Source organism: Acomys russatus, chromosome 17 (genome assembly GCF_903995435.1).
Source record: "Acomys russatus chromosome 17, mAcoRus1.1, whole genome shotgun sequence".
NCBI lineage: Eukaryota > Metazoa > Chordata > Mammalia > Rodentia > Muridae > Acomys > Acomys russatus.
The window spans coordinates 64,251,138-64,323,226 of NC_067153.1; the positions used below are offsets into that span (position 1 = coordinate 64,251,138).

At 44.9% G+C, this 72,089-nt stretch overlaps 1 protein-coding gene across 1 annotated transcript; it reads right to left on the reverse strand.

Moving 5' to 3' along the window:
* Positions 1-1,141: 1,141 nt before the first annotated feature.
* LOC127201755 (cyclic AMP-dependent transcription factor ATF-7) lies at positions 1,142-60,147 on the reverse strand. Its single transcript, XM_051160490.1, has 11 exons — positions 60,084-60,147; positions 29,998-30,094; positions 21,903-22,021; positions 15,607-15,744; positions 12,035-12,192; positions 10,737-10,836; positions 10,143-10,256; positions 9,415-9,567; positions 6,800-6,997; positions 4,126-4,234; positions 1,142-1,906 (listed from the first exon to the last, which is right to left on the reverse strand). Exons 1-11 carry the CDS (start codon positions 60,129-60,131, stop codon positions 1,692-1,694), a joined length of 1,449 nt encoding a protein of 482 aa, XP_051016447.1. The 5' UTR covers positions 60,132-60,147; the 3' UTR covers positions 1,142-1,691.
* Positions 60,148-72,089: the final 11,942 nt, after the last annotated feature.

Sequence of the window (72,089 nt, forward strand, 5' to 3'; positions counted from 1 at the left end):
GCCTGTCCCTGGATGGGCTCACTAGTCTAAATCATGTAAGGTACAACATTTTCTCATTCCTCTATGACAGTGACTTTTGGAAGACAAAATGAGAAAGGAAGCAGTTATTCTGTATACTGAAGATGGAGGCAGAAAAGAGGACTCGCGGCTTGAGCAGATGGTAGAAGGCGGCTCTAGGACAACGGGGAGGATTCTCTACTCAAGAGCTATTAAAGCTGACCTACCTATCCACAGGCCTCTGGCTCTGGAAGTGCCTGCAGAGCTTGGAGCCAAGGAAAGACAGGGGTAGGGGGTGGTGGTTATTTTTCTCCCTATAACCCACCAAATAAGGGCAGACAACAGCCACAGTCAGCAAACTCACAGACAGGCCACATCCTGATTATACATTTTCCTCTCCTCTCTCCACTCAAAATCCACTCACGACCATGATGCTTCAGAGCCTTGGAGCCTGTGTCATGGAGGATTAAAAACTAGTTGATAGAAATTTCAGGACTAGAGACACCTAGTGGCTGCGCTAGGAACCTGGTGAGAAAAGAGGGGAGTGGGGAGTGACAGACACTGGTGGGCTCAAGACACCTCAGATAGAAACAGGAGGAGGAACAAGAGAACCAAAGAAAACAGCTCCAGTTTAACAGTCAGAGGAGGGCTAGCTACAGACGCTGCACTAGGGACAGGCCGTGACACAGAAGGGATGGGCAGGAGCACAGAGGCCCGAAAATGGTTTTCTATAGACTTTGGCCAGGAAACTCTTGAATCGGTTAATCCAGTTAACGGGATGGAAGGAGTCTTAGACTAGGCTGTTCCTGCTGCCCTGATGGGTGGAGCTGGAGGGTCGGAGGGCGACAGGGAAGCCCAGCTAGATCCTGGCTCTCTCCTTTTCATTGCCACTAACAATAAGGCCACAAGACGAGGTTCCCAAGGCACAGTGGGGAGGCAGGAAAGACCCCACTACTAGACTAAGGAGACAAAATGAGGTACCCAATAGATTTGGAAATGAATAATGATTCAAACTCTCAGAGTTTTTCTTTGTCTGTCTGTCTGTGTTTGTTTTGGTAGCAGGTAGGAATAAGGAGGGAAGCACATGGAGAGGCGGGAGCGCTGCTACTGTGCACATCACATGTGCTACCCTCTCAGTGAGTGAGTGTGCTCACTGTACTTTAGGAACGGGAAGAGATAAATAAGCAGCTACTGGGAGACAAAGTCCTGAGTGCGTGGGGTGGCTGGGGATGGGACAGCAAGTAAAATGCCATCAAATCTAGTCTCCCTTTATCTGGCAGGAAGTGGCATGCTAGTAAGAAATAAGAAGGTAACAGCCACAGCTCAATGGGAGGAGAGGACACTGAGAAATCCCAACCTACAAGTGCAAGGGTAGTGTTAAGAGACAGGCACACATGCATCAGGGCAGGGGTGATTGCTCGGACCATATGGAAAGGCCTTTGGCTGTAGATACATAGAAACCCCACCCTTGCGGGATGATCTATGTGGCTTTGGGGCTCGCGGCCCCTAGTACAGGTGTCAAGCGTACACGATCACGTGGCTGAAGAGAAAAACCCCACATCTGTCCATACTCACAACACACAATATCTTCCTCTCCCATATTGCCAATTCCAAGGCAGGTGGGAGGGCTAAGATGATCTCTCTGGGCTCAGGTGGGCGAGCTCTGGCTGGGGACCTCTCCATCATGGGAGGCATCATCTGCCGGCAGACTGCGACTGTGGGGTCATGATCACATGGGACGGTATGGGCATGCTCAGTTCTGTCCTTTGGCTGGCCATCTGAGTGAGGACTGAGGTGGCCACAGCTTCAGCTGCAGATCGAACACTGAGGCCGTTGCTCGGGGCTGCTGAGCTGTGCTGAATCACTGGGGCTGGAGAGCCCGTTGGCTCTGAGCTTTCCTTGGGGCTTTCTGGCAGGAAGGAGGGCAGACAGTAGAGAGCACGTGGTTGGAAAACAGGACAGAGGCCAGGCGTGGTGGCGCACGCCTTTAATCCCAGCACTCGGGAGGCAGAGGCAGGCGGATCGCTGTGAGTTCAAGGCCAGCCTGGTCTATAAAGTGGAGTCCAGGGCAGTCAAGGCTACACAGAGAAACCCTGTCTCAAAAAAACAAAAACAAAAAACATAACAAAACAAAACAAAAACAAACGGAAAAAAAAAAAAAAAGATAACAGGACAGAGAAATGAAGAGGACTCTCTTTTGTCATAATTATAAAGAACAAAGGAGAACGAACCTCATTGATCTTTTTGGAGAAAACTCCAGAACCCTGACCTCAAGGCATGAATTAATTCTCTTTTCCTTCCATTTTTTAGTTTTTCGAGACAGGGTTTCTCTGTGTAGCCTTGGCTGTCCTGGACTCACTGTGTAGACCAGGCTGGCCTCGAACTCAGAGATCCGCCTGCCTCTGCCTCCCGAGTGCTGGGATTAAAGGTGTGCACCACCACCAGGCAGCTTCTCTTCCATTTCTTTAAAAAAAAATCTCCATTTACGTTGTGTATGCACATGCTTGCATGCATGTGTGGTGTGGACACACGGCCCTTCCTTGTGCTCGCAGAGCTCACGTTTCACTCATTCATCAGGCGTCGATGTGTGAGGGCACTGGACACCTGCCCTTCCCTCACTGACAAGGTCGCACGACCAACGAGTCTCTGAGAGGTAGGGACAATGTCTCATGTCAAGTACCTATATACACGGGATGTCACAAAGTAGTAATAAACACAACCTTGTTGTAATAAGCATGTAGTTTAATGGACTGCCAATTAGAGTTATTGTAAGGACTGAGCAGAAAGCCATGCATTGATTGCATACTGAAGAACACCAGTCCTCACCCTCCGCAGCCCATGGAGAGGGTCTGGAATGGCTGACCTAGGGCGGCTGCCTTCCTTTTGTTTGTGCACCCTGATGTCTCTAATGGAGCACCAGACCTTCACACCCGGCCTGGGCCTTGCACCCTCCACTGGCTGCACAGCTTAAGTCCTTGTTACTGCCAAGACTGTGTGCAAGGCTCCTGATGCTTCTCTACCTACCCTGACACACTACCCACACACAGCCACACAACCTCTTCTATTGTTTGTGTTTGAGGCAGGTCTCACCATGTACCCCTGGCTGGCTTGGAATTCATGACAGAGATGAGCTGGCCTTGAACTTGCTGTAGTCCACCCACCTCTGCCTGGCCTTTCCGTTCTGGAAGCACCATTCCCAGCTACTTTACTTTTCGCTCTTACATTGAGTGTCAGCCACACCCTCACTCAGTTCTTATTTGTTTGTTTTGTTTGGTTTTTCTGAGAAAGGGTCTCTCTATGTAGCCTTGGCTGTTCTGGACTCACTTTGTAGACACAGCAGGCCTCGAACTCACGGAGATCTGTCTGCCTCTGCTCCCCAAGTGCTGGGATTAAAGGTGGGGGCCTTTTACCTACTGAACTATAAACTCTTTGGGGACAGTGATCTAACCTAATCTGTTAATCCTGTTCTGCAGTGTGTGCCTGGCACAGAGCAGGAACTCAGTGAGTACTTGATGAACAAATCAAAATACCCCTAAAGTACACATTAAAATTTAAATAATTCAATAAAGATTCTTAACATTTTTGTCAGAATACATATCTGAAATGATAAAGACAACCAGTGAACTGTAATCCCAGCACTTGGGAGACAGAGGCAGACAGATTTCTGAGTTCAAGGCCAGCCTGGTCTACAGAGACCACCCATGTTTGAGCCAGCTCACAGTCCCTCCAGCTCTGCCACAGAAACTACCACTTTCCTATGCTCCTATGGCTCCTATGACTTCGGTAAGTGACCTATCATGGGAGAAGTGGGAAGACAGTAAACCACTTAATAAAACAGGCCTAAGAAAGACCACCTGCTACTTCTCCCCAGCTATCACAGATAGTTATGATTAACTCTGCATTACTGCCAAAGCTTAGTTTTTTATTTATTTGAAAGAAAGTTTCAGGTAGCTCAGCTTGCCTCAAACTTTGGCTATAATTGAGGAACCTGAACTCCCAATCTTTTTGCTTGCTAGGATTGCAGATGAGAAAAAAAAAATCTTTGTTGTTGTTGTTGTTGTTAGGACTGATTCACCAGAAAGAATGCTTACCAACAGCCTGACTTTGCTTAGGTTATGGATGACTCACCTAGGTAGCCTTGAGTCTTTTTCTGTAGTGCAGTGACGGGGCAGTCTTTATGAGCTAACAGAAGCTGTTTCAACTGAGCCACCTCATTGCGTAGTAATGTGACTTCATTCTGAAGGGGAGGGAAGAAATTAAGATAATTCATTAAAAAAAAAAAAAAAAAAAAAAAAGCACTCAGGAGGCAGAGGCAGGTGGATCACTCTAAGTTCAAGGCCAGCCTGGTCTACAAAGCGGAGTCTAGGACAGCCAGGGCTACACAAAGAAACCCTGACTCGAAAAAGCAAAAAAGCCAAACCAAACCAAACAACAACAAAACCAAAAACAAACAAACAAAAAAAGGCAGGCATGTTGGCACCCGCCTTTAATCTCAGCTGGTCCACAGATTTAAGTTCCAGGACAGTCAGGGCTGTTACACAGAGAAACTCTGACATGGAAACCTAGGGAGAGAACTCACTTTCTTCTCTTGGACTGCTAATGGCTGTGTTACACCAAACATTACAGAAGCCAGGAGCAGTGGTGTACACCTGTAACACCAGCACTTGGGAGGCAGAGGCAGACAGATTGCTGTGAGTTCGAGGCCGGCCTGGTCTGCAAAGCAAGCCCAGGACAGCCAAGGCTACACAGAGAAACCATGTCTCACGGAAAAAAAAAGAAAGAAAGAAAGAAAGAAAGAAAGAAAGAAAGAAAGAAAAGTTGCTGTGGATATGAACAAGATACACTGTATGCATGATGGCATTATCAAAGAAAAAAATCAACACATTTATTTTGTGTGTGTGTGCACATGTGCATATCACAGTGCGCGTGCGAGTAAGTCAGAAAATAATTTGTGCAATCTGAAAATCAAATTTGGGTTGTCAGACTGTTTTTTTGAGACAGGGTTTCTCTGTGTACCCTGGCTGTCCTGGACTCACTTTGTAGACTAGGCTGGCCTCAAACTTACAGAGATCCTCCTGCCTCTGCCTCCTCCCGAGTGCTGGGATTAAAGGCGCACGCCTACCACCGCCTGGTGACCCCTTTTTAAGTTTCCTTTGTTATGTGTGTGTGGGCGGATAGGCACGTGCACACCACACTGCATGTGTGCGGTCTCAGGTACGCTCCTTCTGCCACGTGGGTCCCAAGGGTAGAGCTCACGTTGTCAGGCTTGACGGCAGGAGATTCTGCCTACTGAATCATCTCCTGATCCACGAAAAATACTTTAAACCAAAACAGAAGAAGGGAAAGATTACTCAAGAGAATGCTTGGATTATAATTGTTCTGTTTGTGCTTATGTTTCTGTTTTTTCTTTCTTTTGTTTCTCTTTCTTTTATTAACTAACCTACTGTGGTCGTTTTGAATGAAAATGGCCCCACAGGGAGTAGCACCATTAGGAAGTGTGGCCTTGTTGGAGGACGTGTGTCACTTAGGGTGGGCATTGAAGATTCAGAAGCTCAAGCCAGGCCCAGTGTCTCAGCCGTTTCCCTAGATCCTGTCTGCCTGTGTGCCTCCATGCTTTCCATCATGACAGTAATGGACAAAAGCTCTGAAACCTGTAAGCCAGCATCAATTAAATGCTTTTCTTTTTCCTTTCTTCTTTTTGGTTTTTCGAGACAGGGTTTCTCTGTGTAGCTCTGGCTGTCCTGGACTCACTTTGTAGACCAGGCTGGCTTCGAACTCACAGTGATCCACCTGCCTCTGCCTCCCCAGTGCTGGGATTAAAGGTGTGCGCCACCATGCTTGGCTTAAATGCTTTTCTTTATAAGAATTGCTATCAAAGCTGGGCGTGGTGGTGCACATCTGTAATCCCAGCACTTGAGTTTGAGGCCAGCCTGGTCTACAAAGCAAGTCCAGGACAGGCAAGGCTGCCTAGAGAAACCCTGTCTCGAAAAACAAACAAACAAACAAACACCTAAAACAACAACAAAAAAGCATTGCTGCGGTCTTAATCCTAGCACTCAGAGGGCAGAGGCAGGCACTTTCTGTGAGTTCAAGACCAGTCTTGTGTACAGAGTGAATTCCAGGACATCCAACACTGTCTCAAAACCAAAAAAACAAACAAACAAAAAACCCCAAAACAAAACAAACAAATGAAAAAGCACCGGGTGATAGTGGCGCACACCTTTAATCCCTGCACTTGGGAGGCAGAGGCAGGTGGATCTCTGTGAGTTCGAGGCCAGCCTGGTCTACAACGAGGGTTCCAGGATAGCCAAGGCTACATAGAGAAACCCTGTCTCGAAAAACCAACCAACCAACCAACCAAACCAAAGAGTTGCTGTTCTCACGTGTCTCTTCACAGCAACAGAAACCCTAACTAAGAAACCTGCAGTGCAAGTACACATTTCCATCAGGTGTTCTCTGAGTGCAGTCGGTTGTACTCGTGACTCAAGAGAGCACACCCTGGCGTTTAACCTGCTTCCCGCCACGGAGATGGGTCTATGGCCCCCTCCTGGCCTCTCTCCATTCCTCCGTCGTCGGCGGAGCATTCCGTAAGAGTTACATCCCTGGACCCCAAATGGATCTTTGAATGACTTGTGCTAAGGCAAATCTGGAAGGAGATGGTCTCATTCTCAATTGCTAGGGGAGGAGTTTCAATTCTGACTATTATGGGATTCTTTACCCTTCCTGTCACACTTCCGGATCTAAACTAGTTAAAGAATGCCCGTCCTCTGTTCAAGCCCGACAGTCACCCAGTACCACTCACGCTCAGCTGGATGTTCTGAGAAGTAAGTTCTTCTGCCTTCTTCTCCAGGGAAGACACCCACAGCTTCCGCTTTTGGCGGCACCGGGAGGCTGCAGCTCGGTTTCGCTCTAAAAACCGCTGCCGACGCTCATCGGGATCTTCATCCACCGTGCGCCTGCGCCGTCCCCCAGTGCTAGGGGTGGGCTGGGCGGGAGAGACCTGTTGCCCAGAAAGAAGAATGCTTTTGGTTTTGTTTTTCTTTTCTTTTCTTTTTCGAGACAGGGTTTCTCTGTGTAGTCCTGGCTGTCTTGGAGATGCACCTGCCTCTGCCGCCCAAGTGCTGGGATTAAAGGCGTGAGCACCACTGCCGGGCTCAATAATACCTTTCTCTTCCCCCTTTTCTGCCTTGTCTGGGAGCAGTCTTTCTCAGCAGCCCAGGCAGACCCGAGTTTGGTCCTTGTGCTTGGGCATCCAGAGTGCTGGGGTTCACAGGCTGGAACTTTGAGCTTTGTCGTTTAGAAGAACAGAGAAATACTTGATGGGAAAATAATTTTTTTCCAAATCAAACTTGCGTTAGGTAGATTTGTAAGGCCTGGCAGTCACACCAAGTCCACGGCCTTCTTACGCTGTTTTCCGTCTCCTCCCAGTACCATACGCAGACTTATGTTGGAAACTGATTATTTCTGAGACACAGAACTGAAACTAGGATCACTTGGGAGTGTGTTTTGTTTTTTTGGGGGGATGGGTTGGGAACTGAACCTATGGTTTGAGCTACAATGCTACTGTTTTTGTTGGTTGACGTACACTCACTATGGAGTGAGTAAGTCCAGGGTTTCTCTGTGCAACAGTCCTGGCTGTCCTGGACTCATTTTTGTAGACCAGGCTGGCCTTGAACTCAGTGATCCATGCCTGCCTCTGCCTCCCAGAATGCTGGGATTACAGGTGTGCACAACTGGGCCCAGTTCCTTAAATTTTTATTTAAAAAAAATTATTATTAATTAATTAGTTTATTTATTTAGGTTTTTCAAGACAAGGTTTCTCTGTGTAGCCATGGCTGTCCTAGAACTCACTATATAGACCAGGCTGGTCTCAAACTCACAGTTTCACCTGCTACTGCATCCAGAGTGCTGGGATTAAAGGCGTGTGCCAACACCATGCCCGGCCCCTAGTACTCAGTTGCCTAAAGACAAGAAACTACCAAAACAAAAACAAAAACAAAAAACGTAGTGAGGGTTAGGATAGCCAGGGGTACATAGTGAGGCCACGTACTTTAGGCTATACTGGACTATGTTTCCAGTAGTATCAGGAACCAAGGCATGTTTTACTTACTTAGACTAGGGAATCTCTAACTCACACAGTTAACTAACACCTGCCTGGGTGCTGGTCCTCCAAAGTCCAGCTGGGCGCGGCACACACCTTACATATCAGCAACAAGAGGCTGACGCAGGAGGGTTGTGTGGTCTGAGAGACTCCAGACCACAAACAAGTAAGAAAAGGAAAGAAAAGAGCTCCGCAATGCCTGGCGCTTTACCGTCTCTGGTGCTGGCTGGCTCTGGGGAGTGAGGGGCGCAGAATGGTGGGAAGCCGTAGCTCCCGAGAAGAAAACACAAATGAGAGCTCGTGTTGTTGGCTAAGGCTTAAGGCAGCATATGGCCATGAAATGTCTGGGCATGTGGTGGTAACCGATGGAGCAGGTGGTGACATCAGTAAAAAGGAGACTGGGCAACAAATGGAACACTAGAAACCAATCTCAGGTTGTTGTCACCTGCCCAGTGAAGGCAGTTATGAAAACTGAGGCTGTTCAGGTCCTAAACAACCATATTAAAATGAGACCTCGTTGAGAAGAGATTGGGCAAGTAGATGGGACCTTCTCTGGCTTTAAACATTTATTTTTTTTATTTTTAATTTTTTCACTTCTCTGTGATAAAAAGGGACCATTAGATTGGCAATGAGAAGCTGTGTGTTTCCTTACTTTATAAACGAACCATCTATTTTACGAGCATAACATTATATTGTGTGTACACACACACACACACACACACACACACACACACACACACATCCCCCGCCCCTCCAAACAGGGTCTCTGTGTGTAGCACTGCTGTCCTGGACTCACTGTGTAGACCAGGCCGGCCTCAAACTCACACAGCTCTACCTGCCTCTGCCTATCAAGTGCTGGGATTAAAGTCGCGCATCATCACTGCCTGAACACTTGCACACCAGAAGAAGGTGTGGGGTCCCACGGGACTACAGCTATAGACACGAGTGAGCTGCCATGTTGGTACTGGGAATTTCTCAGCTGCTCAACTGTCTCTCCAGCCCCAGTATCAATATATCCTTATAATGATCCTTATGTTATAGGATCTAATCAGGTGACCGATAACTTTTTTGTTAAGAGTTAGCAGAAGCGAGAGATGCAGCGGCATCCTCTGCAACAGCTCCCCACACCCCAGCTTGTGTGATTTATGTCTACCACAGAGTCGGGTAGATAGAGCATAGTTTGCTTTGCTGTGGTCAACCTACCAAACACATCCAGAGCAGCAGGCACCCAGACAGCCACATTGATTCTTCTCCAGATACAAGAGACAGAGCCAGGGCTACACAATCTGGTTCTCCCGGCAAAAGGCAGCACTGACCTGTGGCTGGGCAGGGGATGGGGCATCGGGGTGCTGGGTGAGGACCTGGTTCTGCTCCGGACGGGCTGACACCATGGTGCTGGCAGTACCCACCACTATGCCACAGCCTCCATTGACTGAAGAGCCTTGGTGGGTCAGCGTGGCTTTTAGTCTCTGTGTGGAAAGATTGTTTAAGAAGGCAAGGGTGAGGCTCTGTCAAGGATAGGAAGGATAAACTTGTATTTTATTACTGACCTTACAGAATTCAGTTTTCTCTTAACAGAGGAACTAAAAGAAAATGCAGGGAGAGACAGTGCCCACCTGCATCCGTAAAGTGCACACTCTGGTTCCCTGGCCCTCATCCTGGGCTCAGCTGTGGGCTGGGGTTTGTGGAAGCCATAGGACCCACATGGAAGCTCTGTCCTGGAGCCTGGCCAGATGCTGGTTACTGCTCTTCAGCACTTGGCCAGCCCCCCTGCCACTCACCCCTCCATCTGTCACCCTGGAACTGAAATGGCAAGTGTTCCATCCAAACAATCTGTGCTGCTTCTTCCTGTGCCATGGCCTATGCCAGGCTAGAGGGGTGGGGCAGGAGACCGAGGAACCAGGGTCTTTTCCAAGCCCCACAGCAGATGTTTTTAGCTACACAAGCCTCAGAAAGTTCCTTTGCTCAGTTTACTTGAATAATCTAGCCTGGCACTACTCCTTTTAGAAGAAGCCCACACTGCCTCAGGATGCGATGCACTCACCATCTTGGCTTCTGATGGCAGAGGGTGGCCAGAGGGAGAGAGGGAGCCACTGCTGTTAACTGGTGGGCCAGGTATGCCGGGAATGTTGGGCACCATGGACACCGGTCGGGCCAGCTGAACCAAGAGAAGGACGAAAACCAGGAGACACGGTAGCATTGTCTTCCTCTAATGCAATGCCTTTGAGACTGGCATGCCGGGGCCTATTCTGTGTAGCCTGCTCACAGGGCATGCAGGGACAGCCTAGGAAACACCTTCCCTAAGGAGTGTCCCAGAGCGAAGGGCTCTCACTCCTCCCCGTTTTCTGTGGGGGAGGTTGGGGTTATGCATCTTCATGCAGGAGAAGCTAGGGCCCAGGGAGGCTGACCAATCAGCAGGTTGGCACATCAACTCCCTGACTACGAGCCAATTGTCCAGATGAGCCTTTGTCTAGCGCTTCCCAGAGCTGCACTGGCAGAGGTTAGTAGAGAGTTTGGGTACACTGACACAGACAACCAAGACAGCCAGGCCCCCGTCTCCCTGGGGGTCCTCTGGTTATGATCGTTACGTGAAAGGAGGTGTGCTGGTAGGTTTGAGTACCTCAACAACAAAGCTCACCGAAATAACAGAAGGCATCTGTACTGGAGGCCCTGGCAGCACAGGCATGGTCTGTCCATTAGCAAGGTGCATGACGAGAGGGAGGGAGCCAGTAGGAGAGCTGCAGGAGACACAGGGGAATATCACAATCTCAACCCTTTGCCTACAACCAGGTAACGTCTGACAGTCTTCTCATTGGGGACAGGTTAGAGCAGCATGGTGACATCTTGACATTCCCTTGAACAGGGAGAACAGAAGGAGAGAAATGGCAGTCTGCCTTCTAGGGCTCGGACAAAAGTGCCTTAGAGCATGTCAGGCCAGCCTGGTCCACCTGAAGAGCCTGGCACGCTGCTGCCGGGGAAAGGGCTCTACCCTGAGCTATATATCCAGCCCCGCAGTCTGGCAACGCTTTATACTTTTCAAATTAATCAAATTCAATAGCTGGGTGCTAACTCCATTAGGAATTTGGGAAGATTAAAATCTCTACCAGCAAATACATGTTTCATTTTAGGAAATAATCTCCATAACTCATTTTCTTGGTATGCGAAAATAAATTCCTGGAGCCAGCTTTGGGAGCATAATCTCAGGAGGCAGAAGCAGGGTGATGGAAAGACTAAATCTCAAGCCAGGCGTGGTGGTGCAGGCCTTTAATCCCAGCACTCGGGAGGCAGAGGCAGGTGGATTGCTGTGAGTTCAAGGCCAACCTGGTCTACAAAGTGAGTACAGGACAGCCAAAGCTACACAGAGAAACCCTGTCTTGGGAAAAGAAAAGAAAAGAATGAAAGACCAAGTCTTGAGACTAAAGAGGTTAAGCGCACTGTCTATTCTTCCAAAGGTCCTGAGTTCAATTCCCAGCAACCACATGGTGGCTCACAACCCTCTATAGTGAGATCTGGTGCCCTCTTCTGGCACAGAGGCATACATGTAGGCAGAATACTGTATAAATAAATGTTAAGGAAAAAAAAAAAAAAAAAAGAAAGCTCAAGTCTCGAAACAACAACAAATCTACGATCAAGAACAACAGAACGGTTTCCGTTTTTATCAAACATTTCAAAATGTTGAACAAGACTGAGAAGGGCTGGAGAGCTGGTTCTGCACAAGCTGCAGAAGGTCAGTCCAGCCAACAGCACCACCCTAGGCCACTCACAAGCCCAGCTCCTAGGGATCTGACCATGCCTCTGACCACTGAGGGCACCTGTACTTATGTGCACATATGCAGGAAGCCACACAGACCTACACATACTTTAAAAATATAATAAAAATAAATCATAAAGAAAGGGAAATTTGGTTTCGCTGTTTTCCCTACTCTCTGAACTTACCCCATCTGCCTGCTGGATGGTGGAGCCTGTGTGATGACAGAGGTTGGGGAAGGGAGGGTTGGATGGAGCGGATCATAGCCTAAGTGGAGAGGCAGGGAGCCAGGGCGGACGATGGTGGGTGTAGGGGTGGAGATCACAACTGGTTTGGAGGCAACTTCCTAGGGAGAAAAGACAACAAATCGCAAAGAGCTTTAAGAACCATGTACAGGGAAATACAGTTGGTAGTTTATTGAAAGAGCATCAGTGACAGATAATCATGACCCAGTGCCGTCATGATCACGCACCGGCACCGCAGCCACGCAGAGGGACGACGGTTTAAGAGATGATGGCTGCACCAAGGAGACAACTGGAGAATCCCTTGAAATCTGGAGATGCTCTGTGCCACACCGCACTACAGTGCCATGTGACTTTTAGGGATTTTCTACACTGGAGATGCTCTGTGCCACACCGCACTACAGTGCCATGTGACTTTTCTACACTATAAATACTCTCATTCTAAATAATGCTGAAGTGTCCTATGACCTCCAACTGAGAAAAAAGAAAGTTTATTGGTGGTGGGACAACCAGTGTTTCCAACAGAATTCTTTTAAACAAGATTGACAGATGCTTAACCAGCTTTTAGCTCAGAAAAAAAAAAAACAATACTTTTTAATTTTAACTAGTTAGGGCCTTTCTTTTCTTTTCTTTTTCCAAGACAGTGTTTTTCTGTGTAGCCCTGGCTGTCCTCGAACTCACAGAGATAATGCCTGCCTCTGCTGGGATTAAAGGCATATGCCACCAAGCCCGGCTTTTTCCTAATAAGTTTAATGTCTTGTGCTGGATAGTTTCCTGTCAATTTGACCCAAGTCATCTGAGAGGAGGTAACCTCAATTGACAGAGTGCCTCCATGAGATCAAGCTGTAGCAAGCCTGTAGAGCATTTTCTTAATTAGTGATTGATGGGGGAGGGCCCAGCCCACTGTGGGTGGGGCCACCCCTGGGCTGGTGGTCCTGAGTTCTATAAAAAAGCAGGCCGAGCAAGCCATGAGGAGCAAGCCAGTAAGCAGCACTCCTCCATGGCCTCTGCATCAGCCTCTGCCTCCAGGTTCCTGTCCTGTGAGTTCCTGTCCTGACTTCCTTGATTTTGAACTGTGAGGCAGAATGTGAGCCAAATAAAGTCTTTCCTCCCCAAGTTGTTTTGGCCATGGCGTTCATCGCAGCAATAGTAGCCCTAAGACATGTCTAATTAATAATCATAGGCGATTAATAGTAAATATTAATAGCCAATATTTTCTACAACAAAATTTATTTGTAGATAAAAGCATCTATTATTAATTACATATCATTATTATGGCAGTTAATTATTTAACCCACTATCATATCAATATAAGACAGAGACATCTGTTAGATTTTTTTTGTTTTGTTTTGCTTCAAGACAGGGTTTCTCTATGTAGTCTTGACTGTCCTGGACTCGAACTCACAGAAATCCACCTGTCTTCTGCCTCCCAAGTGCTGGGATTACAGACATGTGCCACCACCGCCTGGCATACATATATATATATGTATATATGCCTATATATACATATATATATATATATATAATCTTATTTTATTTCATGTGCATTAATGTGAGGGTGTTGGATTCTCTGGAACTGGAATTACAGATAGTTGTGAGCTGCCATGTGGCTGCTGGGGATTGAACCTGGGTCCTCTGGAAGAGCAGTCAGTGTTCTTAACCACTGAGCCATCTCTCCAGCTCCTGTTAGATTTTTAGTATGTCTATACACTGGAGCTGGCAGAAACTATCCCCCTAAGCTATATTTTACCTCCCAGCCCCACATCCCATGCCAATTGCTCTAGTAATTCCTAGCTGGGCTACTTCCCACCCTATATCCCATAATACTTGCACATATTTCTCACCTGGGCCGCTTTCCTCCATCACCGATCCTCTTTGTCTAGTCAACAAAGCCTTAAATTAATAAAAACAGGATGGACACCATTTCCAGCACCCACAAGGCTTCCCTGTGTCCTTTCCTAACTCACACTCTCCCATCATGAGAGGACCACTGTTCTGTTTACCCTGTTTCTCTCTGTCCCCTTGGTGGGATCCTCTGAGACAGCATCTTGCTGTATTGCCCAGGCTAGTCTGAAACTAGCTCCAGTAACCCTCCCCCTCAGCCTCCCCACAGCTGGCACTGCAGGTGTACACCACCAACCACACTGTTCTGAGATCTCCCATTGAGTATTTCTGTATCTTCTTGAACCTCCTGTAAATGGGACCATGTAGTATGTACTTGTGTATCTTTTTATTATTTAGTATTTGTGAAATTTATGCATAATGCCACCCACCCACCCATCATTCCCCCTTTCCCCTCCTCTTTGTGCTGTTCCGGGCTGAGCCACCAGCCTTACACAGGACAGGCAGGAGTTCTGCCACTGAGCCTCACTCCCAGCCTAGCTCAGTCGGTGCACATGCATCATGTTCCACTGGGATGGAACCCAAGGTGTGTGAATTCTAAGCAAGGGCTAACCCTGAGCTACACCACCAGCTCTTATTCCTAGTTGTTTCTCATCTTAGCACGTTTGTGATGTGTTATATGTTTGTGTGTGAGTGTGGGCACCTACATACCACAGCACACATGTGGAGGGTCAGAGGACACCACTGGGCTTCTTCCTCCCCTTCCACCGTGTTTTGAGGCAGAGGCTCGGTTTGCCACTGTGAGTCCCAGGCCACAGAGCCTGCAGGTGTTCCTTCACTCATCCGCACCTGCTGCCTCATAGCCAAGAGCTGTGGTAGCATGTCCACCTGGGTTTGTGGGTTTGCGCTTGGGCTCTCATGCTTGTGCAGCAGGAACTTTTACTCACTAAGCTATTTCTCTCCCTCCCAGACATTTTTTCCCCCTTTGAGACAGAGTTTCTCTGTGTAGCCCTGGCTTTCTTGGAACTCACCTGTACACTACTCTGGCTTTGAAGTAATGGAGGTCCGCCCTATCCCAAGTGCTGGGATTAAAGGCGTGCGCCACCACTGTCTGGCCACCCCACCCACCCACCCACAAGACAGGGCTCCTCTGTGTAGCCTTGGCTGTCCTGGACTCTCTTTTGTAGAATAGGTTAGCCTCCAATTCAAGAGATCCGTCTGCCTCTGCCTCCCTAAGAGTGCTGGGATTAAAGGCGTGCGCCACCACCACCTAGCCAGACACTTTTTAAAAAAATGAATAATATTTGTATGCATGTTCTTACTTATTTCTGTTGGTACACATACAAACTAATCGCTCTTCTATTCAGAGCTGGAAGTGAAACTGATGGATGGCTGAGTATGTGTAGTTTATATACATTACTTAAGTTATTTAATATTCCTTTCAAATAGGGCACAGAGCTATGCACCCATAGTCCTAGCATTTTAAAGAACTAGGCCAGGAGACCGAGTTCAAGTCCAGCCTGGGCTACACAGATGAGACGCTGTCGAGGAAGGAACGGGGACAGAAGGAATGAAAGGGAAAAAGAAAAGAATCGTTTCTCTGAACCTCATTAACCCTTCTCACACCACCTATGATCAAAACCAACGCTTGGGATGACTCCTGAGAGAGCAAGTACCTTCTCCTTCAATGGAGGGGAACAGGGGCTAGATGCAGGGCTGTCAGGGGGTGATGAGTCAACCTCCACTGGCTCTTCCTCCTTGATTTTGATATCTGGTGTAGAAGGCAGAGACATGTCAAGAGGCCCAGCAGCACCCTGATAGGAACAAAAGACAAACAGAGTTCAGGCTCACAATGCTAGTGATGAGATGAGGGCATATGCTGCAAAAAAGTCCAGCTTTTGGCCAAAGCACTGAACTGCAAGTACCAAAAAAATGTGGATTCATGCTTTATATAGACACTGGCCAAGTCACTCTATCTTCTTGGGGCTTTCATTCCTAAAACAAAGATAACACCAGCTGCAAGCAAGTACTTTTAATGCCTGAAAACAAGTAAAATAAATACCACTTAAATCCATACAATTTTCCAGCAAAGTAAAAGACTCTTGAATCAAGTCCCTGTCGATTCCCAGCTAGCGTTTCTGGCCACTGGAAAGCTGCAAACAGCTTCTCTGCCAACCAGAACGCTCGGTCACCCAGTTGTCAAAAGCAACAGAAGACAAACTAGTGACTAAAGCACTACAAACAAGCAGAAAGATCCTTTCTGGGGAACTCGCATGCGAGATGGTGATCAGTCTGTTCAGGGCAGGAGGCTAGAAACACCAGGCCCAGGGTTTGGGAAAAATCAAAGAAAGGAAGGGCGGGTCATCTCATCAATCAAGGAAAGTAGAGCTTGGCCTTAGAAGCAGTACCAGAGAAGGCAGAAGAAAAGAAGTTTCCTGGCAGAAGTGCAACTACCTGACCTAACTAGAGCTGTAAATGGCTTCACAGGGGCAACAACCTGACGCTGCACTGTGACAAGAGGGCCGGCCTTGCAGGTCAGTCTCACGTCAAAGTGTATCCTTTGTTCTCTTCCTATGTCCTAGGCTTCTTGGTGAAAAGGGAGTTTGTTCCTACCATTTCCTTTGCTCCCCCACCCCCGCCCCCATCCCCACACATGGTCCCAACCATGTAGCTTAGGCTGGCCTTGAACTCATAATCTTTTGCCTCCATGTCCCAAGTGCAAGATGGCAGATGTGCACCATCATCTGCTATCTTCACCTCTGGAAGCCTGAGCAGCACACTAAATCCAGTGTACCATGCTAAAGAGGTAGCAGTGATTCTGCTCCATCTCATAAGGGTAAGAAACACCAAAGGGGCTGGAGAGATGGCTCAGCGGTTAGGAGCACTGTCTCCTCTTCCAGAGGTCCTAAGTTCAATTCCCAGCAACCACCGGGTGGCTCACCACCATCTATAACGTGATCTGATGTCCTCTTCTGGCCTGCAAGTATATGTGCAGGCAGAACACTGTATACATAATAATAAATAAATCTTTTAATTTTTTATTTGTTTTTTTTCAAATAAATCTTTTTAAAAAAGAAACAAACACCAAAGGATTTTGTTTCTGCTTCATTTTTTCTACACTGCTAAAATGTCAGAGCAAATTTAGCTCTTTCTGAAATCTCTGAAGACTGCACTGATGGGAAGGCTGCTAAGGAAAAGTTAGTGCCCTTTACAGTTCCCGAGGGCTATCTCCTACAGAAGCTGTGGTTCCGGAGAGTTTCCGGCTCATTAAATACCCTGGAGATGATACTCAACTCTATGTGTGCTTTTCTCCAAGGGGAGGTAAGGACCACCACTGGACAGATCGACAAAAACACTGAAAGATACACACCAAGGGAAGGCCTGGCAAACTATGAACTACTCCCTCAAGTGTCAAGTGAGCTAGCTGTAAGGCAGGAAACTTTAAAATTTTTTCTTTCATATTTTTCTTTACCTTTTTAGTGTGTACATGTGTGCAATCAAGTGTATGCTACATATGCATATGAAAGATGGAGAACCCCTCCTCCACCCCCCCAGACAGGGTTCCCTGTGTAGCCCTGGCTGTCCTGGAACTCGCTCTATAGACTAGGCCGGCCTCGAACTCACAGAGATCTGCCTGCCTCTGTCTCCCGAGTGCTGGGATTAAAGGTGTGTGTCAGTGCCCCTAGCAAATGATTTTCTTTTATTTGTGTGTGTGTGTGTGTGTGTGTGTGTGTGTGTGTACACACAAATGTTTATATGCATGCATATGTACATGCCATGGCCTGTAAGTGGAGGTCAGGACAGGGGTCAGTTCTCTCCTTCCATCCTGGGTTCTGGGACTTGACCTTGGCTCATCCAGCTTATGCCTTTCATTCTCTGAGCCATCTCAGCAACCCTCAACCTCTTCTCATTATTACTGTTTTGAGAGAGGTTCCTGCTAAGTAGCCCAGGCTGTCCTGGGACCCTGAGCTGTCTTCACGCGCTGGGACAGCATTTATGCTCCACCACACCTGACATATCAAACTCTATAGGCAAACTCATGAGAAGTAAGTTCCCTGGGTGAGTGAGATGCAGATAGAGACACCTGCCAACAAACTGATGATCTGAGTCTGATCTCAGGACCCATACACAGAAAGGGGGTAACTGGGGCTGCAGAGATGGCTTAGCAGATTAGAGTGTTTGCTGCTCTTCCAGAGGCCCTGGATTTGATTCCCAGTTCCAACTGGTAGCTTACAACCATTTGTGACTCCAGTTCCAGGGGATCCAATACTCTCTTCTGGCCTCCTTGGACACCAGGCACACTAGTGATACACAAACACACACGCAGCAGGCAAAACAACCACACATACAATTTAAAAATTTAAGTAAGAAGCAAAGGTTGAGCCGGGCGGTGGTGGCGCACGCCTTTAATCCTAGCACTTGGGAGGCAGAGGCAGGCGGATCTCCATGAGTTTGAGGCCAGCCTGGTCTACAAAGCGAGTCCAGGACAGCCAAGGCTACAAAGAGAAACCCTGTCTCAAAAAAACAAAAACAACAACGACGACGATGGCTGGAGAGGTGGCTCAGAGGTTAAGAGCGCTGTCTGCTCTTCCAGAGGTCTTGAGTTCAATTCCTGGCAACCACATGGTGGCTCACAACCATATACAATGAGATCTGGTGCCCTCTCCTGGCCTGCAGGCATACATGCAGGGGAAATACTGTATACATAATAAATAAATAAATCTTAAAAAATTAAAAACAACAACCACAAAAAGTCTGAAAATGGAAATGCAAACACATGCTACTGAGTTTTCCTAATTTCAAAAGTGAGGTTGGGCCGGGAGGGTGGCTTGGGAGTAAAGGGATTCCTGTACAAGTCCAAGGAACTGGTTTGGACTCTCCAGCACTCAAACAAGGGCTAATCATGCAGCAGGAACTTGTAACCCAGCACAACGCTGGTGGGTAGAGACAGGACACTGGAGACTTGCTGGTCAATGACTCGTGCAAGCTTCAGGCTCAGTTTCAGACCCCGTCTCAAAAAAATAAGATGAAGGGGCTGGAGAGATGGCTTAGCAGTTAAGAACAGTTGCTGCTTTTGCAAAGGACCTGAGTTTCAGTCCCAGCACCCACATCAGACAGCTCACAATTTCCTGTAACTCCAGCTCCAGAGGATTTGATGCCCTCTTCTGTGGACACACATAGACTCACCAAAACCCAAAGCAAAACGTGGAGGAGCACCTGAGAAAGGCACCCCAGCACCAGCAGTGGAGGAGCATCTGAGAAAGGCACCCCAGCACCAGCAGTGGAGGAGCACCTGAGAAAGGCACCCCGGCACCAGCACTGGTACTTTACCTTACACTCTTACAATTTAAGTTGAGCGGTGACATCAGTTATGAGTATGCTTATTTATCTGCGCCTGGGGGAACTTTCCTCATGTGCTAACCCTCATGTGAGATCCATGTGTTAATATGTACATCTAGTATACAGATATAATTGCAGGCCTCGTTTTAAGGATTTTACCATTATTTTGAATTATGTCATGTGTGTCTTTTTGTGGGTGTGTGCACCTGTGTACAGATGTCTGTGGACCCACTGGATCTCCTAGAGCTGGGTTACAGGTGGCTGTAAGCTGTCCAGTATGGGTTCTCGGAACTGAATTTGGGTTCTCTGGAAGAGTCATCTCTCTGGCCCTCAAGCCCTGACTTTAACTAGCAGCTGATAACCCTGAATGCTAACTGAGTAAACTGACCTTTCCTCTTCCCTGCCTACTTTGGACAGGGTCTTGCTGTGTTATCCAGACTGGCCAAGGATGTGTGACCTCCTGCTCCTGCCTCATAAGTGCTACATGGGCACACTGCCGGGTAATACACACCCACCTGATCTTTCTGTATTTCTTTCTCCTACAAGCCTCTTACTCCATTGGGATCACTTTCTTTTGATTTTGCTTTTTCAGAACTCTCCTCCTTCTTGTTTGTATGTCTGTCTTTTGAGACAGGGTTTCTCTGTGTAGCCTTGGCTGTCCTGGATTCGATTTGTAGATCAGGCTGGCCTTGAACTCTCGGAGATCTACCTGCCTCTGCCTCCCGAGTGCTGGCATTACAAGTGTGCTGCGCCATGCCTGGCTTTATTTTATTCTGTAATTGAGTCACAAACCTGTGGTGATTATATTGCCTCAGCCTCTTAAGGGTGGCAAATACAGATGTGTGCTAACACACTCAAGTAAAAACAATTTTCTTTAATGCTGTCAGTGGTTCTCAACCTTTCACAGGGGTAGCAGATCAGACATTATGATTTATAACAGTAGCAAAGTTACAGTCATGAAGTAGCAATGAAAAAAATTTTGGGTGTCACTACAGCGTGAGGAACTGTGTTAAAGGGTCACAGCATTAGGAAGGTTGGGAACCACTGTCCTATGTATCAAGTAGTACTAGAAAGCTACTTGAATGCAAAACCACACGTACTGAGACAAAAAAGGGGGGAAATTCAACACATTTGTTGGCTAGGTAACTGAATAAAAATAACACAAAGGAGCCTTTTTTTTTTTTTTTTGGTTTTTCGAGACAGGGTTTCTCTGTGTAGCGTTGGCCATCCTGGACTCACTTCGTAGACCAGGCTGGCCTCGAACTCACAGCGATCCGCCTGCCTCTGCCTCCCGAGTGCTGGGATTAAAGGCGTGAGCCACCATGCCCGGCCCAAAGGAGTCTTTAATCCCAGCATTCAGGAGGCAGAGGCAGGCAGATGTCTACGAATTTGAGGCCAGACAGGACTACACAGCAATGAAACCCTTTCTCAAATAAATAAATAAATCCATCCCCAAACAGTCAGTGTTTAACAGTGGGATTGTCTCTGTCTATGGCTGGGTGGGTGAGCTCAGGCCCTATGGGGATTAGCACTCCACCACGGAGTTACAGGTCTAACATCCTCCTCCACAAAAGGATATTTGGCAAATAAACATCTGAGTGATTCATACTTTTGTTTGGTTGTTTGAGTGTCTTACTCTGTAGCTCAAGCTGACCTGGAATTTACTATTTAGCCCAGTCTGACCTTTAGTCTATTGTAATCCTCTGCCTCAACTTCCCAATTGATATTCTTCAAAATTTTTATTATCATTTAGGTGTACAACATATGAATATTGCACTATAGAACGCCAGAGTGCGTACAGTCTCCCGGAGTGGCTGTGAGCTGCCAGAGTGGGCACTGGGACTGAAGCTGGACCCTTGGCAAGAGCAGTGAGCACTTTCAGCCACTGAGCCCTCTCTCCAGCTCCTCAAGTCATATTCTTTTAGTAAATTCAACATATTCACAAGGGAAACAATAGATTACTAAGGGAACTGCCAGAGAAGTGCCTGGTGGCTGAGTTAAGACCCTCAGCCCATAAGGCCAGAGAACCTGTCTCCAATGCTCAGGTCCCTGGAGCTCATTGGCCAGCAACCCAAACGGAATGAATGCACTCCAGGTTTGGCGAGAGACCCTGCTTCAACATATAAGGTGGACAGAGACAAGGAAGACAGTCAATGTAGATCTCTGGTCTCCACACATGTGAGTAAAGTCAGGGACACAATACATATACTACCATATAGCACACACACAGAAAAATTAATTAATTAAAATATATCACTTAATGCCTCACTGGAGGGTAGGAGATCTGAGTTCTGGTGAAGACAGACCTTTGCTGGTAGATCAGCTAAATCTCTACCTGATGCCAGGTATGATACGGTGGCACATGCTTGTCATCTCAGGCCTCGCATGACAAAGCAAGGGATCCCCGTGGTCTTGAGGTCACCCTGGGCTACACAGTGACAGAAAGGCTATCCCCAGTTAAATGGTGAGGCCTGTCTCAGTCCTGCCCTGAAAGATCAGGACAAGTGACGAGGGTCACTGAGTAATGTCTGACTTGATGGACCTAGGCTCATGATTTGGGATCCTAAATAGTCAAGCAAACTATTTCAAAGCAAAATGAAAATAGTCTAAGTCTTTTTTTAGTCACACTTGCCTTCTTTTCGTCTTCATCTGAAGCTTTCTTAAACTCATGTTCAAAGGAACTGGCCAGCTCGCTGAAGAGGCCCACCTCCTCACAGTTTTTCAGGAAGCGAGTTGGAGTGGGCGTCTGATCTGTCCACATGGGAAGAAAAGGAGAGTATAAGACAAAGAGTGTAATGGGGATCGTATTTTTATTCTTCTATTTGGAAATCAGAGAGTCTGTGTTAGCAAAGGGCTTTTAGGGAATTTTAGTGGATGGATGGTGGTTCTGAGCTACCAGCGGGTGCCTCTGTGTGTTGCCCCGTCTCAAGGCCAGCAGGCGGGCGACAGGACAATGTTTTTTTGTCTCACTGCTATATTTACACCTTTCACTCCAATAAAAACAAAAACCATTCATGAAGTAAAGATTCATGAAACCTCTAGATTTGAAAATTAATTAAGCTGGTGCAGTGGCGCATGCCTGTAATCCCAGCACTCAGGTAGGTGGAGGCAGGCCTAAGTTCAAGACCAGTCTAGTCTACAAAGGGACTCTAGGATAGTCAAGACCTCACAGAGAAACCCTGTCTCAAAAAAAGCAACAACAAAACAAAACAAAAAAAAAAGAAAGAAAGAAAAGAAAAAGGAAAACTAAATGTAAGCATTGTTTCCCTCTAAATGTACATCCTGCTAGGTTTACAGTGAGTATGCAGAAAGCAGGCAGGTGTTAAAGTCTGATAGAAAACAAACTGAGGACCAGACTGCTGAGTTTGCTCAGGCCCTGCCACCTAACAAGGAATGGCAGCCATGTATCACTGAGCTACAGGACTGCTCCTTTCTGAAGCTGTTCTAGACTAGACTAGGGAATAACACAGTCATGTTAGAGTTAGAAAAGGAAACTACAAACAACAGGGCTTATTTCTTAGAGACATGGGCCCAGAGCAAATTCCGGAAACCAGGTTATTTGCCTTAGATTTACTAGTCAGAATATGCCCACAGGGGCTGTGCAAAACTTTTTCTCGACACACTGGCTCTGCCTTTTCTTTTGACTTTTTGGAGAGAAGCCCAGGTTATCCTGGAATTTGCAATCTTCTTGCCACTGCCTCCCAAGTACTGGGATTACAGCAACGTGCCACGGGACCGGCTCCTGTGCTAAGGGAGGAAAGCGTCCCTGTGCAGTGTGGGGATTTCCAGTTAGCTGCACTAAACTTCAGATCTCAGCTCTTCTCTCGCCTTCCCTGCTTTTCTAAAGTTGAACCTTGACCCCTGGGCCTAATTCTATTTTGATGGTTTTCTTTGATGTGCTTATCACCTCAAGGATTCATTTCCTACCCCAAACTACTACTCGGGCAAACAGAATAATGTTTCAATTATATTTTAAGGAAAGACCGAGGGGCTCAAGTTGTCCTTTTTAGCATGGTTAACTGGAAATAGTCCAGTGGGATTCTCCATGGAAACTTTTTTTAAAAAACTTACACAAAAGCTCTTCTGAGTCAGTGTGTTTAGAAAAGTCACTACTGCTTCCTAAAATTCTTCTAAAAGGTTCTCTGGCCTCTTGTTTGGCTAAAGACAAAGCCACTTTCCATCCTAAAGTGAGGCGAGGTGGAATCCTCTTCAGTGAGGAGGGACACTGGATACAGCTCTGGTGGAGCAGGGCAGGCGGCTGAAGCTGGCGGCCTTTGGGAGCTCAGGCCTGAGTCTTGCACATGTCTACACCCTGCTGCCACCCATGCCCATTTCTTGGTGTAATTTTAAAATCTCCCCTGTACTAAGCCAGATTCCTCATCTTCCAGGTGGCCTCTAACCTTCAATGCTCTGCTTCCTGAACAAACAATCTGAAAATATATAACAATGCCTAGTCTGTTCTAATGGTTCCTAAGTATTTATTGAATACTTCTGTTTGCTTTGATGTTACATCCATAAGCTTGGATGCCCATCTGGAGAAGAGATAAGGAGGCCAAATATAAGACATAGGTCTTTCTATAGAGAATGCTTTTTAGTTAAGTAAATAAAACTAATATATGTAGATAGCACCACACTGTGCAAAAATTAAGTGCTTTTTGAGATGTAGAATAAAATTATCATATACATAAAATAAATAGCTGGGAGGTGGTGGCGCACATCTTTAACCCCAGCATTCGGGAGACAGAGGCAGGTGGATTGCTGTGAGTTTGAGGCCAGGCTGGTCTACAAAGTGAGTCCAGGACAGCCAAGGCTACACAGAGAAACCCTGTCTTGGGGAAGAAAAATAAATAAATAAATAAAATATAAAAAAATAAAAATACATTACTAGGATTGTTAGGAAAAATTTCAAACAAGACTTGAGCTAGGCTTTAGAATATTGTTTTGGATTGTACAAAGAAGAGAAACCTTAAGAGCTAAGAAAAAGGGGGCTAGTTGGGCAGTGGTGGTGCACGCCTCTAATCTCAGCACTCGGGAGGCAGAGGCAGGTGAATCTCTGTGAGTTCGAGGTCAGCCTGGTCTACAAAGAGAGTTCAGGACAGCCAAGGCTACACAGAGAAACGCTGTCTTGGGAAAAAAAAAAAAAAAGAAAAGAAAAAGAAGGCTGGAGGGACGGCATAGAGGTTAAGAGCACTGTCTGCTCTTCCAGAGGTCCTGAGTTCAATTCCTAGCAACCCGTGGTAGCTCACAACCATCTATAATGAATCTGATACCCTCCTCTGCCATGCAGGTAGAGCAGTCATATACACAAAATAAATAAATCTTTAAAAGAAGAAAAGAAAGAGCTAAGAAAAATAAGAAGAATAATGCTGGTAAAGACACAGAGAAGGGAGGGAAAGGTCATCTTACATGGGTTAGGAGAAAACCATTTGTTTTGATGAAAAGATTTGTATTTTGTTTTTGGTTTTTCAAGACAGGGTCTCTCTGTGTAGCCTTGGCTGTCCTGGACTCACTTTGTAGACCAGGCTGGCCTCGAACTCACAGGGACCCACCTGCCTCTGCCTCCCGAGTGCTGGGATTAAAGGCGTGTGCCGTCACGCTTGGCAAAAGATTTGTATTTTATACATATAATTTGCATATAAAATTGGGTAAGTACCTTTGGGAGGCAGAGGCAGGTGGATCTCTGCAAGTTTGAGGATAGCCTGGTCTACAAAGTGAGTCCAGGACAGCCAAGGTTATACAAAGAAATCCTGCCATGAAAACAAACAACAAACAAAAAAGAAAGAAAGAAAAATAAAATAAAATAAAATAAAATTGGCTAAGTACCATGAGGCTAGGTTATGGAAAGTCTATAGAGCCAGGTATAAATTCACCCTGAAGAGAACGAACAGTGAGAGACTGTGACCTAGGAGCAGAGCGTGAAGACTAGTTTTCTTTTTTCTTTCCTTTTCCCCAAGACAGGGTTTCTCTGTGTAACAAGAGCCCTGACTGTCTTGGACTCACTTTGTAGAGACTGGGGTAACAGCTGACTGGAGCTTTTTGAAAGTAAGGGTCCCTCTGGCTGGTCTCCTGGCCTCCGCCTCCCGAGTGCTGGGGTTAGAGGCGTGTGCCACCATGAAGACTAGCTTCTGAAGAGCATGCAGGATGGTGCAGAGTGAGCCCAGTAGGGAGGCCAGCGAGGAGCAGAGCATGATGGGAACGACGGCAAGAAGAGGAGGAAAGCTATGGCTGGGACGCTGCTCAAACATCCATGTGTTAAATCCTAGGCCGAGTCCTTGGTGCTCTAGGACCTGTAAGAGCACTAGAAGCGTTTCTCTGAGGGAGCGTGCGCCTTGGGCCACAGGCTCGCTCACTCACACACTCCCCACTATAATGTGCTGCCTCACTCAGGGCCACAAAGTAACACTTGCTATGAACTGAGGATGGTCTTGAGCTCTGGGTTTTCTTGCCTCTGTTCCCCAAGTGCTGAGGTCACAAGCAGGCACCACCACACCCTGCTGAGGCCCTTCTCTACTTACAGGCTGATTGACGGAAGGGCTGCAAAAGAAAGAACTGGAGAGGAACCCAAACAACCCCAGACTGAGAACGCTGGTGTCATCGAGCAGCAGTGAGGAGGGGCTCCTTTAGGAGGCACGTTCAGTCACTAAAATGAAGATCTGATTACAGCCAACTTACCGTGCTGGAATGTATGTGGCAGATCTATGCCGTGCCTCAGCAGCAGATAGACCAGCAGCCTACAGCAGATCTATGCCTCAGCAGCAGGTAGACCAGCAGTCTATAGCAGATCTATACCTCAGCAGCAGGTAGACCCGCAGTCTACAGCAGATCTATGCCTCAGCAGCAGGTAGACCAGCAGTCTATAGCAGATCTATACCTCAGCAGCAGGTAGACCAGCAGTCTATAGCAGATCTATACCTCAGCAGCAGATAGACCAGCAGTCTATAGCAGATCTATACCTCAGCAGCAGATAGACCAGCAGTCTATAGCAGATCTATACCTCAGCAGCAGGTAGACCAGCAGTCTATAGCAGATCTATGCCTCAGCAGCAGGTAGACCAGCAGTCTATAGCAGATCTATACCTCAGCAGCAGGTAGACCAGCAGTCTACAGCAGATCTATGCCTCAGCAGCAGGTAGACCAGCAGTCTATAGCAGATCTATGCCTCAGCAGCAGGTAGACCAGCAGTCTATAGCAGATCTATGCCTCAGCAGCAGGTAGACCAGCAGTCTATAGCAGATCTATGCCTCAGCAGCAGGTAGACCAGCAGTCTATAGCAGATCTATGCCTCAGCAGCAGGTAGACCAGCAGTCTACAGCAGATCTATGCCTCAGCAGCAGGTAGACCAGCAGTCTATAGCAGATCTATACCTCAGCAGCAGGTAGACCAGCAGTCTATAGCAGATCTATACCTCAGCAGCAAATAGACCGGCAGTCTATAGCAGATCTATGCCTCAGCAGCAGGTAGACCAGCAGTCTACAGCAGATCTATGCCTCAGCAGCAGGTAGACCAGCAGTCTATAGCAGATCTATGCCTCAGCAGCAGGTAGAGCCGCAGTCTATAGCAGATCTATGCCTCAGCAGCAGGTAGACCAGCAGTCTACAGCAGATCTATACCTCAGCAGCAGGTAGACCCGCAGTCTACAGCAGATCTATACCTCAGCAGCAGGTAGACCCGCAATCAATAGCAGATCTATGCCTCAGCAGCAGGTAGACCGGCAGTCTATAGCAGATCTATACCTCAGCAGCAGGTAGACCCGCAGTCTATAGCAGATCTATGCCTCAGCAGCAGGTAGACCGGCAGTCTATAGCAGATCTATACCTCAGCAGCAGGTAGACCCGCAGTCTATAGCAGATCTATGCCTCAGCAGCAGGTAGACCGGCAGTCTATAGCAGATCTATACCTCAGCAGCAGGTAGACCGGCAGTCTATAGCAGATCTATGCCTTAGCAGCAGGTAGACCCGCAGTCTACAGCAGATCTATACCTCAGCAGCAGGTAGACCAGCAGTCTATAGCAGATCTATACCTCAGCAGCAGGTAGACCGGCAGTCTATAGCAGATCTATACCTCAGCAGCAGGTAGACCCGCAGTCTATAGCAGATCTATACCTCAGCAGCAGGTAGAGCCGCAGTCTATAGCAGATCTATACCTCAGCAGCAGGTAGACCGGCAGTCTATAGCAGATCTATACCTCAGCAGCAGGTAGACCGGCAGTCTATAGCAGATCTATACCTCAGCAGCAGGTAGACCAGCAGTCTATAGCAGATCTATACCTCAGCAGCAGGTAGACCAGCAGTCTATAGCAGATCTATACCTCAGCAGCAGGTAGACCGGCAGTCTATAGCAGATCTATACCTCAGCAGCAGGTAGAGCCGCAGTCTATAGCAGATCTATACCTCAGCAGCAGGTAGACCAGCAGTCTATAGCAGATCTATACCTCAGCAGCAGGTAGACCAGCAGTCTATAGCAGATCTATGCCTCAGCAGCAGGTAGACCAGCAGTCTATAGCAGATCTATACCTCAGCAGCAGGTAGACCAGCAGTCTATAGCAGATCTATGCCTCAGCAGCAGGTAGACCAGCAGTCTATAGCAGATCTATACCTCAGCAGCAGGTAGACCGGCAGTCCACACAGGAGGGTAAAGTCCCAGGTGTTGCTCTGAGTACTCAAAAACTGAATGAAGAGCAAAGAACATTTTCTCTGCCAAACACAGTGTCACACACTTCTTCTGTTTTGCTTTTCGAGACAGGGTTTCTCTCTCTGTGTAGCCCTGGCTGTCCTGGAAGTCACTCTGCAGACCAGGCTGGCCTCAAACTCAGAGGCCCACCTGTCTCTGCCTCCTAAGCCAGCACACACACCTTAAATCACAGTGTGTGGCACTAGCTGGGCAGTGGTGGCACTTGCCCTTGATCCCAGTTTCCAGGAAGTCAACGAAAGACGATCTCAAATTCAAGGTGCGCCTGAGCTAGTGAGATCCAATCTCAAAGAGGGGCAGATGGCTGGATGGCTCAGTAGTTAAGAGTGCACCCATGGCAGCAGCTCACAGTGGCTGTGGCCCAGCTCCAGGATATCTCACTCCCTCTCTGGCATCTCCAGCAGGGTGTGGTGGTGGCTGTCTTTAGTCCCAGCACTCAGGAGGCACAGGCAAGTAGATCCCTGTGAGTTCCAGGCTAGCCTGGTCTACATATTGAGTTCCAGGCCAGCCAGAGCTATACAGGGAAACCCTGTCTTTAAAAAATAATCTGGGCTGGAGAGATGGCTCAGAGGCTAAGGGCACCTGCTCTTCCAGAGGTCCTGAGTTCAATTCCCAGCAACCACATGGTGGCTCACAACCATCTAGGATGTTATCTGATGCCCTCTTCTATAGATAAAGCACTCACATACGAAAAATAAAATAAATCTTTAAAAAATATTATTGATATTGTCACTGCTCATATCCTTTTCCAGGGATTAATAATCTATAAACTCCAAGAAAAGTGACAAGCCCACACAGTACAGCAGTAGATATTTAATACGCAATGAGTTAATAAGGAGGAGGAGATATACAAGGACAAGGCTTTTTCAAGGTTCTGCCTCCTCTTATAAGTCTAAGGTAACATGTTTGCAAGCAGTAATTAAAATTATAAACTGGCTATATTTATTCATTGATGTAATAGCCATCAACTAAATGCACTCCTGATTAGCTATTAAGCTAAGCCTGTTTGGAACAGGCTAAATTAGAAACTTTTTTAAAAAAGATTATTTATTTATTTTATGTATATGTGCTATGTCTTCATGCACACCAGAAGGCACCAGATCACATTATAGATAGTAGTGAGCCACCATGTGGGTGCTGGGAATTGAACTCAGGACCTCTGGAAGAGTAGCCAGTGCTCTTAACTGCTGAGCCATCTCTCCAGCCCCTATATTAGAAACTCTTATAGTATCAAAAGAAAAAGCCCGCCAGGGTGGTGGGACAGGGCTTTAATCCCAGCATTTGGGAGGCAGAGGCAGGTGGATCTCTATGAGTTCAAGGCCAATCTGGACTACAGAGCAAGTTCCAAGACAGCCAGAGCCGTTACGCTGTTACACAAAGAAACCCTGTTTCAAAAAAGAAAGAAAGAAAGAAAGCCCATTCTTCTCTGCACATCTGTCTAGCTGCAACTGCAAAGTGTACAAAAGAACTACTGCAGAGCTTCGAAACGAGGGCTAAGACTGCTCCTGAGGACAGTACAGACAACATCTGCAACTATAAGAGGTTCCAGGTCACACAACGGATAGGAAAGTCCCAGTGACTAAATGTCCTGTTTGTATTTTGGAAACGCGCCCTCAGTGGTGTCTGGGTTCACAAGGAAGCTGGTTTCTGAACTGATAATCGGCCTGCTAGAGGGAAGCTGACACCCAGTGGCAGAGGTTTGCCTTCTTTTGTTCCCCTCCTCCACTGAGGGTGAGGAAATATGCCAAAGGTCTTCTGACTGTAGCTCTTCCAAAATCTTAGTAGATAGAAGGCAAGGGGAGAACAGACTGACAAAAGTGAAGACAAAATCTCAAAACACCTTTGCTCACAAGCCACAGAGCACAAGCGTACTGTTAAAAATAGAACGGAGCCTTGCAGTAGGAGCAAGGGAGCTGTTAGTGCAGATCACAGAAGGGACTGTGACAGGAGAAGGGCGTACAGCTCCCAGGACATCTGGGCCCTGGACTAATCTTAACTGTTTAGTGACAGCAAAGGACATGGTTTTGGGGACAGCAGATACCTGCCATGATGACTGAGTCAGTTCGGGCTGGGCCAAATTTCAGTGTCATCTCGTGCTTGTGCTTGTGCACTGCCAGGTGGTCCTCATTGGTGAATCTCTGAAATGGAACAGAAACGGAGCTGTGAAAAAGGGAAGGGAGGGCGCCTCCTCCATCCCGTGCTCTTTTAAATGACCTACTAAACAGAAACATGTCGTGATGATGCTGGTCCCTAAAAAGAGGGAATGAAAAAAGAGTAGAAAGAAGAAAAATGATGGAGATTATAGAAGAGATGAAAAATAATGGCACTGATGGCAGGGAAAAGAGGAGAGGAGATCACATCACCAACTGCTTTATACCATCAGGCGCAAACAGGAGTGGACACACTGTTGTTGAGGTGCAGTCTAGGCATGAAAAAAACATTAAGGTAAACTTGTGGGGAACAAGGGTAAAACAATTTTTAATAGTAACAATAAAGAGAGAAGAAGGGAAAGGCTGGGTACTCAGCGGTCATGACGAAAACAGGAAATTTCAGACCGGAGCTCTCTGTGGTGGGGCTGAACTGGAGTATTTTACGAGAGGACTAACAGGGAGATAAATTATGCAGGATTAGGAGAACCATTTAACTTCCTGGCCCCCCACAGTGCTGCAGCAGGCGCCTTTGCGGCTATTTGGCTCACAGTTTTAATGAGCCAGGACAGAACTGTAGCTGACAGAGGCCCAGTGGCCAGCACTAATGGCACACACCAGCCCCATTGGCCAAATGCTGTCTCCCTTCATCAGGCAGTGTGCCTGGGCTCCAACAGCCACAGAGGGGCCAGGAATGCTGCTGGCTGTACAATGACAAATAAAAGTGCAAGGGAAAAAAAAAAAAAAAAGGGTAGAGAGGAGCCTGAGGCAGGATGTCACAGATTTCTGTCCAGGGTAAGGCAAAGTCTGCCCTAGTTTGTGGCTAAGGCGAGCCTACTGCACAACAGGGTCTGTTGCTACTTTTAAAAGGCGGAGGTGAAAAGAGCAGATGAAGAGCAGCAATTCAAAGCCCCTGGAGGCCGCTGGCCCTGTTCTTTCATTAGAACACCCTTGCCACAGAAATGGCCTGGATGCTGCGGGCTCCCACAGCCCCTTAGCAGACCGGCTCTGAAGCATGGTTCTTGTTGTCTTTTTTCTAAAAATAGTGACCGCATAGTCTCTTGTTTTTACTTTCTTTATTAGATATATATGTCTCTAAAAATACTTTGAAAGAATACTAGCCACCAAACACCACACCTGTGGCCCTTCTCCCACAGCCCCTTACAAAACAAATACACACGAGGTGCCCCATCCTAGCTTTCCTAAGGTCAGGTAACAGCATTGAACTGGTCCTGTCTCCCACATTTTACCCAAATCTTAAAAGTTTTTAAAAGTTTACTTTATGTGTACGGGTGTTTTATTTACATATAGGTCTATATACCATGTGCATGCCTGGTGCCCACAGAGGTCAGAAGAGAGTGTTGGATCCTCTGGAACTAGAATTACAGACAGTTGTGAGCTGCCATGGGGGTGCTGGGAATTGAACCCAGGTCCTCTGGAAAAACAGCCAGTGCCCGCATTTTTTTTTTTTTTAAAGATTTATTTATACAGTACTCTGTCTGCATGGTAGAAGAGGGCACCATATCTTACCATAGATGGTTGTGAGCCTTGATGTGGTTGCTGGGAACTGAACTCAGGACCTCTGGAAGAAAACCCAGTGCTCTTAACCTCTGAGCCGTGTCTCCAACCCTGAGCCTGCCTCTTTACCCAGTTTATAACTAAGGCCAACATTAACAACTAAGATCCTTCCAGGTAAAGCATACAGGCTGAAGAACACGGTTCAAATAAAAGAGATTTAGGGTACCGGGCAGGCACAGTGGCTCACACCTGTAATCCCAGCACTCAGGAGGCAGAGGCAGGTGGATCTCTGTGAGTTCGAGGTCAACCTGGTCTACAAAGTGAGTCCAGGACAGCCACGGCTACACAGAGAAACCCTGACTCAAAAAGCAAAACAAAGCAAAAGAGATCTAGGACAAAATGGACATAAAAAGTTCCCTAAAGCAGCTCTGTGCACCAGCTTTTTCAATTATAGATTTGCCCCTAAGGAATGGAATAGAAGAGAAATTGTCTGTTTACTGGGTTACATAAGTCACTCTAAAAAGCTGGGTCTGGCCTGTATTTGAAAAAGAAAATCAGTCAAACCTAGCTGGCAATGGAGAAAACAACATTCTTCTATGGTGGATATGAAGGATACTAGATTAAAGAGGTTTGTAGAAGCCGGGCGTGGCGGCGCACGCCTGTAATCCCAGCACTCAGGAATCAGAGGCAGGTGGATTGCTGTGAGTTCGAGGCCAGCCTGGTCTACAAAGCGAGTCCAGGACAGCCAGGGCTACACAGAGAAACCCTGTTTAAAAAAAAAAAAGAAAAGAAAAGAAATTCTAATGCTGGGGAATCTTCTCAGTAGTTTTTCGTTGTTGTTTTTTGGCTTTTTTGTTTTGTTTTGTTTTTTGTTTTTCTGAGACATGGTTTCTCTGTGTGTAGGCCTGGCTATCCTGGACTCTCTTTGTAGACCAGGCTGATCTTGAACTCATATCAATCTGCCTGCTTCTGCTTCCCAAGTGCTGGGCTTACAGGCGTGCGCCACCACACCCTGCTCTTCTCAGTAGGTAAGAGCACTTGTTCTTGCAAAGTGGGTTCAATTCCCAGTACCCACATGGAAGCTCACCATCAGCTCAGGCACCAGGCATGCATGCATTACACAAATGTGTATGAGGCAAAACACTCATACATACAAAATAGCAAAATAAATAACAAAGAAAGAAATTCTACTACAGAGCAATAAAGAGAGGAAGAATAAAAAAGGCTATTTTCTAGTTTGTCTTGCCAAACTGCTAACATGTTTTTGGACATGAAACGTGTAAGGAAAAAAGTACATGCAAAAACCCTCCCAAATTAGTTTTGTAATCTGCAAACACTTAGGGTATGAAAATGGGAAGATGGAGACAGAATTACAGAATTAGAAAACAGATCGAATGTAATTAGGAAAATATATTAAATGGGACATTCATTCATGACCTTGTTAATAAAAAGGTAACACAGAAGTTAGTCAAAACAATTTTGGGGCCTTTCGATTTCTCCTCCCCCCTCTAATGGGTTAAAAAAAGCCAGCAAAAGATTTTTTTTTCTGTTAGTTTAAGTAAGAAATATTGGGAATGAGCTAGGCACGGTAATATACGCCTATAATCCCAGCACTCAAGAGGCAGAGACAGGTGGATTGCTGTGATTTCGAGGCCAGCCTGGTCTACACAGTGAGTCCAGGACAGCCAGTGATTCACAGAGAAACCCTGTCTCAGGGGGGAAAAAAGAAATATTGAGGATAAAGAGGACAGTATTTAAGGGCAGTTCTTGCTCTTGCAAAGGACCCAGGTTCAGTTCCCAGTACCCACATGTTGTATGATAACCGTCCTTCACTCCTCTTCTGACCTCTGCAGGTACCACCCGTGCACACAGTGCACACATACATGTTATCAAAACATTCATGCACATAAAATATGTAAATATTTTAATTTAATTTAATTTTATTTTTGGTTTTTCGAGACAAGGTTTCTCTGTGTAGCCTTAACTGTCATGGACTTGCTTTGTAGACCAGGCTGGCCTCAAACTCACAGAGATTCGCCAGTCTCTGCCTCTTAAGTGCTGAGATTAAAGATGTGCGCCACCACTGCCAGGCTATCTTTTTAAAATTTTTTCTAGACAGGGTTTCTCTGTGTAGCCTTGGCTGTCCTGAACTTACTTTGTAGACCAGGCTGGCCTCGAACTCACAGCAATCCGCCTGCCTTTACCTCCTTGAGTGCTGGGATTAAAGGTGTGCATCATCATACCTGGCTTAAAATATATAAATATTAATTTTTAAGAAAGACTACTATTAAAAAATAATAGGCATAAAATGCAAGGTGAAGACAGCATCATGAGGGCAATCCTAAACTGGCAGTAGACAGAGAATAGACTCTTCCTTTTTCGTCTTTCTTTTCTTTTTTTTGAAACAAGGAGTATGTAGCTCAGGCTGATTTTGAACTCATAACCTTTTTGCCTTCTGAATCCTGGAACTGTGCGCCACTATACCTGGTTGTTTCTTTTTTCTTTTCTTCATCCCGTTTTTTTGTTTGTTTGTTTGTGTTTTGTTTTGTTTTTTGAGATAGTGTTTCGTTCTTTAGATCAGGCTAGCCTTGAACTCTGTAGTCAAGGCTGGTTTTGAGCTAGCAGCAATCTTCCTGCCTCAGATTCCAAAGTGCTGTGGCTACAAGCTTCACCATTTAACAGCTTTGGCTGTTGTTATTTGTCTGAGACAGGGTCTCTCTATATAGCCCTGGCTGTCCTGGACTTGCTCTGTAGACCAGGATGTCCTTGAATCTAGAGATTCGCGTGCCTCTGCCTCCCATGTGCTGAGATTAAGCCCAGCCAACTCTGGCTATTCTTTTCTTCTTTCTTTCTTTCTTTTTTTTCTTCTTCTGAGACAGGGTTTCTTTGTGTAGCACTGGCTGTTCTGGACAGCCAATAGACCAGGAGGGCCCCTGAACTCAGAGAGATCCATGTGCCTCTGCCTCCCCTGGGATTAAAGGTGAGTGCCACCACCACCACTGGCTTGTTCTTTTCTTTAAAAAAAAAAAAAAAAGATTTATTTTACTGTGTGAGTGTGTGTGTACATGAGCATATGTTTAGAAAAGAACACTGGATTTCTTGAAGCTGGAGTTACAGGTGATTGTGAACTGCCCAATAATGGATTCTGGGAATAATCTTTGGTCTTTTAGGATACAAGAGAACTGGTAACTGCTGAGCCATGTCCAGTCCCCGCCCGCCATGCAGGGGAACATACTCACCTGAGTGTATGTGAAAGTCAGAGGCTAACTTCAGTTATCTTTTTGTTTGTTTGTTTTTCAAGCAGGGTTTCTCTGTGTAACAGCCCTGGCTGACCTGGGCTTGCTGTGTTATAGACCAGGCTGGCCTTGAGCCCACAGAGATCTGTCTGCCTCTGCTCCCAAGTGCTGGGATTAAAGGCGTGAGCCACCACCACCAGCTGGCTTCAATTTTAACTTTTTAAAACTTAGGTGTTAACAGCCAGGCATGGTAGCACATGCCTTTAATCCCAGCACTCAGGAAGCAGAGGCAGGCAGATCGATGTGAGTTCAAAGCCAGCCTGGTCTACAAAGTGAATCTAGGACAGCCAGGGCTACACAGAGAAACCCTGTCTCGAAAACAAAACAAAACAAACAAACACCAAAACCTTAGGTGTAACACAGAAAATGCACAACTCTTTTTTTGTTAAGAGTGAATGAAGTCCTGAATGAATCTTACTGACATGAATACAGTCACGTCAAGGACCCAGTGTCCCAGACTCATGTAAACGGCAAAGCCTTCCCCTGGTCCTGGTACAAGTGTTGATACTGCATTCAGAAAGAACCAAGCACAGCTTTCTCCTGGCAGCCGGCTACAACCTAAGATGCTCCTGGCCATTAGCTGGCCCACTGCCTCTTCCTTAGTCTGTCCATAAGGCTGCTGGTGCGGCTCCCTCAGAGCACACAGCCCAGCTGTTCTGTGTCTCCCTTTTCATGCCACCTTTCCTCAGTCAGGTCAATTCCGAAGTCATGCAGGTCACAGCAGTTTTAAAAAGTATTATTTATTATTACTGCGAGGGACACATATGTACCAGAGTGTGTGTGAGGTTCAACTTTATGAAGGTGGTTTCTCTCCTTCCACCAGTTCTTGGAATTGAATTCGGGTTGCCAGGGTTTGCAGTAAGAACCTTTAGCCACTGAGCCATCTCTCAGGTCTGAAAAGGCATAACATTTTAAGCGTTGTCTCAATGAAATTGTATATAAGTAAACACCGGAGTAAACAACATGCAGATCAAGATATTAAAAACTCTCTTACGCTCTTCTTCCCTTACTTTTTTTTCCTTTTGAGACGGGGTCTGACTATGTAGCTCTGGCTGTCTTAACTTCTCTATGTAGACCAGGCTAGCCCAAACTTGCAGAGAGCCCCTGTCTCTGCCTCCCCAGTACTGGGATTAAGGGCATGTACCATTATGCCTGGCTCCCTTACATTTTAAGTGAAATAATTAAACAAGGTAGTATAGTACCTGTGTGAAGCATATGGTCAGTTAGTCTCCCCTTCCCTTTTTACATATCAAGAAAGAAAGGTATACTAAAAAAAAAAAAAAAGAAGTAAGTTATTTGCAGAATAATTCTAAGTCAGTATTTACAATTTTTTTGCTAACTAGTTTTGCTTAGTTTTCTCAAAGTATTTTGAATAGCATCTCTGAACAGAACTAAAATAAGGCTGACAGAAAGAGACACAAGCCAAACTATGGCCAATGTTTTGCCATTTGGCTGAACCAAAGACAACTATTTTGACATTAGGATTATAGAAGTTCCATGATAAATCCTTGGTAAAACACTTTGATCAATGAATATCTGTGCAATATTCCTTGTCGATTTGCTACATGGTCGTATGTTTTCGTGTGTGTGTGGGGGGGGCACATGTGTGTGCTCATGCGTGCTTGCTCTGTCTGACATTCTAAGAAACACTCTCTTATTCAGCGACATTCCAAGCCCTTATTTTTTCTTTTCTCTGGCTTATTTTTTATTCTCATCGTATTTTTTAAAGATTTATTTATTATTTACATAGTATTCTGACCACATGTCTCTCTGGCTTATTTTTAATTTAAAAGAATTTATTGGGGGCTGGAGAGATGGCTCAAGATTGAGGGCACTGACTACTCCTGAGTAGTCAAGAGTACTCAGAGGTCCTGAGTTCAATTCCCAGCAACCACATGGTGGCTCACAACCACCTATAATGTGATCTGATGCTCTCTTCTGGCCAGCAGGTGTATGTGCAGGCAGAACACTGTGTACATAATAATAAATAAATCTTTAAAAAAAAAAAGGAAAAAGTTAAACTGTTAAAAAAAAGAATTTATTATTGGGGCCGGAGAGATGGCTTAGTTGTTAAGAGCACTGGCTGCTCTTCTAGAGGACCTGGGTTCAATTCCCTGCACCCACAGTGTAGCTCACAGGTGTGTGTAATTCCAGTTCTAGAAGATCCTAAACCCTCATACAGACATACATTCAGGAAAAACACCAATGCATGTGAAATAAAAAAAAATTTTAAGTGTATTATTATTATTATTATTATTATTGGCATCGTGCTACGGCAGATTTGTGGAAGTCAGAGGACAAGTTTGTTAAGTCAGTTTTCTTCTCCCTTTAAATGGGTCCCAGCGTTTCAACACAGGTCATTAGGTGTAAAAAGAAAATTTATCTAATAAACCATCTTGCTATCTACTCCCTCTGTAATCCGATTAAAACTGTTAATCCTCCTGCCTCAGCCTCTTGAATAGATGGAGTTTCAGCCTAACCTGCCCTATTTTAGAAGAGTGAGTAGACTGAGGGGAGAGGACAAGCACGGCTCTTTGAATACACAAACCATCAAGGGGTAATGCAACGAATCCAGTTTATGTTTGTAGTATCTGAAACGTCACTTGTGCTGAAATCTACCTCTTTCTCTCGCGCCTGTGTCTGGTGGCACTGCACGGACAGAACAGCTCTCCTCTACTACAGGATCTGCAGCACGTGGGCGTGCCTTGGTAAAGACAGTGGTCAGAAAGGCTTTGGGAGCCTGAGCGACCAGAGAGCAAGTGCTGAGCGAGCGGTAGAAAGCACAGTGCTCCTCTTTAGGCACGGCTTTGCTGGGGCTTTTCACCGTTGCTGAGTCCATGCCGACAGACAGCGCAAAGGCACGCGGCTTTCATCCTCACTTCAGCCACTCTGAGGCGCCTACTTCCCCCTTCAAGATGCTGCTGTTGCAAAGTGAGTCATACATCCTGCTCTGATTGCTTCATGGCTTCTGAATGAGTCATTTCAAAGGACAGGACTGTTCAACAACTGCAGCAGCAGCAGCAGCAGCTCATGTGTGGCTTTGTGAGGAAGGTAATTTATAGAAGAAAAATAAGGACAGGAAACTTCTTCCCAAAATACTCAACGAGAAAATGGTATCAGGGAACTGAAGGAAGACAAACACGTGCACTAACTGTTCCTGAGGTGAGCTTGCCTGTGGATGGTGGAAGGACTTTCTATTTGAGAAGTCTAGATGACAATAATAAGGAAAAGAATGGCAGCCAAGAGAGCCAGCCCTCTCTACGCACTGGGAACAAGGGTGTGAGCCGCCATTCTGCCGTCCCCTGCTGCCCACTCTCCTCTTAGTGACACCCTGCTATATTTTTCAGTAAAACCTAAGCTAACGTATCCACTACCAAACAGCACCTTGCTGAACTCGATTGCTTGGGGGTATGCAATGGTGAGACAACCGGTCCCAGGAAAACATAATTAGTGTCTTGGCCCCTTCTGAACATTTCTTTTTTGCCTCTTCTATAAAGGCTGAAAAGCTATGTACTCACATTCCCAGTCTCCCACACAGAAAGTCAGTGGGGTAGAATGGAAGGTAGTATTTCTAGACAAGACTTTTTTTTGTTGTCAGTTTGTTTGCTTTTTTTAGAGACAGGGTTTCTCTGTGCAGCCCTGGCTGTCCTGGACTCACTCTGTAGACCAGGCTGGCCTCGAACTCACAGCAATGAGTTCTCTGGCTTCTGCTACAACAATGCTGGACCCTCATAGAGAATCAGATATCCTGCTGCTGCCCTCAGTTGTGGGGATCCTGCAGATATGGATTTGCATGACTGGCTCCTTCATGGGCTCCAGCAGCTCAAAGATGGGTAAGATGTTGGTCCAGCTCAGAGCCCTGCCAGCTTTGCCTCACCTATACCATCAGAGCTGGCTTTGCCGCTGACAAGGAGAGGAACGGGGCCAGTTCTCCAACTCTCTCACGCCAGGAGTCACGGCCCCATTAACTCAGGCCTACTTCAGCCCCACCCCCCACGTGTTGGGATTACAGGCATGGGCCACCTTCCTAGCTGGTTGCTCCCTTCCAAAGGATGGCTCAGTGGTTAAGAGCTCCTTCAGTTCTTGCAGACGACTTGAGTTCAGTCCCCAGCCCTAATGTTTGGCTCTCAACTGGCTTAAAACTCCAGCTTCAGGGGCTCCCATGCCATCTGCTGGCCTCTGAGGGCACTGCACTCATGTGCCCAAACCAACACACATACACATGCAACTAAAGTAACATGATCAAGGGTGTCAGGGATGTCTTCCAGCCTCTCTCGCTGAGGTGCACCTGTGCCCGGTTTCTTTCATATGGTGCCAGTCATACTGGATCTGAGGACCACTCCACTCTGTAAGGCCCTCAGATTAATTACCTCTACAATGAGGACGCTCTTGAACTTCTGATCTCCCTGCCTCCGCCTTCCTGGGCGCTGTGACTATAGCACACGAAATCACTCAGTTTACGTAATGCCTGGAATGGACCTAGGACCTCATGCACGCTAGGTAAGGTAAGCATTCTAACAACTGAGCTGCATTCCCAGCCTTTTGCAATGAAGTCTTGTTATGCTGCCCAAGCTGGTCTGGAAAAGGTAAAATCACGTGATCCTGCTGATCCAGTCTTCCAAGCATCTGTGATTAGAGGCATGTGCTACTGCCATGTTAGTTATAAACTATATTTCTTCCATTTACAAACCAAAAGGATCAAGAGTTCTGGTCTGTGGCCCAGCATCTAAGGAGCTCCGGTCATCACTCCATCCTAACAACAAGAAAAAAGCCCAACGAGTGAAAAGCCAGCAGTTCTTAGCTCTATCGGAGACGTGACATCACAAGGAAACTGCTATCTCCCATTCCTCAAGGCCAGTAAATACAGACGAACACACAAATTGAAACCTACCCACTAAATAGCAGAAACCCATCAGCTAAAGCCCCCGAGAATCACTGCCAGGACAGGAAAACCTGAGCTGTAACTGATGAAGCTACGGGCTCAGTAGGAACAAGTCTGTGTGGTTCCAGGGGGACCCAGGACCAGGAGGGAGCTCAGTGAACACCAGGGAGAAGCTCCCAGCTTCCGACAGGCTGGAGGGTCACAGTTTGTACTGTCACTACTACGCCGCCGCTTCACTTTTTATAATATATTTATTTATTGTTTATTTTCTTGGATTTTGAGACAGGGTTTCTCTCTGTAGCTTTGGCTGTCTTGGACTCACTTTGTAGACCAGGCTGGCCTCAAACTCACAGAGATCCACCTGCCTCTGCCTCCTGAGTGCTGGGATTAAAGGTGTGCGCCAACACACCCGGCTATATATTTATATTTATTTTATGTATATAAGTGTTTTGCCTACGTGTACGTATGAGCATCACCTGGATGTCTGGTGTCATGAGAGGCCAGAACAGGGCATCAGATACTCTGGAACTGAAATTACAAATAGTTGTAAGCTGCCACAGGGGTCCTGGTAACCAAAACAGGATCTTCTGCAAAAGCAGCAAGTGCTCCTTACTGCTGGACCATCTCTCTAGCCCCATGTTGTTACATTTTTTATTACATGTATTTACTGTGTATGTATATGGATGCCACTGCATGTGGCTGTCAAGGGCAGTTTGTGAGAGTGTATTCTTTCATCATGGGCCCCTCAGGGATTGAACACAAACCATCAAGCTTGGCTGAGCCATCCATCCTGTCCCACTTAATGTGGCAAACCCCCAACAAAAGTGAGTTCTAGTGACACTAGCAGGCTGGGGGTCTGGGCTCACCTAAAGACTGAGACCTGATGGCAGTGCTGCCGACCACCCCCTTGCATCACTAAAGGGTATATTTGTCACAAGTCCTTTTATCTGGAACATTGTATCTACTTTTTGTTTTTAAAAGCATTTACTTGTTTTGTGTGGAGGCCTCATGTGGAGGCCAGAGAACAGCATGTAGGCTCTCTAGCATGTGGTTCTGGGGATCAGCTCAGGTTTCAGGCTTGGTGGTGAATGCCTTTCCCACTAAGCCATCTTGCCAGCCCTATGTTGATCCTCCAGTAAAGTCACCAAGCATACTATAAAACAACAACAGCAATACACTTTAAAAACAGGCTTAAGTCCAATAATACAGCCCAAGGAGACAAAGCATTTACTGTCCAAACCTAATAACCTGAGTTTAATCTTCGAGACCACAGTACTGCAGAGCTGACTCTTGAAAGCTGTTCTCTGACATCCACATGCTATGGCACAAGTACCCACACTCACAGGCATCAAACACACAAATAAATAGAAAAACAACAACAAAACATTACTGACTTACCAAGAGCTTTAATGAAAATGATAGACACAAACAGACATTCTAAGAAATAAAGAGTAACACTTAGCTGTATGCGGTGCTAGGGGCCTACAATCCCAGCACATAGGAGGGTCAGAGGTTCAAGATCAGCTTTGGCTACATAGCAAGTTTGAGGTCAGAATGAGGTAAAACAAACAGACAAACAAACAAACAAACAACCCAGGACTGCAAATTGAAAAGGGGGAAAAGACTTGAAAGAAACAGTAGTGCGAGGAAGGAGAGACTGCTTCCCTGTGAAGCAGGGGCACTGTGAAGATCACTTAGCATGGTGGTACCTACTCTCCTGTCTGTTGCGGTGAGAAAACTACCCTGACAAAAACTAATGTAGAGGAGAAAGGGCTTATTTTTTGCATATAGTTCTAGGCTGTGTTCCATCACTGTGGGAAAATCCTAGCAGCTGGAGCTTCAGGCAGCTGGTCACATCCCACCCAAAGTCAAAAGCAGAGAAAATGATGTTTCCAGGCTTAGCGCTCAGCTAGGTCTCTCTACAGTTCAAAGCTCCAAACCCTGGAAAGATTCTGTCTGCTTTCAAATGTATTATTTCATAATTTATGTGTATTAGTGTCATGCTTGCATGTATATATGTGCATCACATGCATGCTTAGTGTTGTGGAGAGCAGAAGATGTTGGAGCCCTCAGAACAGGAGCTACAGATGACTATGAGCTGCAATGACAGTGCTGAGGACCAAACCTGGGTGCTCTCAAACCTGGATGCTCTCAAACCCGGATGCTCTCAAACCTGGGTCCTCTCAAACCCGGATGCTCTCAAACCTGGGTCCTCTCAAACCTGGGTGCTCTCAAACCTGGGTGCTCTCAAACCTGGGTGCTCTCAAACCCGGGTGCTCTCAAACCTGGGTGCTCTCAAACCTGGGTCCTCTCAAACCTGGGTGCTCTCAAACCTGGGTCCTCTCAAACCTGGGTCCTCTCAAACCTGGGTGCTCTCAAACCTGGGTCCTCTCAAACCTGGATGCTCTCAAACCTGGATGCTCTCAAACCCGGGTGCTCTCAAACCCGGGTGCTCTCAAACCCGGGTGCTCTCAAACCCGGGTGCTCTCAAACCTGGATGCTCTCAAACCTGGAAGCTCTCAAACCTGGGTCCTCTCAAACCTGGGTGCTCTCAAACCTGGGTCCTCTCAAACCCGGGTGCTCTCAAACCCGGGTGCTCTCAAACCTGGGTGCTCTCAAACCTGGGTGCTCTCAAACCTGGGTGCTCTCAAACCTGGGTGCTCTCAAACCCGGGTGCTCTCAAACCCGGGTGCTCTCAAACCCGGGTGCTCTCAAACCTGGAAGCTCTCAAACCTGGGTGCTCTCAAACCCGGGTGCTCTAGAAGAGCAGCCAGTGCTGTTTACCACTGAGCTGTCTCTCCAGCCCCAATGACAACCCTTGTTCATGCTGCTCTATTCAGCATAGCAAGGAAATGGAATCAGCAGGTGCCATGGCTATCAACCAGTGAATGGATAATGGAAATACAGTATAGATACACAATGGGATTCGACTATCATGAAGAAAACGGAAATTATGAACTTTGCATAAAAGCAGACAGATCTGGATATTGTTTATTAAGTGAGCATGATAGTCAGAACTGTCGCTTAATGGAGTTTAGAGTCACCATGGGGAAAGATCTCACGCCATGCCTGTGAGGGATTACCTAGAACATGTTAACTCAGATGGAAAGAGCCACTCAATGTGGCTGTACCAGTTCATGGGCTGAGGTCGTAGACTGAATGAAAAAGAGAAAGTCAGCTGGGCGTGGTGGTGCACACCCTTAAACCCAGCAGTTGGGAGGCAGGGACAGTCAGATATTTGAGTTCAAGCCTGGTCTATAGAATGAGTTCCACAACAGCCAGGGCTACACAGAGAAACCCTATCTCAGGAAGAGGGAGAGAGAGCGGGCGCACAGCAATAGTTTTGATCAGCTCTGCTTCCAGGCACCTGTCTCCGTGACCCCTTGCTGCAACAGACTGTAATCTTAGACTGTAATCCAAAACAAACTCTTTCTTCCTTAAACTGCTTTGTTAAGGCATCTGGCACTGCAACAACACAAGTAACTAAGACACTGAAGTAGCCCTGACTTGAGAAGACAGACACTGTATGTGTTTGTTCTCTCATATGTAGACCCTAAACTTTTAATTTACATATTATATCACATATGTAGATATGAATGTACTATATGTTATGAAACTAGAAAAGAAACCACGAAACAGAAGATTTTGAGGAAAAGGAGGAAGCAGAACCTCTAGGGATAAAAAAGACTATAAGGGATGGGGGGAAGGATCAACAAAGAAAAATTACATATGGAAACTACTTAATGAAACACATTACTTTGTGTGCTAATTTACAAAATGAAACAGAAACAACACACACACACACACCAATAAATCAGTGGAAAGAATCAGAAAATACTCTGGGGGCCAGTGAGATGGCTCAGTAGGGAAAGAGGTACTTGCCACCAAGCTTGGTGATCTGAGTTTAATTTCTGAGCTAGGGTTCGAGAGATGGGTCAGTTGACAAAGTGCTCGCCAGGCAAGCTTGAGTTCGGATCCCCAGCACCCACAGAACCCAGGTGTGGCAGCACCTGCCTGTAAATCTCAGAGCTTGGGAGGCAGTGGCAGGTGGATCACAGGAACCTGCTGCAAGTCTAGCCAAAGTAGTGAGGTCCAAACTGGGTGAGAGAACGTCTCCAGCGTTAATTACTTCCACGAAGCCCTCCCCAATCTCAGCAGTTTCTCATTATCTTGCCTTAATAAATATATGTTTGGATGCTGGCGTGGTGGTGCACGCCTTTAATCACAGCACTCGGGAGGCAGAGGCAGGCGGATCGCTGTGAGTTCGAGGCCAGCCTGGTCTACAAAGCGAGTCAAGGACAGCCAAGGCTACACAGAGAAACCCTGTCTTGAAAAACCAAAAATAAATAAATAAATAAATAGATAGATAAATAGATAAATAAATGTATATTTGGGAAAAGAGGAAGAGGGGAAAGGAGGGAGAGACGCAGAGAGTCTGTAGCTCTGGTTCCAGGGAATCTGACACCCTCACACAGACATACAGGCAAAACATCAGTGCACATAAAATAAAAGTAAGTCATTAAAAACAGAAAGTTAAAAACAATAAGCGGACACTAACACCCATCCATCCATATGATAGGCCAAAATCCAAACCCCTTAGTAACAACAAATAGTGATGGAGCTGAGCAGCTGGGACAACAATATTGTACTTTGAGGACAATTTGGTAGCTTTCATATGTGTGTGGGGGGGCGGTGTATGGAGGTCAGAGGTCAACTTTAGGGAGTCCATTTTCTTTCCTAGCATGTGGGACACAGACTATGGCTGGAAGCAAGCACCTTCACCTGCTGAGCCTTCTCAAAGGCTCAGTTTGGCTGTTTCTCAGAAATCTAAACACACTTTTTCTAAATGATCTGTCTCATGATTGTGCTCTTGGATATTTACCTCAGCGAATTATAAATATATGTCCATACAAAGGCCTGTGCATGTTAGAAATCATAACTACATAAACCTGGAAGCAACCATGATGCCCTTCTCTAGGTGAGTGGGTAAGTATGCTGTGATACCCCGAGGCCAGGACATATTCAGTACTACAAAGAAACGAACTACTCAAGGTAAGGAGTGCTATAGAGGAAGTACATGTGTACCCTGGTAAGTGAAAGAAGCTAATCTGAGAAGGTTCCAGGCTGTACGACTCGAACCATATGATACTCTGGAAAAGCAAAGCCATAAAGATAATAAAGAAGAGCAGTGGTGGCAGGAGAGGGAGGGAGGGACGGACAAGCACAGCACAAGGGGGTTTTAGGACAGTGGAACTACTCCATACAATATGACAATGACATAAACAAGTCATTTTACATTTGTTAAAGGCTTGTAGGACGGAGAACATCAGGAGTGAACTCTAATGTAAGTTACAGACTCTGCGATAATGTGTCTGTGTAGTTAATCCTACATAACAGATGTATCAATGTTTAGTATGCTGACGGTGAGGAAGGCTGTCCACTGTGCTGACAGGGCGGTATATGAGGACTCCACTTCCTACTTAATTTTGTATGAACCTAAAATTGTCTTTAAATTTTTTATGAATAGAGTTGAAGATTTAGCTCAGTTGGTACAGCGTTTGTCTGGAATGCAGAGGCCCAATGTTCAATTTCCAGAACAACATAAATTGGATATGGTGTTTCACACCTGTAATCTTTTTGTTGTTGTTGTTTTGGAAAGAGAGTTTCCCTGTGTAGCTCTGGCTGCCCTGAAACTCACTCTACAGACCAGACAGGCTTGCCTCTGCCTCCCAGTGCTGGGATTAATGGCGTGGATGTTGTGTATTTATATATCTTGCCTCAACAAGGTGAGAACTGACTCCCCAAACTGTCCTCTGCCTCCATTAAGTGTGCAACGGCATGTATGTACCACCACACTTACATAACACACACAAAGATAAATAGATGTTATTAATACATAACATATATGTGATCAATTGAATATATCTATATCTATATATATATCTCCTGCCTTATGTGGTAGGACACCCCTGCAATCCCAGCACTTGAGGGACTGAGGCCAAAGTCACACTGTGAATTAGCCTGGGCTACGTGGATTACAGGAAACCCTACCTCAAAAACAAGGAGGACAACAAAGGAAGGAAGGAAGGAAGATCAATATCTGGGTTACACAGTGAACTGCAGGCTAGCCAGGGCTACATAGCAAGACCCTAGCTGAAACAAAGCAACTGAAGCACAGCAGCAAAGCCCTTGACAGAGCTCCCATCATGCCATGCTCTAGCCACTGATTTCCTGCTGCTGCTTCTCCTTTGTTCAGACACAGTATTCATGACCTTCTGTTCATGTGCTAGAAGAAATGGCTTCCCAGAAGGGCTCAGATAAAAGAAAAAACAAAAAACCATTCACCTCTGACAAGCCTGACTACTGTCCACAGAAGAGCCAAATGTGTCCCTGAGGACAACAAAACTAGTCAACAAGGCACAATATGTTCAAACCTTAAAGCACTGCTCTGTCAGGCGCTGCTTGGTGTATGTGTCCACGGTCCTTTCCCTTGGGCCACAATATGTGTGACAGAAGGTACAGCCTCCGCAGGGCCCTCGCTAGCTGTGGGTTCAAATTCATAGGAAGGGAAAAATGCTGAAATACAGCGTCTCCTTCTACAACTGCAACTACCTAGGTAAAACTCAAAGGAAAGACTTAAAAGATAAGAGCAGAATTGACTCTAAGTAATCACTTTTTCCTTTTTCAAAACAACTTACAGGAACTACAGTCTCTCCCTTAACTATAAGGAGCACGCAAGAAGCTGAAGTAAATAGCAAATATCTTAAGTTAAGAACATATACAGTGAAAAAATTCACATGTACAGATTGCTACTCGAGAGACAGACGTCTGTAACCACTTTGGCATTAGATTGTCAACTCCGAGCATGTGCCACAACCAAGATCTTTAGAGCTATCACACTTCTTCTCACTGGGTTTCATTAATTATCAATGACCGTTTGTGGGGACAGGTGAGTTTGGGAGCATTAAAATGGACCCTTTGGGGGCAAGAGAGATAGCTCAGCTCACAGCTTTCTGTAACTCCTCCAGGAGATACACAGCCCTCTTCTGGCCTCATAGAGCATGCTGTAAATGTGGGAAACACCTATAAATATAAAAATTAAAAAAAAAAACTTTTTAAATACAGTCTTCAGAGCTGGGCGTGGCAGTGCACACCTTTAATCCCAGCACCCCGGAGGCAGAGGCAGGCGGATCACTGTGAGTTCAAGGCCAGCCTGGTATACAAAGAGTGTCCAGGACAGCCAAGGCTACACAGAGAGACCCTGTCATGAAAAAAAAAAAAATCAAACAACAACAGCAACAAAACAGATCTCGGGTGCAAATAAGATGGCTCACTGGGCAAGAGTACTTGCTGCCAAGCTCTACAATGAGTTCAATTCCCAGGCCCACAGGGTGGAAGGAGAGAATCAACTCCTAAAAACTGTTCTCTGACCTTCATTATGCACTGTGGTTTACACACACACACACACACACACACACACACACACACACACACACACCAATAAATAAATAATCTTTCTAAGTAGTCTTCCACTATCTGGCCACTGTCTACCTAATAGCCTCCTTTTGTTTTTGTTTTGTTTTGTTTTGTTTTTGTTTTTTGAGACAGGGTCTCTCTGTGTAGCCCTGGCTGTCCTGGACTCACTTTGTAGACCAGGCTGGCCTCAAACTCACAGTGCTCCACCTGCCTCTGCCTTCCCAGTGTTGGGATTAAGCCACTATGCCTGGCATGTGGTAACCTCTTAGGAGACACTTTTATAGGTTTATTTTTGTGTTGTTCTTGTATTTAGGTCATTCCCCCCTCCCTGGCACCCCCAGATACCACACTGGGCATTTTTCCTTCACATGCAGCCGAGGTTGGCCTTGAACTCCTGAGTATGGCTGTGAGCTTCTGTGCTGCTTCCACCTCCTGAGAGCTGAGATCTTTTGGGGGCAGTTGTTGAGACAGAGTTTCTCTGTGTAGCTCTGGCTGTCCTGGCTCTCACCCTGTAGACCAGGCTGGCCTCAAAATCAAGAGATCTGCCTGCCTCTGCCTCCCGACTGCTGGGATCAAAGGCGTGTGCCACCATCACCCAGCGAGTGCTGAGATCGTAAGAGTGTGCCATCAAACAAACAAACAAAACATAAAACAAAAAACAAAACAAAAGCTGGGCACTCAGGAGGCAGAGGCAGGCAGATCTCTGTGAGTTCGTTGCCAGTCTGGTCTACAGAGTGAGTTCCAGAACAGCCAGGGCTATACAGAGAGACCCTGTCTCAAAAAACAGTGTACTGCCATGCCTCTTTATGTAGTTCTGCACTGCTGGAGATCACACCCAGAGCTTCATGAATGCTAGCAAAACACCCAACTACAACCTTAGCTCCTGTCTTGTTTTTGAGACAAAATCTTGCTATGCAGTCCAGGCTGGTCTTGAACTCACAATCCCCCTGCCTCAGCCTCCAGTGCTAGCATTACAGGCATGTACACCAGTGCACTCCTAGCGACACACTCCACTCCCTACACACACGACAGACAGCTCTCATACAACTAATTGGTCTATCAGAAGCACCAAGTAAAATAAAATGGCAGTTTGAGTCACCCAGAGTGATCATTTTGATAGGTTGTGATTGTCAAATGATGCACTCATAGCATTGAAGGCTCTAGTGATATATTTCCTACTATTACATAGAGAATTAATTTAACATGATCCACATTTATAAACTGAATAATTATCAGAATAAAATAAGTGCATATTGAGAGAATTTCCAAGAGAAGCTAAGGACATTCAGACAAAAAATATAGAAACCTTTCCTAACTATTAACCCTGAGATTCCCTTATCTGTACCTCTATACATTTTGTCACAATTACTCTACATAAATATCTTCACATATCTAACTAGCCATTTATTTTCAATAATAATGCAAATAGAATACCTAGTACATTTATGCATCACAGTTTGTAATGCAGAAGGAAAAACAGCTCTGAAGCGATGCTATGATGCCAAAGAAGAGGGAGACGTGATAAGGTAGGGAAGAAATCTGGTATTCAGTATGTAAGATTCTCCATATAATCACATGCCAAAAACACCAACAAACTGATTACTAGAGAGAAAATACATCTCAGTGCAGTGTTACAATACTTCTAATCACCATTACCTACAACTACACAGAAGCAAGTAACCAGATAGCTTCTAGGAGCTCACAGGCTTAAAGCAATGCATGCGCATGAGGAAGTAACCAGCCTAGATAGAATTCGCCAAGGTGACACCCAGTGCTTCTCTGGGCCTATTAGCAAAAGGTGGTGAGGCCATGACTCTTAGACTCTAGTTTTCTAGCTCTGCCTATATATCTAGTTGGTTAAGAATTAGTCTCCCTGCCTATTTTTTATTTGTTTGTTTTTGTTTTGTTTTTCGAGACAGGGTTTCTCTTGGAGTCTTGGTTGTCCTAAACTTGCTTTGTAGACCAGGCTGGCCTCGAACTCACAGAGATCCACCTGCTTCTGTCTCCCAGTGCTGGGATTAAAGATGTGCGCCACCACTGCCCAACTTCATACCTCTTTTTGTGTGTGTGTGTGTGTGTAAGATAGGGTCCCACCGTATAGTCAGGGTTAGGGTGGGTGTCTTTTATTAGGTAGGCAAGGCTGGTCTCACGTTTTAAGCCACAGCCTCTTCCGTGTGTGTGTGTGTGCGTGTGTGTGTGTGCGTGCGTGCGTGTGTGTGTGTGTGTGTGTGTACACATGCATGTGATGTACATGTGTGTATACATGTGTGGAGGACAATGAACAACCTTGAGTATCACTCCTCAGGTGCCACCTATCTTTTATTCCCTTTGGTGACAGAGTCTTCCACTGGGCTAGAATCACCAAGCAGGGTACACTGGCCGACTAGTAAGACTAGAAGCCTGCCTATCGGCACTTGTCTAACACTGGGACTGGATTATAAAACATTCCATCACACCAGACATTTCACATGTGTTCTGAGGATCTGACTCACATCTGTAAACACCAGCACATGCACACACTCACACATGCACAAACATAAACAAATGCACACCCGTGCACACACCTACGTGCACAAGCACCTGTCACAACACAACGAAACAAAACAAAACAAAACAAAAAAATAAGAACAGAAAACTGAAAATGACTGGTAACTGGGGTTCAGGAGGAAGGAGGGAGAGAACAGTGAGTAGGGGATGAATAAGTGGAACACAAGGTAGGGGTGTGTGTGTGTGTGTGTGTGTGTGTGTGTGTGTAAAATATATATATTTATTTATTTATTCCCCTCCCCCCCAAGACAGGCTTTCTCTGTGTAGCAGTGACTGTCCTGGACTTGCTCTATAGACCAGGCTGGCCTCAAACTCACAAAGATCTGCCTGCCTTGCCTCTCAAGTGCTGGGATTAAAGGTGTGCGCCACCACACCCAGTCCCACAAGGGATAATTTCAGGACAATGAAACTATTTGGCATGATATTATAATAAAGAAAGATATGTATCCTTATACACTTGTCAAAATCCACAGAAGGTACACACAGAGTGAACTCTAATGAAAACCATGTACTTTAGTCACTAATAATATATATTTTCTAATCAGTTATCACACATGTGACATATTAATTTAAGATGCTAACTAGAGAAACTGGGATTGAGAAAAAAAGACATATGGGACTCTGTGTACACTCAGTGTTTTCTGCTCATGTACAAAATGCTCTAAAAAATTAAATCTATTACTTAAAAAAAAAAAAAAAAAGAGGGAAACCCTGGTTAATAATGTCCACCCAGCACAGGAACTAATAAGGACCAAAAGAAGAATGCAAAAAAGAAAGAAAAACGATAGCTTGTTTTTATCCCAGAGAGGACAGCAACCAAAGAGCAGAAAAGACGCTTGAGGAAAGGAGGAATGTGAGAACAGCCCTCGCAGAAGGACATCTTATGGAGATTAATGGGTAAACATCAAAAACTTATTTCCCTCGGAGGGGAAAAAAAAAGCCAAGAGGCTTACAAGGGACACTGAGATTCACTGCAGAAAAATCACCACAATTAAGCTTCTGGCTTCCGCCTGCTGCCTGCCCACGTGGTAAGGAACCAGGTTGTCGCTGGAACCTGTGCTGGTGCCAGTCTCTATGGTAGATTGAGCTATTTTTCAGGGAAATCAAGGGATAATTGCTTAGTATCAAAAGATCTGGCCCTTGGGAGGATAACGAGCTGTTCCTTTTGCCCTGGGATGATTTTTTTCTAGAATAGTATAAATGTCTCTTCAAGAAACTGTCTTTTATCAGCAGAGCTGCAATGCTGACCGCCAATCTGCTGAATGCCAAATGGAGCGCTTAGCTTTCTATAGTGACTCAAAGGACAAAGCAAGGCTAGATTTATTCTGCAGCACCACTCAGATTTTTCAAAGGCAAAAAGGAAAGACTCTTTCCTTCTAACACAGGGAGTTATACATTCTGTCTGAGATCTAAAGACAGCTATGCTTGCTCAAAATCTGGCATCATGGATGTGAATAAGGTGTAAACGCTGGAATGGCGGCTGGAAATCTGAGCGTTCAGAACAGAAGCCGGTGCAGCGCTTCAGTCTGCCGGCAGCATCAGCAGCCGCACATGGCTCACGGGACGCCGGGCTGCAATCGAGCCAGCCTCACAAGCCCATTCTCACTGTGTACTTGACAGAACCACCACAAATAATTCAAATTCTTACCCAAGCATAATCTTAGATCGCAAATCTTACTGTACAAAGAAATTTCAAAGTCAAAACACAAAGATACTGCTCTCCAATCTTTTTCTTCATGATATTTCCCGTCTTAAAAATCTTAACTTAAACACGACAATTTTGTTTAGAAAGATTAAAAGCACATTTCCCCTCACAGTTTGTCTCATCTCTTCAAGAGGAAAGCTTTCTTTCAAACACCGTAAGTAAAAAGTGACAGCCGTGAGCTACAGTGGACAGGACAGAGCACCTCTGTGGCTAAACAGACGCAACTGTCAGAAGAGGAAACAAAGTCAGGCTTGAGAGGAAAGACAATCACGTTTTGATTTAAAATATTTTGATCATCTGTAGCAAACAAACAAAGAAAAGGGGAACCATAAATGTAATGAAACCTATTTTAATGTTGTAAGTGTGCATCAGTGTGCAAAGGGGCCTGTGATTAGGAATTACTGCACATAAACACAGGACAAGACTCCCCAGCAACCATACCAAACCTTTCCATAGAAATTAATGGAAAGAGAATACAAAGATGTTTGTTTTATAATAATATTAGCAAAACAATACACGTCCTTGAGCTAAATTTCTACTAGCACTGGCCACTGTAGTTCATTCAAAAAGGCTTGTCATTTGCTAATAAGACGTCAATTAAGCTCAGGATTTTGCCAAACTCCTCCTGAAGGAGCTTTCCTCAAAGTATTGTAAAGTTCAATTAAAAAAACAACAACAACAAATAAACCCTAGTGTGTTAGCGAAGTCACCAGCTAACTTAACTCAGCCCAATCAGAAGCCTGTGAGCAGAGTGTTAACATTTTCTTCTTCAGAAAGGCATAGCTTATTAGCATTTCTTCTCTCTAAAGGAAAAAGCACTCCATAGTCACTGTGTGTAGCCAGTAACAGCATTTTCTCTTGTCACTGTACAAAGCCTGTTAAATATTTACAGCACAGACAGCAATATCTAGTCCTAAGCACCCAGTTGTGAGTTTGAATTTTTTTAGAAATAAATCTATGACAAGTTTTTGCCAGCAAAATGCCAGAAGACTTTACTAACAGCTCCCAGAGGCCCAGCAGGGGCAGAGGGGCAGTTACAGGCCATCTGGTGATTACTTATTATTATTTGTACAGCACTGTTGATGCACACACAGATGTGTTATGAATCTACGCACAGAGAGCCCCTAACAAGGGCTCAGACAGAATGTTGACTGCTGAGCAAGTCAATAAGCATTAACCAGAAAGACAGAGAACACTAGCTCTTTCTTTTTTAGTGTGCCAAGCTAGCTGGAAGATCGTCTGATTAAAGAGTGGCAAGTTCTTACAGTGAGACAGCACCCAGCCAGTCAAGACCCTGCAACGCACGGCTCTGCCATGGTGGCAAAGTGAGATGAGCGAGGAAAGAGACCATCAGATCCAGACGGCGTTTCTCAGCTCGTCAGTTTGTTGTTGTTTTTAAAGTAATGAACAAATAAATAGATGGTAAAACAAGTGGGTGTGGGGTGGAGTTTAGGCTTCGGAAAAACTACTAAAACAGGAAGACACAGGATTTCATTTTACCAGGAATGTTCCGAAGACAATTCCAATGCTCCCATTTTTTTAAGTGTTCAGTTGTATGTATGCAGGAAAAATAAGTGAATAAATGAAAATTTTCACTTTAATTTCCTGATTATAGCTCTTGGTTTTTGTGTGGTTGGTTGGTGGGGGTGGGGACAATAAATAACAACACAAAGAGCTAAAATTAACCAATCACATGGTTAGTGAGAATGTGAAGAGATCAGATCTGACATTAGGAAACCAGAGTTTAATTCCTTGCTCTTAATTCCTGTGGGCATTTTAAAATCCTAGTCCCAATTCTGTGCACAATACATGACTGTGGCCCAGTCCCATCATAGGTTACATAAAACCACAAAAGTCTCAAAAGCAGGCTGGAAATTATCACAAAATCAACACTTTACAAAAAATAAGGTTAACATTTGGCCTAATTGTGCAAAATGCAGTGTCTTTTCAGCACCTGACAGCATCCAGTCACTCTTACCAGATGGGAACTAAATGAATTATTGAATGAAATAGATGAATTATTAAATGAAATTCTGAGTTTAAAAACAGCTCTTAGCAGGGGTAAGAAAGGAGAGCTTACTTGTTTGCCTGACATTGCCTTCGCCTGCCACACCATGTAAACACAGCATACACCAGTACTATGGCACTGGCCTACTAACCCATTTCTTCCCTGGTTATTTTTCAATTCATGATGCTCCCTGAACATAAAGAATGAGTAATCAACATCAAGTCACTCTTTTTTGCTTTTCTTTTGTGCTCTTGCCAGATAATAGGGAAACTTGCCAGAGGGATGGAATCAAAGATCTAGAGTCCCCATAGTACCAGTATGGCCTTTTTAACAGGATAACAGAAATCATCTATAGATTTGTGTTATATAGACAGTAAAACATATACCTTTGTAGCATGGCAGCGTTTAACCAATCATAGGAGCTATTTGTTGCCTCATATATTACAGAGCAATAGAGATTTAAGGGCTGATGCTTATGGAGGCAAAAGATACAAAGCAATAAACAGCTTTGGAGGTTGGTTAAATGCCAAGTGGAGCCAGTGCTGCACATAAACATCATTTCTACTATGACAAAATGTGGAGGCACAAGAAGCTGCTCTCAATCCCACTAAAACAACAGGATGCCACTGTTCTGTCCCCCTCTCTCCCTCCCTCCTCCTCTCTCTCTCTCTCAGTCTCATTTAACCCAGGCTGACCTCAAACTTTCCATATAACTGACCTGGAGTCTGTGCCTCTAGGAGAAAAGAAGAGCTCAGAGTAAACACCTAGGGCTACACTGGACAGAGAGATGATCATTTCCCTTAAAGGATAGGACTGTTAAGCATAGCTACAACAGAACCGTTTCTCAGTGGTTGACAATGAAATACCGTCCTCAGGACAAACGTCCTGCCCTACACAATGAACAGATATGACCAGCTTCTCCTTGAAGATTTGATGACGATATCTGTAATTTCTACTTAAACCTGCATAATTTGCTCTGCAAACCAGCGTATGCTCCTGAGAAGATAACATAGCAGTACGGGATCTGTTGATCCCTTGGTAATAAATGCTGGCATACCCCAATGGTACGTGCCTGGTGAGCAAGCACGAAGGTCTGAGCTTGGTCCCTGGCACCCACATGAACCCAGCTGTAGCGGCTCTCACTTCTAAGTCCAAAGCTGAGGAGTCAGAGACACGCACATCCCAGGGTTCTCTGGCCAGGCAGCCAGCCTAGCTCAATCAGCAAACTCCAGGCGCCAGTGAGAGATCCTCTATCAGGCTGTTGAAGACACAAATTCGAAGTGGCTGCGACTGCATGGTCAAGATCTGCACAAGATCAAGCCGCCCAAAGTTCCAGCGTGGACAGGGGAAGTGCCGCATGAAGCTCCACTCCTGGCTGAGGAGCTACTGGCAAGTGCCGGCTGCTGGGGTGGAAACAACCAGTGTTCTTAGGGACGTGGCCCTGAAAGGCTACCCACGCTTTAGCAGATAGGCCTACACCACGAATACAGAGAACAGTGAGCAGATGCAGGAGATTCGAGGAGGAAAAAGAGCATTTAAAGTTAGGAGGAGGGAGGGGCAGGGAGGAGGTGGAAGGAAGAGAAACGAAGGACAGAACTGAACAAAATACACTACATGTATTGTAAAATTATCAACATAAAAATAACACGATGGCTGATGGCTGATCTCCTCCCTCCATATGCACATATACACACATACATCTGCACGTTTGCACGCACACAGGCATGCGCTCTCTCTCTCTCTCTCTCTCTCTCTCTCTCTCTCTCTCTCTCTCACACGCACGCACGCACGCACGCACGCACGCACACACACAGGAAATGGGCAGAAGTGACTAAAAAGTAAGATATATAGCTGCACATCTCAAGTTTAGTGTTTCTGATAATAGCATCATATGTATCCATTCTACTGGCTTTATAATAGACAAAGTAAAAGTGGTGCCCCAAAAGATTAAAAACTTACAGAACTAAGCAAGATATGATGGTATTTAATTATACTCCCAGTTGCTTGGGAGGCTGAGGCAAGAGATCACCTGAGTCCAGGAGTTTTGCATTAGCAATATAATGAAGACCATCTTAGATAGTTTTTTCCCCAAGCCAGGCATGGTGGTGCACATCTTTAATCCCGGCACTCAGGAGGCAGAGGCAGGGGGATCTCTGCTGGTTTGAGGCACCTTGGTCTATAGAGTGAGTCCAAGACAGTCAAGACTACACAGAGAAACCCTGTTTCGAAGAAATAAAAAAGATTTTTTTTTTCTTACAAGATTGTCTAGATGCTTTAACAAAGGCGGAGCCTCCCGAGTGCTGGGATTAGAGGCGTACTCCACTACTGTCTGGCTCGTTACAACCTTGTTAGGGTTTGTTTCTTTGTTTGTTTTCGAAACAGGGTTTCTCTGTGTAGCCCTGGCTGTCCTAGACTCACTCTGTAGACCAGTCTGGCCTCGAACTCACAGCAATCCTCCTGCCTCTGCCTCCCAAGTGCTGGGATTAAAGGCGTGCGCCACCATGCCCGGCATGTTTTTTCTTTTTTTTAAATTAAGATTTATTTATTTATTTAATGCATATGAGTGCTTTACCTGCAGGCCAGAAGTGGGCTTCAGATCTCATTACAGACGGTTGTGAGCCACCATGTGTTGCTGGGAATGGAACTCAGGGCCTCTGCAAGAGCAGCCAGTGCTATTAACTGCTGAACCAGGGTCTCAAGAATGCTAGGCTCTGACACAAAGCTGCATTTCAGGACTTTTATTTTTTGAGACAGGATTTCAAAAAGTTGCTTGGGCTGTCCTTGAACTTGTGATCCTCTTTTCTTAGTTTACCAGTTGACTGGGATTATGGGTATATTTAAGTGCCCTGGGCTAATAACTGCTCCAAAAGCCCACACAACTTTACTTACTTAGGCCTCTGTCAAAAGGGTGTCTGGGAGACTGTTGCTGTAACAACCCAACCCACTCTCAGGAGGCAGCTCACCTCAACGAATGACTGCTTGTTCCACATTCCATAGAGAGGTTTTAGCAAGAATATTCTTTTCCCCAAGTTATCTTTCATGAGGGTGATGAGGCCTCAAGAGAAATAGTCTCAAGAGGACAACAGGAATGAGAGGGCTAAAAGCTAATCACCTGTCTTTCCACACAAGAATGCAGACAGCACAAACTTCAGCAGCCTTTTTGTAAGTACATGTATTTAGAGCTCAGCTGTGGCACACCAGACTATTGGGAAGTAGATCATGAACACAACCCAAAAATAACAGCCATTAAAAACCTAGCAACCAAACATGTTTACGTACCCACTGAAAGCCTGGGGGCTCTGACTATATAGTGGAGGGGATAATCCACTAGTCTATTTTAGGTAAATTTTCCTTTCACCTTCCCTTACTACTGAACTACAGGGTGATTTCTGAGTTTAAAGATGCATATGATAGAATCTGCAAGAGGAACAGATGCAGAAACAAAGCAGAGCTCCCAGAGTTCTCTTTGGTGCTTTTTTTAAAGCTGAAGACTGAACCAGGAGTCTCGTACAAATGTTTGCACGTGTAGCTCTATTGAGCTAAATATCCAAACTATTTAAAAGAATTTTTAAAAAATCTTACATGTATGAATGTTTTGTCTGTACATGTTTGTGCTCTACATGCATACAGTTTCTGTGAAGTCAGAAGAGGGCGCTGGAAGCCCTGGAATTGCAGTTAAGAGATGGTTGTGAGCTGCTGTAAGGGCACTCGGAATTAAAGCTGGGTCCTCTCCAAGATCAACGGTGCTTTTAGCCTCTGAGCCAACTCTTCCTCCTTACCGCTGCGTTTTGAGACCTGGCTAACGACAGGTCTTCCAGAGGTTATCATGGCTCCGTCCTGGGAGCAGTTTTTGTTTCTACCACTTTCGGAAGAAATAACTGAGTCAATTAACAAGTAGAATACAAGTAATTCAAAGGCCTCTGACTGGTTCCAAAATGAAGCCACTGCCAATATTTAAGGAAGTTGCATGGCATGTAAGAGGTAGTTGGCTTTACCAAATTTGCACTTTCTGCCACATTTTTACAATTTCGCATAGCATGGGGTGATCATATGTGTCTGCTGAAATCCTGTTCCAGAGCTATTTGCTACCAGATCTCAGAAGAAACCTAAAAAAGACTAACTACACCTGGAGGACTGTAACTTGACCTGAAAGAACAGTTTCTGACGTGCAAAGGAGGTAACGTCACACTGCCACCAAAAACTCCAGATGGCACATCCTGTCCTTCTGCCAAAGAGGCAGTGGTGCCCTCCACCCCAGTTCTATACTCAGCTCCCCCTGGGGAGGAAAAGCTTCCCAAGTCTGGCCTGAGGCGACCGTGAGTCCAAGAGCCCCACACACAGGCGAGACGTGCGGCCCTTCCTTCTCCAGTACTAAACACATGTTAACCCCCTTTTTTTGAGACAAGGTCTCTCTGTGTAGCCCTGGCTGTCCTGGAGCTCACTCTGTAGACCAGCATGACCAGAAACTCACAGAGATCCTCCTGCCTCTGCCTCTCAAGTGCTGGGACTAAAAGGGTATACCACCACAGCCTGGCATTTTAAAACTTTTAAAAATTTTTATTTATATTTATTATTGTTGTTTCTGTGTATATGAAACATGCGGGTGCACACACGCTAGAGTGTCCGTGTGGACGCCAGAGGATAATTTAACAGTCCAAACTCTCTTTTCAACTTTCCACCATGGGGTCCGTTATCAAATTCAGGTTGCCAGGTCTTTGCGGCAAGTGTTTTTACCCTTTCAACCATTTGGCTCCACCCTGCAAAGATAATTTTTCCTCTGTCTCTGACTGTACCCCCGTATCCAGCTCACAAAGTTTTGTTTCTTTGTTTGTTTACGAGCAAGGTCTCATGTAGCCTGGGCTGGCTAGGAATGGTGACACACACCTTTAAGGTAGATCTTTTTTTTTTTTTTTAAGATTTATTTATTTATTATTATGTATACAGTGCTCTGCCTGAATGTACACCAACATGCCAGAAGAGGGCCTGCATCACATTATAGATGGTTGTGAGCCACCATGTGGGTGCTGGGAATTGAACTCAGGACCTCTGGAAGAGCAGTCGGTGCTCTTAACCACTGAACCATCTCTCCAGCCCAAGGTAGATCTTTTTAATGTGAGGCCAGCGTGGTCTACACAGAGTTCCAGGCCAGCCAGGGCCACATGGTGAGATCTTGTCGTGCCTGGCATGGCACACACCTGTAGTCCAAGACAGCCAACGCTATACAGAGAAATGCTGCTTCCAAAAAAAAAAAAAAAAAAAAAAAAAAAAAGGTCAAATGTGAGGAAAATAAACTCACTGAAAATTCAGATTTTTTTTTCCAAATAGTACAGCGTATTACTATGTATCAGCAGCAGAGTCACAGCACACGGCATTATGAAATATGAAAGTCATAAGTACAAATTTGGAAGGATCATTTTACATGTCATATTAATAATGCTATTTGAAAATAGAAACACACCTACACATGTTAAGAAAAATTAACAGGAAAGAAAATACACTCTAGGATGCTGAATGCTGCAGAACACAATTTAGCTTACATATCTTGTCAGAAATCTTCAGCATTTACTGACATCTAAGATCTTTCTATTTCTTATCCCATCACCATCTCATCTACCTCTCAAACTCCAATTCGCAGGAATTCCTAGGATTTAGTTCTTCTTTATAAGTATTTACAAAACATAATGGAACTAGTCTGCAATTCCACTCAGCACCAGTGAGTGTCACTGACTGAGCAGTTAGCTACGTGACATATTCCTAACTGAATATAGCCCAGGTTCTATACAATGAAGGGAAATAAAACTTCTATTTATTTCATATAATTTATAGAAGCATTAGAAAAAGATCTAGGAAAAAAGTTAATACAAAATAAAAAAACAAGGCAATTTCAACGAACTATTTTATTGAAAAAGTATATGAAACACAACTGACATACTATCCACACACATGCAAACAATTATGTGGGAGCTGACATACAGAACAACACATGTCATGGGCTCAGACACGGAAATGTTTGTACAACACTACTGGGCTCTCTCAAGTTCTACGCTGCGTCTGTCTGTCCCCGATGGACACCTGCTTGAGCTGTTAACACGATGTCTCAGGATCAACAACCAGAAGAAACATTTCTTTTTTTTTTTCTTATTGAGAAATCCACATAGACTCTGAAATTGGAAGCTCACAATGAACGGGAACATTCTTAGCTGACTCTCTAAATATGTCAAGCAGACCTTTATATACCTGACAGTCAAGAAGACATTTCTAAACTTGCTTTGTGTTTAGAAGGAAGAGAGAGTAACAAGTATTCTTTAACACTGTGTGCTAGAAAACCAACATCAGCAGAATAACAAGATGGAAGCAAGCAAGGCAGGTTTCATTATGGCGGAGTGCCTGCACTTCCTCATAACTTGGATTTACACGCTGCAAATCCTCTGATCTGATTACCTCCAGTGATCACGTAAAATACCGGCTTTAAACTCTTTGCCTTAGTGATAAAACAGCCACTTTGATTCACAACAAGACATTCACAATAAAGTATATTGTAAACGTACCTGTCCACAGCCCGGGGCGCTGCACACAAACGGTCTGTCGTCCCCCATATTTCATAAAGCAGAGCAGAGCTGGGGGGGCAGGAGTAGGGAAAAGTTATGTTAAATACGCTGGAGAAAAAAATGCGCTTCAAAAATATCAAGCCTAGAAACAGGTGTTCCAAGAATGCCATCTATCAACGCTGTAAACACTGGCTACTTTGGGGAGACCCATTAGACAGGTGGCATATGATCTACTGTGCCTCAATGGAAACTTTTAATTAGGAAAATTCAGACTTAAATAGTAAAGGAATTTTAAGCCTTTGCTGGGTTTTCCCTCTTACTGCTACAGAAAACAACACATTTCTTCAGTCTACTGAATTACAATCAGTGCAGCCCTCCATGTCAATAAATTCACCGAACGCTCGATGCAGAAGCCATATTTCTGAACTAGAGAAGACCAAAATTTGTCATTTAATTAATTAAGGGATTATAGGAGGGGTGCTCCATTTTACAGGGCTATAATCTGGCTCCCTGGTGTATAAACTACGAAACTGTTGGCAAGGGTCGTTTATCCCAGATTATTGCCAAAGAAAACAAAGCACCCATCCTATTGGACTACATGGGAAATGATTTTCATTAATAAAAAAATAAAAATAAAAACTTCCTCTCCCCACTGGGAGCCTCTTCCCCCTCCCCCCACCAATTGTCTGTGGCAAATGAAGAAATATCAGTGCCCTTCCCCCTCTGATTCTATTTATGGCTAGGTTTTTAAAAGCAGCAATAAAACAAATGTCGACTCTTTGGGGGTTTACTGGGTGAATACGTTCCGGCTGTTTGTGCTGCTCTCGGCCAGAGTTCTTGGGCTGCTCTGTTGTAGCCAACAGATGTGTGTTGCTGCAGGGGATAAACGAAACACACTTAAAGGCGCCACCATGCATCCCCTTTATTTCTCAGAAGAATTTAACAGAATTTATATTGCTTTTTCTTTTTAAGCAAGAGATTAGACTAAAGCTAATCTCTTGAAATGTCTATCAAAATCCCTTGTCAAAAACAATAAATGCAATCTGAATATATTAAGCAAAGTTTTCATATTCCAACTAAGAATAAAAACAAAGCAGAGATGAATAATGATTAGAAATGCAAATCACAGTAAAAAATTATCCCCAAAAGATAAACAGTATTTTGGAAGAGTCCAAGAGAAAACTGGGAGGATCTTACGGAGCGAGGCTCTGAGGACACTGTCACACAGCTTCCACAACACAGAGTGACACATAAAGGGTGTGAGCAAGAGGAGTGAGGGGTGACCGCTGGAATATGTCTGGAAACAACGTCAAAACTGTAACCAAATCTCAAATTTTAATATTGGAGATAAACTAAAATGTCAGGTCAATCTCAGTTGGACCTGCATTAAAATAAAATGTTAACATGCTAGAGTGAATCTAGTAACTAGAAAACCATGCTTAAAATAGAGGGCAACTAGGTAATTTTGCTCCTATTCTCCTAGGATTTACTTTTGGGTTAGAAACCAGTATTTCTGGTTGTCTAATCAGTAATTCCACAACTAATCGGTGTTTAAAAGTATGAGGTGCCCCATAAAATAGAAGGGGCTGCTTGGTCATCGTTCAATGTGATAGGAACATGGTCTAACTATGAAGGAAACGGATGCTTCCGCCCGCCGTAATGGAATAGACTCTGTATGTACACACGTACACACAGATTTATATCACACTTAGCCAGGATAAATTGCTTCAATAAATTCTGTTCCTAGGAGAGGCCAACTCAACCCAATGATTGGGTGCTGAGAAATGAGAGCTTTATTCTTCCTCACATAGCTCCAGGACAACAAGGTTTTCTGGTTTGTTTGTTTGTTTTAAATGTATTTTTAAAAAACAAATAAATTATTTTTTAGTACTTTCTAGAACCATAACACAGTATCAAAAAATAAGTATAAAAGCAAATAAATATAAAAACTATGGTCATTATAGCTGAAAACTCAGATGTCTCTGGAAAGCAAATCACTTATGTCTGGGACCCCTAACTGCTGTGCTGCAGACACCACCACTCCTGGTCATCACAAGGTCAGAGCTTGACTGTCAGGGCTTCCTCTGTCTCCTTGCGTCACGGCAGAAGTGGACCAAGAATTAGGCAGACATCCTTTCTTTTACACTGAGTGCAGCACTTGGGGTAAACTGTTTGCTTTGGTGATTATTAGAAGGAAAGGCTCTTTCTGGTAAGATAGGGAAACAGGAAATGATTATACAAATCCAGGAACAATTTTCCTCAAGCCACCGATTTCAAACCTTCAAAAAATGAGGATGATTATAATTTAGTGTCTTTACTAAAAATATGATTCAAGCTGGGCAGCGGTGGCGCATGCTTTTAATCGCAGCATTTGGGAGGCAGAGACAGATGGGTCTCTATGAGTTCGAGGCCAGCCTGGTCTACAAAGCGAGTCCAGGATAGTTAAGGCTACATAGAGAAACCCTGTTTCGAAACAAACAAACAAAAACAAACAAAGAAAAAACCACACACAAAAAAAGAAAAATATATGATTCAAAATTAAAATCATGGGGCCAGGTATGGTGGCACATGCCTTTGATTCCAGTACGCAAGAGGCAGAGGCAGATGGATCGCTGTGAATTTGAGGCCAGCCTGGTCTAAAAAGTGAGTCTAGAACAGCCAAGGCTACACAGAGAAACCCTGTCTCAAAAAGCCAAAAGTAAATAAAATAAAATAAAACCATGCCTTATTAAAAAAAGAAAAAGAAGACTTTGGGAGAAAAGCACTAAAATCTAACAGAAGTAAGCTTTTCTTTGGTCTTGAATGTTAAACTGGGTAGCCACTAATAGGATTTCCTGCTTCCATCCCAATTTGTAAGCCTTTGTTTTACCATTTTTAACAGAGATCGCATAGGGAGGAAGAAGTCTTTCTTAAATGCCTAGTTACTCTTAAATCGTCCCCTTATTCTGTGTCCCTTGGCATTTCCATCATTTCTGCATTCAAGAAAATTTTAGTATTTAACAATAAGAATAATCTCTCTCCTTATTTACAAAATTCCACTCATGCCAGGCATGCATGCCTTTATCCCAGGACCCCAGAGACAGAGGCAAGAGAATTTTTTTGTGAGCTCAAGGCCAGCCTGGTCTACAAAGTGAGTCCAGGACAGCCAAGGCTATTACACAGAGAAACCCTATCTTGAAAAACAAAACAAAACAAACAATAAACCCACTTACAGCTTTTGAATTTTTCTCATTCTCCATCTGCTACATCAACTGTGACACACAAAACATTTCTATCATATAAACAGATGAAAACAAAAGGTGAGATCTTGAATGACCCTGCTGCCGCTCAACGTAAACTTAGCTCACTGCTCATCTCACCTCCACTGCCTGACAAGCAGAGCGTGTGTCTAGGCATGGCGATCAGAGTCTGTTGTCTGCTTCCTGATCTATTTTTCAGGATAAAATGTAAGAACTTTATAGGACTAAACAATAAATGATGACATTTAGAGACACTACCAAGACTGAGCGGGATGCTTTCTGAAAGGATCTCAGGACAAGAAAACACAGATGCACTAGAAGGCTGTCCTTAGAGGCTCGTATCTACAGGGGAAAGGCTCATGCATTCGGAGCAACCAGAATATGTGAATGATACAATTAGTATCTGCCTGAAAATGAAACTCATCTGAGTGCTGGAAGACAAGAGCAGGCAAGGTTGAGGGCCAATGAGATGGCTCAGCAAGCAGAAGGGCTTGATCTGAACCTTATTTATTTATTATGTATACAATGTTCTGCCTGCATGTAACACCTGCAGGCCAGAAGAGGGCACCAGAATTCATTGTCGATGTTAGTAAGCCACCATGTGGTTGCTAGGAATTGAACTCAGGACCTTTAAAAGTACAGGCATTGCTCTTAACCTCTGAGCCATGTCTCCAGCCCCTATAATATTTCATTTATTTGTGTGTGGTTTGTGTGCGTGTTTGCAGTTAGTACAGGTGCCTACAGACAACAGAGGTATTAGATGCCCCTGTAGGTAGAGGAATAGTCAGCTGTGAGCCACCATAGGTCTTTTTATTTACTTATTTATTTTAAAATTAATTTTTTATTATTTATACAGTATTCTGCCTGCATGGGAACTGAACTCAGGACCTTTGGAAGAGCAGCCAGTGCTCTTAACCTCTAAGCCATCTCTCCAGCCCCCAGGTACTGGGATCTTTACATACTAAAATGTCTGTTTTAGTAATATTTATAACCAACAAAGAATAGGAATTAAGTGCTGAAGAAAAATATAAATTAAAGTACTACATTACAACAGACTATATTTAAGGTGTTAAAAATAACATTTTGGCCAGGCGTGGTGGTGCATGCCTGTAATCCTAGCGTTCAAGAAGGCAGAGGCAGGGGGATCTCTGTGAGTTCAACGGTCTACAAAGTGAGTACAGGACAGCCAAGATAACAGAGAAACCCTGTCTTAAGAAAAATAAAAATAAAAAAGAGGGAAAAAAAAGAATAACATTTTAAAAACTATTTAATGACATGAGAAATTAGTACTCATTAAATAAAAACATAAATATAAAAATACGGGGCCAGGGAGATGGCTCGGCAGGCAGCAGTGTTTCCACACAAGCCTGACGACCTGAGTCCAGTCCCTGGAGCCCATGTAAGAACAAGGTGTACACATCTACATTCACGTCCTACTGCACAACAGACGGCAAAGACACAGAATCTTCCAGAAGCTCAAAGCCAACTAACCTGGAGGACACAGACACAAGGTGGAAGATGAACTCTGACTTTGGGAAGAACACTCTCTGAGTTCCTATAGGTTGGAATGCTGTGGCATGCAAATGCTAGTGCCCGCGCGCGCGCGCGCACACACACACACACACAGAATAAACAAAAATTTAGATAGATGGCTCAGAAGCTAAGAACACTGACTGCTCTTCCAAAGGTCCTGAGTTCAATTCCCAGGAACCACGTGGTGGCTCACAACCATCTACAGTAAGATCTGGTGCCCTCTTCTGGCGTGCAGGTGTACATGAGGAGAGAACACTCATACACATAGCCGGGTGGCGGCAGCGCACGTCTTTAATACCAGCGCTTGGGAGGCAGAGGCAGGCGGATTGCTCTGAGTTCAATGCCAGCCTGGTCTACAAAGTGAGTCCAGGACAGCCAAGAGTACACAGAGAAACCCTGTCTTGAAAAACAAAAATAAGGGCTGGAGAGATGGCTCAATGGTTAGGAGCACTGTCTGCTCTTCCAAAGGACCTGGGTTCAATCCCTAGTACCCACATGGCTGCTCCCAACTGTCTGTAACTCCAGATCCAAGGGATCTGACACTTACATATCAATGCACACAAAATAAAACTAAAATTATATAAGAAAAACAAAAAATTAGATAAATAAAATTTCATATGCACTGTAATTTGAAAGCTATATAAAAAGCAGCAAGCGTGCTGGGCGTGGTGGCGCACGCCTTTAATCCCAGCACCTGGAAGGCAGAGGCAGGCGGATCGCTTTGAGTTCGAGGCCAGCCTGGTCTACAAAGCGAGTCTAGGACAGCCAGGGCTACACAGAGAAACCTTGTCTCGAAGAAAAACAAACCAAACAAAACACTGACATTCTTAATCAGTCAACACTTTTTTTCCCCCAAAGATTTATTTATTTATTATATATACAGTGCCCTGCCTGCACATACACATGCAGGCCAGAAGACGGCATCATATCACAGTTTAGATGGTGTGAGCCACCATGTGTTGCTGGGCATTGAACTCAGGACCTCTGGAGAAGCAGTCGGTTCTCTTAACCTCTGAGCCATCTCTCCAGCCCCCAATACTTTTTTTTAAATGACATTATGTATACATACATAAATACATATATCCTACAGTGCGTGTGTAGTCATTAGAGGACAACTTTTGGAAGTCAGTTCTCTCTCTACCATATGGGTCCTGAGATCAGAACTCAGACTGCTGGGCTTGGTGGCAAGTGTCTCTACCCACAGAGCCATCTTTCCTACTCCAGTCTCCACAGTTTACCCTCCAAAAGGACACTCTGTAATGGTTTTCATGGTCTCTAGAAAACTTCCTAAGGTAAAGGTTCCAGTAAACATAAACTGTGAAATTGTACTGCTGGTTATATGAGCCTCAGGAAACAAAGTGCACTCAAATTTTGCCAAGCAGATTCAGGAATTGGAAACTCACCTTATTAATTTTGGATTAATTTTCCATTGTATTGTTTAGCAGTTTGGCATCACCACAGTTCAGCATACATTATCTCACTAGAGGGTAAATCAACCTACCCAGAAAGATAATGTAAAATCACAAATACTACTATAACCTTAAACAAATTAGCTTTATTATTTCATATCAAGGTTGTTTTGTTTTGTATGTATGCATGTATGTATGTATGTGTGTGTGTGTATGGGAGAGTTGCATGTACGTCTTCACGTGAGGTGTGTGCAGGCATGTGGGATGCAGACTTCAGTGCCAGCCAGTTCCCTCTGTCCGTGTCCTACCCCACACCCCTACCCAGGCTACAGATGGTGCTGCCTTGCCTGGCTCTTTGCACAGTTTGTGGGGATCCACACTTAGGTCCTCAAGCTCTCAGAGAGGCCCTTTACCAATGAGCCGTCTCGCCAGCCGTGTACTCACTTCTCTGTCTGAGACAGCGTCTCCTCATTCTGTCTCCAATCTGACTGTCCCTGCCTGGCCTCAGGCTGGCCCTACCACATCCTTCCTAGGTCAGGGTTTGTGAGAATTCTTTGCCAAGAGACTTTTGAAAAACAAAAAAACAGAGTTATAAAAAAATTGGCAAATAAGGCACAAAGATACCAAGGCTAGTATGAATGCTAGTTATTTGTTCTCACAAGATGTCTTGTGACTTCTGAAAGTTGTATGAGACAATTTAGCACCTATCAGGGATTTCTTATATGCTTAGTATACAAAATAGATATACAGAAACATGAATTTAAGGATAAGCTCTTGATTTGTCTTTTTTGTCACCTCCTTTCTTTTCTTCCTTCCTTGTTTGACAGGATCTCACTGTGTAGGCCAAGCTGGTCTGGGTTTACTCTGAAACCCACCACACTCAGCTCCAACTCTTACTCCTCCTGCCTCACCCTCAGTGCTGGGGTGGCCGCCATGCTCGACTACCACCAAGCCTGAAGAGTCAAGGAAATTAAATACAACAGTTCTCCCTTACAGGAAAACATTCCCAGACTCCCGGCGGAGGACTCCCAACCAACTGTAACAGCACCAGCTGTAGCACACACTGCTTTTCCTGTATGATCTGCAGCATGGCCACAGAGAACCAGAAAGAAGCAGGCTTTATAGTCTTGGCTGGCCTGGCACTCACCATGTAGAGAGACTAGTCTTGAACGCATACCTTCTTGCCTCTTCTTTCTGAGTGCTGGGATTGAAGGCTAAAGATGTGCACCACCAGACCCAGCCTTTGTTTTTGTTTTGAGACAGGGTCTCAAACATCCCAGGCTGTCCTCAAATTTGCTATGTAGCCAAGGGTAACCTTAAACTTCGCATCTTCCTGAGTGCTTTTCTGTGGAGTTGAAGATGGAAACCAGGACATGCCAGGCAGGTCTTCTCCCCACTGAGCTATATCCTCAGCCACTCCTCAGTGGATAGCGTCCTGTGCATCTTTTTCACCTTCTGCACTCTGAGACTATTACTAAGTAAAATAAGGCCACTTCATTTACATTTACATTGCAGTATCATGGCAGACAATACTGACTACTGGCTACTGACTACCAGGCAGCATGCAATATGGGTTTAAGGACTGGGTAATCAGAGGGATAATTCACACCTCAGGGTCCTGAGCAGGATGGAATAGGACAGACACAGATTTCCTCACACTATTAATAATAGTTAAAGCTAGTGAATTGTTTATTTCTAGAGTTTTCCTTAACATTTTCAAATCTTAGTTGATAGACATAGTTGAAATGGAAATCAAATTATGAATAAGCAGACAGATATATTATGTAATGTTCCATTTTAAAATTAAGCATAGTATTTTCTTGTAATTATTTTTAAGTTCGTAATCTAGCCATAGCATATATTAAATATCAGGAAGTTTCAGGTCATGGGCCTAACCTGTCAGTCTGCTACCTAACTTTGTTCGGCCTACAAGCCAAGAATAATTTTTAAATGGTTTAATTATCAGAAAAAATATTTTATGACACATGAAATTTATAATTCAATTTTAGTACCTATAAAAAGGTTATAGAGCTGGTAACGTATTTTAGTGGTAGGAAACTGCCCAGCCTACATAATGCCCTGTATGTATTTGATTTCAGAAGCCCCTCCCACGTTATGTTACAATGCATCCATGCTTACTCATTAGCATAGCACCCATGTCTACTTTTTGTTCCAATGGCACATTTGAGTAAGTATGACACAGACTTCATGCGACAACGCTTACCATATTGGCTGACTGGCCTTTGTCCTCCCATCCCAAAATATATAGTTACATAACATATCCTAACTAGGGAGAACATCAGAATTTATGTTAATTATTAACACATGCATACTAAGTCATAAAGTGTAGCTAAATATTAATTTCTTCTTGTCTGAATTCCCAAGTTTTATAAACTAAGTGGGGTTTGGTTATAAAGTTCAGGGGCTTATAGGGGCAGGAATATGGCTCCACAGCTAAGAGCGTTTGTTGCTCTTGCACAGCTCCTAGGTTCAATTCCCAGCACCCACATGGTGGCTCACAATCACCTGTCTTCAGTGCCAGAGGACCTGACACTGTAGCCTGAACTCCATGGGAACTATACCTGCACACGACGCATGCATGCATACACACACACACACACACACACACACACACACACACACACACACACGTAGGACGAACACTCACGACACATAAAACAAATCTAAAAGTAACTAACTAAGGGGAAGGGAGCACAGTGGTTTTTAAGCATTGCATAATCATTTTGGTTCCTTGTAAAAAAAAAAAAATACAGATTCCTAGGCCTCCTGGATTGTTCTTAGCACTGAGGCCCAGGAACTTGCATGGTAATTCCAACATTTAGGAGGGAACCTGATGCAGGAGAATTGCAAGAATGAGGCTAGCCTGGGCCCGTGAGATGACTCTGTGGGGGAAAGCACTTGCACGTTTTGCGGTTGGTTTTAACTGGACGCGGCCTAGACTCTTCTGAGAGGAGAGCTGTAGCTGAGGGACTCAGACCTCAGAATGGCCTTGGGTGTGCCTGGGGAGGGTGTGTCTTGACTTAACTGAATAACCCACTGTGGGCTCTATCACCCCTAGGCAAGTGGTCTGACCTTGGGTGTAGGGTGGCCCTCAAGCCAGCTAACAAGCAGTGCTCCTCATGGCTCCCATGGGTCCTGCTGTACTTCTTTGGCTGCAAAGATAACACTGTGTGAAATAACACACAGGCTGCCTTCAGGCTCCTGTCTTGAGCTCCTGCCTTAACGTATCACAGTGAGTGACTGTGCTGTCCTCCCCTACGTTGCTTGCAGTCAAACTATCACAGCAACAGAAATGAAACTAAAACACAGTGTAAGTTTGACAACCTGAGTTCAACCCTAGAACTCATGGCAGAATGTGTTTCCTAAAGTCATCTGCTGACCTTCACAAGGGACTGTAGAACTTCTATGTGCATGCACAACATTATGTAAATATATTCTAAAAGCCAAAGCCAAAACTGAAGTCAGTCTGTCTGTCTGCGTCACCCTCCACACACACACACACACACACACACACACACACACACACACACACACACACACACACACGGGGTGTTGTTGCTGGGAAACAAGGCTCAGTTGTAAAGTACCATTTATAAGGTACCAGTAATCACCAGCGACATACAAATTAAAATAAAGTTGTATATGATTTCAATATGGCTAATGAGGCCTAACTAGGATGGGCCCTAGTTCATTAAAAAATAAAATAAAACAGAGATGGAGATGTAGGCCAATTGGCAAAGTGCTTGCCTAACATACAAAAAACCCTGGGTCCAATCCTCATAAAACCCCAACCAGATGTGGTGCACAAGCTGACGGCACAGCCCTGAGAGGTGAAGCCAGGAGGAGGAATAGAGAGTTCATCCTCAACTACATACACACCTGGGAATGCCTAATTAATCAATTAGTTTTAAAAAATACACACCTTTAATTCCAGGGAGGCACAGGGAGGGAATCACTGAGTTCAAGGCCAGCCTGGTCTACAAAGAGAGTCCAGGACAGCCAAGGCTACCCTGTCTCAAAATAAATAAATAAATAAATAAATCATTTTCTAGATTTTGGTACTATACCAAATATACTTAAAGCAGAAGAGCATATCTTAACAGACTGAATACAGAAGTGGGTATGAGAAGCCAGATGCTTTCTGTTAAGCCAGACATTAAAGTGATGTGAAGCCTTTCCCTTAGGTTTTTTCCTCCTTTCTTTCTGTGTGTGTGGTGTGTGGTGTGTGCACATGCCGCGCATACATGTGGAATTTGGAGGGCAACTTTTTGGAGTCAGTTCTCTCCTTCCACAGAGGGTCCAGGAGACAAGCCCAGGTCACCAGGCTTCTGGGGTAGGCGCCTTTACCAGCTGAAGGGCCTTTGCCCTTCCTCTTTTTGGAAAAGGGCTTCTCTCTGTAGCTTTGGCTACATAGAGCCAGGGTTTGGTATGTAAACCAGGCTAGCCTGGAACTCAGAGATCTACCTAAATACTGTAATTAAAGATGTATGTTACGAAACCCTGTCTCGAAAAACCAAAAACCAAAAACTGAAAAAAAAAAAAAAGATGTATGTTACCATACTCAACTTTTTCTTTTTTTGAGATAGAACCTCTAGCTCAGGTTGGCCTCAAAATTTCTATGTAGCTGAAGATAACTTTGAACTTGACATCCCTGCCTTTACCTCCCAAAAGCAGGGATTGCAGGTGCATGCCACTAACCAGGCTTATGCAGTGCTATGGAACTAACTGAGGGCCTAATGCATGCTAGGCAAGCCCTCTTACTAAGTTTCATCTCCAGGCCATGTTTTCCCTGGCAATACAGATGCAATTATTGCGCTATAGTATAGCAGGTTTGCTATTATCTTTAAAACTATATTTTAATCTCTAATAATGTAAACATCAATAGATATTAATCCAGATAAGCAGAAAGTTTTTAAAAATCCTTAGTAACTTTTTTCTGGAGGGAACACTGAAACAATGCCTCACTCTGTAGCCCACGGTGGCCTGGAACTCCCTAAGTATCCCATGCCAGCCTTCGGTTCTTCTTTCTCTCTCTCTCTCTCTTTTTTTAAGATTTATTTATTTATTATTATGTATACAGTTTTCTGCCTGCATGTACACCTGTAGGGCAAAAGAGGACATCAGATCACATTACAGATGGTTATGAGCCACCATGTGGTTGCTGGGAATTGAACTCAGGACCTTTAGAAGAGCAGCCGGTGCTCTTAACCTCTGAGCCATCTCTCCAGCCCCAGCCTTCAGCTCTTGATGCTTCTCTTGCCTTAGGCTCCAAAGCACTGGCATTACAGGCGTGCACCAGCAGGCATTACAGGCATTCACCAGCAGGCGTTACAGGCGTGCACCAGCAGGAGTTACAGGCGTGCACCACCAGGCGTTACAGGCGTGCACCACCAGGCGTTACAGGCGTGCACCACCAGGCGTTACAGGCATGCACCAGCAGTGGTAACTTGTGAGAGTATAAACAGGTAATACTGAGACAAACAGCGCCCCTCCCCAAAAAACCCAAAAACCAAACCAAACCAAACCAAACCAAAACGTTGCAGATACACTGATATAAGAAATACAAAACTCCCCCAAGATGGTTCAGCAGGGAACTGTACTTGCCACCAAGCCTGACAATCTGAGTTCAATCCCATGACCCGCGTGGAAGGAGAGAACTAATTCCCCAGTTGTCCTTTGACCCCCACACTTGTGCCATGGCACATTCACATTAAATACATTAACATGTAATTAAAAAATAAACTAGTACAGTACCTAGACAGAATAATCAACAAAACATTTAAGTTAATTTCTGTATTAGGGTT

Excerpts from the sequence above, each read along its gene's own strand:
- LOC127201755 (XM_051160490.1), bottom strand. The coding sequence starts at position 60,131 with ATGGGGGACGACAGACCGTTTGTGTGCAGCGCCCCGGGCTGTGGACAG. Across the intron at positions 12,193-15,606 it reads CCCCTCCATTGAAGGAGAAG|GAAGTTGCCTCCAAACCAGT; the intron begins GTACTTGCTCTC and ends TTTTCTCCCTAG. Across the intron at positions 4,235-6,799 it reads CTCAGAACATCCAGCTGAGC|AATGAAGTCACATTACTACG; the intron begins GTGAGTGGTACT and ends CCTCCCCTTCAG.